The sequence below is a fragment of the Biomphalaria glabrata genome, chromosome 5, assembly GCF_947242115.1.
Source record: "Biomphalaria glabrata chromosome 5, xgBioGlab47.1, whole genome shotgun sequence".
Lineage (NCBI taxonomy): Eukaryota > Metazoa > Mollusca > Gastropoda > Planorbidae > Biomphalaria > Biomphalaria glabrata.
Window position 1 is genome coordinate 50,174,045 of NC_074715.1, and position 61,340 is coordinate 50,235,384.

General features: G+C 37.3%; 1 protein-coding gene across 2 annotated transcripts; it reads left to right on the forward strand.

Annotated features, from left to right (window-relative positions):
* The first annotated feature begins 6,032 nt into the window (after positions 1 to 6,032).
* Positions 6,033 to 58,006, forward strand: LOC106058283 (VWFA and cache domain-containing protein 1-like). 2 transcript variants are annotated; one of them, XR_008777936.1, is made up of 31 exons: positions 6,033 to 6,695; positions 15,058 to 15,120; positions 15,343 to 15,491; positions 16,607 to 16,713; positions 26,512 to 26,674; positions 41,178 to 41,322; positions 41,785 to 41,920; positions 43,109 to 43,186; positions 43,277 to 43,414; positions 43,521 to 43,624; positions 44,728 to 44,860; positions 45,082 to 45,252; positions 45,744 to 45,867; positions 46,009 to 46,114; positions 46,208 to 46,286; positions 46,400 to 46,489; positions 46,779 to 46,921; positions 47,270 to 47,367; positions 47,997 to 48,080; positions 48,199 to 48,309; positions 48,966 to 49,088; positions 50,053 to 50,152; positions 50,959 to 51,057; positions 51,163 to 51,228; positions 51,660 to 51,746; positions 52,161 to 52,276; positions 52,381 to 52,497; positions 52,917 to 53,062; positions 53,202 to 53,435; positions 53,583 to 56,892; positions 56,971 to 58,006. XR_008777936.1 is itself a non-coding variant. In XM_056029518.1 (30 exons), the coding sequence occupies exons 1-30, from the start codon at positions 6,312 to 6,314 to the stop codon at positions 54,035 to 54,037; spliced, it is 4,149 nt and encodes a 1,382-aa protein (XP_055885493.1). In that variant the 5' UTR covers positions 6,033 to 6,311; the 3' UTR covers positions 54,038 to 58,006. The 2 variants fall into 2 exon arrangements, 1 of the variants encoding a protein (XP_055885493.1); XM_056029518.1 differs by having other exon boundaries at positions 53,583 to 58,006.
* Positions 58,007 to 61,340: the final 3,334 nt, after the last annotated feature.

The following is a 61,340-nucleotide window of genomic DNA, read 5'->3' on the forward strand; positions in this document are numbered from 1 at the left end:
AATGTTTTTTTTTTTATATCTACAGGCCTACTATAAAGCAGAAAGTAAGGCGTATGTAGGCTATGCATGTATGTATGTCCCGCATATAAATCAAAACCGTTTCACTAATCGTAATAACACTTGGCATAAATGTTCCTTGGGTACTAACTGGAACCGAAACATATGTGTAGTAGCCCTAAAACAAACTTAAGACCCTCAAAAAAAAAAAAAAAGTTGCCCAACTCTATGAAAGTGATACTATTTCATTGATCTAGGCCAGTGATACCCAGCCTAACTCTATCTGCGGGCAATTTTAATTTCCAACACTAGTGTCGCGGGCCACATAGTGGAAAAGATACAAAAACTTAATGAAATTGACCTGAAACTGTTTTTATTTCAAATTAAGGCTCTAGTACTTACATTGAATTAATCGGATATCTTGAGTTTTCTCTTTACACTTAAAAAATGGCGAAAGTTCTGTTTTTTGTACTTCATAAAAACAAACATGTTTGCTAGCAATGGTATCATTTCCTACAAAAAATGAAGATCCGTTCACTTTTCCTAGTAGATTCTATAGTCCTATTTCATGAAAGCACAAATGTTAAATGTCTTGCTAGTAATCCATTAGAAAAAAGTGAGGGCCCTAACGTAGGTAAAGATACATTATGAAATATTTTTTGGGGGTGGGAGGGGGATTTTTCTTTTTTTGTGCCGACGTTTCGACGGGCCGGATGAAGCACGTCGCGGGCCGGATCTGGCCCGCGGGCCGTATTTTGGGCATCACTGATCTAGGCCATGTTTGCAGAGACAAGATCGAAAGGATATATAAATATATATTTTCTATAGTCATCTGATCGTTCCCGTCATTGAGCTACACTGTTACCAACTACATAAAAAGACTTGAGTTACAGTTTAACAATATCTCAATACATGACAGTTGATCTTCCGATGAAATCTACCTCATTGCCACTAGCTGAATGCCGCTTTGTTTTTAATTACTTTTTAAGTCATAGCGTGAAAGTATTAGGCCTATACTTCCTCTACGTTGAAGTATTAGGCCTATACTTCCTCTACGTTGAAGTATTAGGCCTATACTTCCTCTACGTTGAAGTATTAGGCCTATACTTCCTCTACGTTGAAGTATTAGGCCTATACTTCCTCTACGTTGAAGTATTAGGCCTATACTTCCTCTACGTTGAAGTATTAGGCCTATACTTCCTCTATGTTGAAGTATTAGGCCTATACTTCCTCTACGTTGAAGTATTAGGCCTATACTTCCTCTACGTTGAAGTATTAGGACTATACTTCCTGTACGTTGAAATATTAGGCCTATACTTCCTCTACGTTGAAGTATTAGGCCTATACTTCCTATACGTTGAAGTATTAGGCCTATACTTCCTCAACGTTGAAGTATTAGGCTTACACTTCCTCTACGTCGAAAAAAAAGTATTAGGCCTATACTTCCTCTATATTTAAATTTAGAAAGCCTTCAGGATAGAAGACTTAAAAGTAAAGTGGCAATGATACATAAAACACTGAACCATAATCTTCAAATACAAAAACACAATTTAATAAAATACTCTGAAAGACACAAAGATAAAGGCACATTCCTCGTCCCATATGCTAGGACAAATTTGTACAAATACTCCTTCTTCCCTAGTGCTATTAGAGCATGGAATGGGTTGCCAGGAGCTAGCCAGGAAAACCAGTGACTTGGCAGAATTTAAGTCATTGGTTAATATGCATGACTGAATGCATGACGCGTAGGACGTAATCATCTTCTTTCTTGAAGTAACGTCTGTATTATATAAGATAAGATAAGATAAGATAAGATAAGAAGATATTGAAGTTCATTTGTGTTACAAACGAAAAAATTTAGGCAATTGATTCTGCAGTGCTAAAAATGTAAGTTGCAAAAAAAAAAATATATATTTTCATCTACCGTTTAAATAACACATAGCGTATCAGCACTTCCTTATACCTTCCTCCTTATACCTTATACCGGAAACACAAAAGGTTAGCAATGTATACTAATACACCCAGTAAGATAATGTCGCATTTATTTTAAAATCTCGCCCAGATTAATCTTCATCATTTTCTTATGTTGTTTTTTTTTTCTGTATGTTCCAATTCTTCAAATAAGCTACTTAGAATTTACTTGGGGCAAGCAATTTTATCTAAAATAAAAAATAAAAAATAATAAAATTGGCACATTTTTTAAAAAGAAGATTGAACGGGCATTTCGTTTCATTTAATAGCTGTAAATAACTCACCTCCATCGGCAGTTATAGTCAGTGTCTATCTTTCTGAGGGTTTTAGAGCTGTCTAGAGAAGTCATTTTCTTCCAGTCGTTTTTCTCTATGCAAATGAGCGCCCAATGACGCCTTTATTTTTTTTTTTTTTTTTTTTTACAAAACTTATATCAACTCTGTCTGTCTGTCAGTCTGGTAAAAGTTTTTCCCACATCCAATTTAGGATACAGTTAAAACTTTGCACAATTATTCATTGGCGTATACAAAACAGGAATCAATTTAAAAAAAAACAACAACAACCAATTAGTCAATTAATTACTGGTTTATAATTAATATATAGCTTTTATATAACGCTACTTTCATGCCTATAGCATGCTCAGAGCGCTATGGTCCAATCTCATTTGAGAAGGGGGTAGGCCTATCTGGGAGAAGGTTTTCCGAAGATTTGCGTTGTCTGGATACAATGATTTACTCCAGGTTAAAGTACTTTCATCTCTTCACCCACACTCGGAGATTTGCGTTGTCTGGATACAATGAATTTCCAACTGCTATGTTTTGATATTGGACAGGCAGATCTAGGACTTACGTTGTGTGGATACAATATATGCAATTTCACTGAAGATTGATGTATCCATCGCATGTAGTTGTTTCGGACGGCTCCCAAAATATCAAGGTTCTTGTCTTCTTACTATACTTATGTGTACCTCAATGCTGACTTTCAAATGTAACCAAGTCATGAACATAACCGTGACCACAAATATAAAGACAGAATGAAGATTCACAATGTCGATTCACGGACATATAACTTGTTTATTAAAAATATAAATTAAAAACAGGCACTGTTCTGGCAAAGGAAATATCCAGTTTCGATTAATATTTGATAGAACAATATTCCATAGACTGAATAATAGTTACACAAAAGTCTATACTTCAACTCTTTAAACTAAAACTATATAGCCAAAGACTTTCGGCAAAAAGCACACTGTTTTACTATTAGTTACATTCCATTAAAAAAAAACTCTCACAAAGCAAAACAAACCAAAACAAAAACATATTTAAGGAAATAATTAAGATTAAAATTGAGATCTCATTTTCACACTTGCTGAATATGTTTTAATTTAACTAACATTGACTAAAACTTAGTATCATACTTTCTTATCTTATCTTATATAATACAGACGTTACTTCAAAGAAGAAAAAATAATGGCCTTGGATTTTCTTGTAAATTAATGGTAGGGGTAATTCTCGATATAAATTTATCATCGATAAGCCCATTTCTTAATTTACTCTCGACAAATGACGGGAAATACGATGGAATTTTGAACTCCATGATTCTTTATTCTTTGTAAAACTAGCGACTGCATTTCCTAACTGCTAATGTATATAACAAAGGGCACATAATTTATTCTAGTTAGTGTGGCATTCTGAGTTTTTTTTTTTTTTTAACAAAGCTAAACTTCACTTTGCTGTTTCTAATGTATTTTAACATACCGAGAAAAGCTAACTTTATATTTAACAGAAGTAGCAATTATCAATCTTACAATTATTTTCTCGACAATATTTCAATAGGCATGGAAAGTGAATCAGAGGATTGTCTTTCAGAAACTTCGGTAAAAAAAAAGTGGCAATTTGTTTTCGAATGAGAATAATAGGCCTACTCTGAAAGTGGACAAATTGTTTTTCCTTTTCCTTGTAACGTACAATGAAGCTAATTTAGATGAGAAGTAACATCCACCATGAAATAATCTCCTCCAAATACATATCAATCGTTAGCTCTGCATAATGCACCCTCTTCTCCAGAAGATGAACTTTTCTGTCAGTGAACAGTGAAAGGTAACGTGTTCAGAAAACCTTGCTATGTAGCAGATTATCTGCAGACTCTCTATCTCAATTAGAAATAATTAAAATTGGCCATGGAAAAGAATCTTAGCCACACTGGAGCGAATAATCTTAACCAACATTTCCATTACTTTTAAAATTTCTTCAGGAAATGCGCACAAAGTACTTTCTGGTGAATAATACAATGATTGGATACTATCTCCTGATTAATTTTCGTTTTAATATTGACAAAAACAATTTTGCGCAAGTCATAATTTTCGTTTCGTTTGTTAAAATCAAGATGTTTTTTTTTTTTTTTCTTAAGGAATGAATGTTTTTCAAAGCACTCAATTACAGCATTTGCAATATCTACTCATCGCTTTTGTCTTATGGGTGGCAGTCATTCCAAACGTTCTTATTAACTGCCTTTAGTAGAGATAACTCACGCAAGAATTGTTTGCGCCTTCTCGGCGCGGTCGTTTTCCTGGTCCCCTAACCAACCGAAAAATAGTAAAATAAATGTATTTAAAAAAAAAAAAGTAATGTACATAATTAATATTCATAATTATAGTCTGTCGATTTGATGACCAACGACTATCCGTGTTATTACTCCTGTCTAGAAATGTGTTTGCGTTTCCAAAATGTTTACTCGTCTCCGTGAAGTTAAGTTACAAAATAATATTTCGTGCTTGCACAAAACATTTCGTGGAAGAGCCGCATCTAAGGAATCAAAGAGTCGCACGCGGCTCGAGAGCCGCATTTTGTGACCACTGTGTTAACCATTAGTAGAATCTTTCCAATTTAATATCTATTGCGCTTTTTAAATTCTATCATATATTGATAGAAAGCTCAGCACTTACAAAGCTCAACAACAGCAAAAAAAATGTTATTCAATGGATACCAGCTCATATAGAACTAGAAGGAAATGAGAAGGCTGACACACTCGCTAAGAGTGGGAGAACTAATTCACTAATAAACTCTGCACTCTATCCAGAAGAATTGAAGAAATTAATCATAACTAAAAATAAATGAGAAATGGACGAGCTCTCATCCAAATCACAAGAAAGATGACGCTTACTATAAGCTATCCCGACAAGACCAACGTCTAATCTTTCGACTCAGGACCGGACACAACAGAATGCGACAACACATGTACCGGAAGCTCAAAATTGGAACCAGTGAAATCTGCCCATGTGGAGTATCACCAGAGAATGCAGACCACGTCCTCCAAAACTGCTCTCTTTACCAAGAGGCCCGTATAAGACATTGGCCCCAAATCACCCCAATAGAAAGGAAACTATATGGAGAGCTCCCTGATTTGGAAACCACTGCGCAGTTCATCTCATGTATCGGTCTACTCATCTGAACACTCCAACATAACAATGAGAACGAAGAAGAAGAAGATAGAAAGCTATTATTTAAAAAAAAGGGGATTAAATTAGAATAATAAGTACTATTGTTAATTTTATTAAATACCCAGACCTAGGGAAAAATCCCCAACTTTGGATGTACTGCTCACTTTTATTCCGAACACCAGTTTGAATTGCCAGCTTGCAGTACAATTTTTTCAGTCATCAGCTCTTGTAGTACATAAATTTTAAAAGCTAATCGGTCTTCTATTAATGCTGTATTTGATTTCTAATGTCCATATTTCATTAATAATATTTTACTTTAACGTGATATAGAGTTCAATTTTTTAGTTAAAATGTAAGTAAAATAATAGTCAAGCCAACTACAAAATTTCATTTTATTTGATTAAAGAATAGAATTAGTATTTATTTTTGGTAACTAATTTAAAATTATTTTATTTTAAAAAATTTAAAATTAACTAACTATTCTTTTTTATTTTACAATTTTCGCAGCTTCATTTATTAAGTTTCGTTTGCTTTAAACAAGAATATATAGGTCTTTAGTTTTGGCATTTAGTTTTTCTGTAACTTATTGCCCCTGGCCAGTTTTTTTTCGCATAATAAAACTGTAGGGAGAGTTGTTTAGCTTTCAATCATGGAAATGCATTGATGTGCCCTGTGTAGAGGATGGATGTGTTTTGGTTTTGTTTTCCTCTGCATGTTTGCAGAAGATTAGATGGACTGTAAATATAGATTTATACTTGATCTGCATATTTCACGCACAATGTTGCATTTGGATATATATTAATGTATCTTTCCATTTAAAACAATCGTCATTTTACTTTTATTCGGACGACTCTCTCTGAGCTCTCTGTGTTACTTTACTGTACTGTTGTTCCGAGAACAAAAAAACATGGCGACAAAACCTTGCAGTTTTGATAGATCGTCAACTCAGTTTTTGTTTAATTTTAGTGTTTATAAATATTGTGTATTAATATTAGGCGTTTTATTGATTAGCTATAATTGTGAAGTGTTATCAGATAATCAGTGGTTGGATTTACCTAATCACCGCGCCGGGAGAATTAATATTCGAAATGTTGATCTGGATCCCTCAAAAAGGAAAATAAACGATGTGTTGACTCCAGATTCGAAAGTTACAGAGTATTTAACAGATACTCGTCAAGAGACTGCTAATCCATCTGATATAGGAGGTATAATCATTCAGCAAGCATCTAAGGATTTATCAACAAGACTTCGATGGCTTACTAATTATGAAATCGGCATAACTGACATGCAGGTGATTAAAATTAATTATACTAAACTATAGTATAGAATAAAGTATACTAGATTCTAGAATCTATCTAGATCTAGACTAATCTAGAGTCTAGTTCTTTATAGATCTAGATCTGCTATTAATCTAGCCGATCTAGATTCAAGTTTTAGAATCTAGATCTAGAATCTAAGTCTTAGTCTACATAGATAAATCAATCTATTTAGCATCTAGATCTAGATTGTCGATTAAAATTTAAAAAGCTTAATAAGAATTAGAGCTATGACATATAGACCTATTATCATCTAATATATAGTCTATCTATTGCAGCATTGCTTATAATTTATAATGTATCAATTAGAGCTAATTAAAGATCTTCTTTAGAACTTTTAAGTAAAAATATACCTTAAAAGCTTATAATTAAAATTTAGATTCTAACAGATCTAATTGGTAAATAATAATTTAAATTTAGAATTTAGAGACTAATATCTAGGGGCAAGTTCTAGATCTATATGTTGATCAATATTATGTTATTAGCATTATATGAGAAATTTTTGGACCATGTCATGCCCTTGCCATAAGACCCTATCAACTCAACTACCTTGGTACTACTACTATTATACATTCAAATTGATTACATTTACAATAGACATTATTTTTAAAAAAAGTTATAAAATATTTAAATTTGTTGTATGTAAGTTAGATTTTGACCATTAACCCTGTTATACTAAGCAAGCCCAGCAATTTCACAAGGTCCAAACAGCTTTTTCAGGCTACCAACATTTAACTTAAGCCTGCAGGTCTTATACATTTGACATGCATGGCCACATACTCCACCTAAAAAAAATCTAAAAGGACATAAACTTCTAACAATTCATTATACTCTGTCAAGAATATGGTCCTCTGGCCATAGTTTGGTAATTTGCTTAAAAAAATAATTTTACAAAGCATTCAACAATCTATAAATATTTTATAAATATAATAGATTAATATAAATAAATGACTAAATCATGGTGGCTTAATGGCGAACCACTTGCGTTACTATTTGAAACTCTTACAGTAGTTACAGTCATACCATTTATTGATAGGTGTCTCTGTTAGGTTGTAGCTCCTGAAGGCTGGTCTAACTCTTGTAGACATAAACTTGAAGGAAGCATAGAAATTGAAACAAAATAACAAATATATAAAATTGACTTTTTTTTTTTAGTAAACATAGATCTATATTCAGCTTGATATTTCAGTGTAGAAAATTTTGAAAATTCTATTTAACTATGGTGTCAACTGATTTAAAACTATATTTCCATTTAATTAAAAACTACTGCTTTTTCATATAGTCAACAAACCTTCTCATCTTCTGCTCACTCCTTTATCTTCAATAGTTGTACTCTGTAATCATGCTAACACCAGAATCTATTCAGTCAAGGAAACACATGCAAACATACTCCATAAGACCCTTGTTAACCATTGGTGTTTTCATTTGACCTACCCTTTAAACTGCTCTCTTTGTTATGGAACAGTTACACTAAAGAGTAGGGCTCTTGTATATTGGTATATTAAGTAAAACAAGAAGTAACACTTTTAACACTGTTTCGTGAACAGAAGGAGTTTGCTAACAAGTTTTTGTTTTGCTTTGACAATATGGGAAATAGTTATGGTGGGCTAGAATTTTTTTGATCATTTTAAATCCATATCATCTCTTAAAAATAAATTTGTTTTGAATTTGATGTTTAAGTTTAATAAAAAAAAAAACAATTTGAGTTTGTTAGCTTTTACACGCAGGCATTAATTCTTTGAATAGTTAAAATTTCACTGGGAGACTTGGCCCATGTATTTGATCTATATCTCATCAATTTCTCATCTTTATAAATTTGACACTATAAACTCATAATGCTGTTTAATACGTCTTCACTTCAAACTACATTGACATCTATAGTGATTTTTTTTATGCACTAGTCCAGCGGTTCTCAACCTTTTAAGCACAGCGACCCCTTTTTACAATCTCCCACTCTGCCGCGACCCCACCTCACACACATACAGCAATAGAAGAATAGGCAATAACAATCCATATTTTTTATGGTCTTAGGCGACCCCTGGCAAATCGTCAATCGACCCACAGGTTGAGAACTCCTGCACTAGTCAGTTAAATAAAAAAGATTTAATTGGTTTTGATGACCTTTGTAACCTTTCCTCTACTGCTGTTGTCATCTCATATCTTATTATGATTTTTGTTAATCACGGGACCTTTTTTGTTTATCACTCGTAACAAGAACAAAATTTGGGGATATATTCTCTAATTGTTTAACGAATTTCTTTGACTTAGATTATAACAGTTGTGCATTTTTAATTCAAAAGCCCACTTCTGGTTCCCATTTGATGTTAAAACATGCACAAAATAGCTATATCCAGCCTAGCTAGTTGTCTCCCTTCATTACTCTACAATAATGTGTTCACCAATGTCGTCTGCTCATCTGCTAGCAGTGAAAAAGTTCAAAGAAAACACCTGCTTGAAAAATCGAATGTCTGAACTATATACTTTCGGAACGCTCATTAAATCGAGCAGATGTGTTTATTTATGTGTTCCTTTAAAAATTATCGTTGTTTTGTTTTGGGCGTTTCATAAAATCGCCCAAAGACGAGCGTCCTCATTAAATGCACACCATGTGGTTTGATGACGCTGCATTCCGTAGATCTGCTTTTACCTACACACACACACAAAGCGGATTCCCAAAAGAAAAATTGAAAATAAATATCTGATTATATTTACTCTGCAGCATACACCCCCTCCCCCACCACATATGAACAAGTTGAATGTGATGAAATATTCGCAAGTGTGAGAAAAATGTTCGCCGGTTTTTCGTTGCATTCACCACACGGTGCGTCACTTTCTTCTACCTACGAGGTTGCTATGTGGTCGCCTTTTGTTTGCACATTGTTTTTTTTCTTGCGTTTAAAAATGTACAGACGAAAGGATTTATGTGGATGATGTCTTTAGGCAGGGACAATCAACTATTGTTCCGACAAGGGTTGTCCCCACTTGACATATATTTAGGTAAGGCACGGGGTGGGGGGTTACCATCTATAAACCATTCAATTAGGAATAACTAGTTCAACACGTTTTTTTTTTTTAAATTTTATGTCTGAGTATTACGTTAATTACTAAAATTGTATTATTTAAAATGTCCATAGAAAACTCTAGATGGGCTGCATTGTGCCCACCCCCTAAGCACCCTTTGTTAATGAGTCATCCAGATACACTATCAAACAATATAGTCTTGATGGAGAAATATAACATGTAGATGTTCATATAATCGAATGTTCAATCATTGCTCATTCCACTAATATGCTGCCATCGTTAAATTTATGATTTAGACCGGTTGTTAATGTGCGTGTTTAAACTATCAAAGACTTGGGAAAACGTTTAAGGGAATGTTATGTTCCGCTACCCTGAACAAGCCTCTCCTTCCAGTAGGGAATGTTTTGTTACTGTGGCCAGAGATGAGCCATAACCGTTGGTCAGCGAGGAGACGGTGAGAGAAAGCCATCCAGGATTGCTCGGGTGGTAGTTAATGGAAAATGCCCGGTGGTGTGTGCGTGTGTGTGAGATGGTGCTGGGGAAAATGGGGGGGGGGGGGAGATAACAGCGGAGTGGGGGGGGAGGCTTTGAGACGTCTCATCGCGCGGTTGTCTTCATTGTGACGGTCTGCCATTGATCGCCCAGTCCGCTCTCAAGTCAACTCAAAAGAGGAGAATGGGGGGGGGGAGACTCTAGATGCTGTTTATTACTAGCACACTCGTGCCGAAAGCCTTTGCTTGCTTATACACAAGTTCCCCCCCCCCCCCCCCCCCCCCGTCGAGCCTCAACCCAAGTTAGCTTCAATAGCGCTGCACTGAGACCGATTCCCCTAACGGCTCTTCCTTTCTTCTCCCTCTCTTCGAGTCCACCCTTAGATTCTTTCTATACTACAACTTTCTTTTTAGAAAAAAAAAAGAGGTTTGTGGGGGGGGGGGGGGATTGCTATAAACTTGGAATGAATCGCCCCCCGATCTCCATTCATCATTTTCTTGCTGTATTGGTTCCCCCCAGTAATCGCATGTGCCGCCTTATAGGGACTACGACTTAATGCCCCCCTTGCCCGTTAAAAGCGCGGAGGTCAAACGCCTTGATGCTTCAACACAGTTGTGAAATGTCTGTCTAGTTGGGGGCCTTCGGTTAAATGAGGGGGGGGGGCGAGCTTCTGTTCATAAGAAAGAGGTGGTGTCGCGCTGTTGTTGATACGAAGAGCAGCGGTGTTGTTGGAACGATGCGAAGGGGCAGTGGGGTTAGTGATTTTTAACAGTGATATGATATCCTACCTTTTTCACCCCCCCCCCTGTAGTATTGTAGCCTTGTACACTATTTAAAAAAATCCTTTGGTAAATCTATTTCCTCTCAAGAGCTATACCCCCTTTCCCCCAATTCTCCCCTCCCCTCTTTCACGACTTTACCATAAAAAAATAAGATGCTTGTTTTCGAATACAATCTTCTCATTGTAGTACTGCTAGTATCTTTAAACATGCTTTTATTTGCGCATACACATGTTTTTTTAGTTGTATTTTCTAAAAGTTGATCTAGACACATTTCTCGAATGTATTAAACCAGGTGGAATACCAACTTGATTTAGGGTTTCCAGTTGTGTGTTTTACGTCTTGTAACTAATTCCCAGTAAATTAGTTCCTTATAAACCAATATGTTGCAAAGATATTGTTTTTTCTGTCCTTTACCGTTGCTACTGGTAGCTTTACAACTTTTATTCGTCAATTTGCTTGCACCCTTAGCTCCACGAAAAAAATGTTTTTTTTTGACAGAATTGTGACAAGGCCCGTTTTTACGAAGCTTATATTAACTCATTCTCTCTTTCTGTCTGTCTGGTACAAAGTGTGAACACGTTGTTTTATTTTCTCCCACTTCCCGTTCTCGGATTAAGTTATTTTTGAAAAAGTATTCATAGTCGATGACAATACACGTATTAATTAAACAAACAACAATTGGTTAATCCAGCTTTTCCCGTATGAATTGTGTGTTGTCTAGAAATAAGGAGTTAAACCTTGCATTAGTGAGAGAAGTGTCAGAGATTTTGCGGTTCTTCCCTCTAGATAAAGCTTTGTTTTACAAAATATTTTGCTTGATTTGTTCTTTAGTTGATGTGATGGTTACAGGGTATTACGTACTAGCCAGATCGTTATAACGTTGTGTGTGTACATTTACAATGGACGTGTTGGCTTCACCCCGGCGCCAGTATTGTCGTTTGAACATTTGGTATGTGGGAAAAGTTCATCTCTACATTAGTCTTCGAATGTTTTTTTTTTTTTTTAAATCCTTTTGGTGCAGTCAACATCACAGCTTAGAACATTTTTTGTTGTTTGTTTGAAACGAGGATAGTCTATAAAGGTATACATACATCATAGACAGTAAACGTCCTGGAAGTCTTTTTGCAAATAGATCGTTTCGTTACCTGTGCCAGAACACTTATTGTAAGCATATATATATACGGGCGTTCGTTTATCAAGAACTTGTAAGCACTTTTTTTTTTTACCTAATGTTGCACGCTCTTCTAAAGCTCTCTTCTCAAACCCTTTGAAATTGCACCTCTCTCTCCTTTTTTTTTTTTTTTTTTTTTAAAGCAATATTTTCCATTCCCATAATCGAGAAGAAAGACTCCCCAATATTCTTTCATCTCCACGAAACCGCTTTACTCCGCGTCTCACCCCCTGTCTTTAATATCCCGCCGCCCCTCCCTCCCCGCCCGTTCTCTCTCTCTCTCGTTTTTTTTTTTTCTTCTTAGGGAATAAAACTCGAGCTATTTCCTGTTACCATGTTTTTTTACCCCCGGAGGCTAAAGCTCCTTTGAAGCTGAATGGGTCATAAAAACCTGGCCATGCATACCCAATCCAACAGCACTGTCGCCTTTCTTCACTTCCCCTTGCAACCTGGCACCTATGTGTTGTGTCTGTTTGTATACATGGACAGATAATAGACACCTGCAACTTCTATCCATCTTCCCTTGTTTTCTTTCGGTTATCCCAGTAGATACCCTCCTCTCCCCCCCCCCTTTATCTTTGTAATTTTAGCATTATCTTTTTTTATATTTACATTTAATTTGTGTGTATTTGTGTGTGTAAAGCCAGCTTTTCATCTCTGAAATATGTTAATTATTTCCCCTTTCTAGTTAGATAACGGCCCTAACCTGTATATACCTACATAGTCAGATGCGTAATAAAATGTGCGAGTTCTTCTTAGACCGGGGGTTCTCAGCCTGGGGGGTCGATGGACCATTTGCCAGGGGTTGCCTAAGACCATCGAAACTATGGATTGTTATTGTCTATTCTTCTATTGCTGTATGCGTGTGTGTGATGGGGGTCGCGGCAGATTGGGGGATTCTAAAAAGGGATCGCCGAGCTTAAAAGGTTGAGAACCGCTGTCTTAGACCAAATGTTTTCAGTACATCATTATTTTTTTTCCCCGTTTTGACAGCCTTTTTTTCTGCAATGCAATATTTTGTAACAATATTTAACAATATTTTGTTGGTTCCTTTTTAATTGACAAAATGTTGTTATTAAAACAAGTTCTACGTTCCTGTTTATTAAAGTGAATGAGATACACTGATTCACAAAGTTTTAGTTATTGATTTTGAAAGATCAAGTGTAAGACCTATTGATGGGTCATCTATTAAAAATTCCTGCACCACCCTCCCTTCTCTTTTCTTTCAGCTACCTTCTTATCGTTTCATCATTGTTTACAAATAGGCTGTACTCATAGGTCCATAGTCTTATTCAAGTATACAAAAATTAAATACAAAAGGAAGAAAATATTAACCTTAAGTTATATTTTGTGAAATAAGCTTATGTATAAAAGAATACAAAAATCCTTAAGGAAATATTTTTTGTTTTTAAAGATATATATGTCAAAACTGTTACTTGCAATATTAATGCTTAAACAAGTTTGAAAAAATACATCATATTAATTTACAAAATCCCCCACAACATAATGCCCTAGAGATGTTTCTATTTAGGCTCTGATCTCTGTCCTTATTCGTGACATTAGGTCACAGCCTCCTCCCCAAGTTTACAACATAAATTATGGCAAAAGTGGATAATGTTTTCATTACTATATTGATTACCAAAATGCATAGCATACTTTGATCACAAATGTGTAACAATATTTCTGAGAAGGCAATTCTTAGGTAGAGCATACATGTCTGTAATAGCATCCAACACCTTTTGTTAAAGTGATCTATTCCTGAGTTTAGACTGAAAGTAAGGACACCTCTTATTCCCTATCTTTCCTCTGAATGTCATCCTACTCCTCCCTCCTCTCCAGTGTTTTCCTCACTTTAAAACTCAGAGAAACAGGTCTGTGTGTGTCTCCTGTGGTTGTGAAATTTCGCCTTGTGGAAGGCTAATGACATTTATTGTTAAACTGCGAAGCCCATTGTGTCTTGCAGGGAGTTGGATTTTTCTCCAAGCAGGTAGTCACCTGTCACTTAACTAGTTTCCAAAGTCCAGAAAGTTGAAAAAAAAAGGGGGGGGGAGAGAGATTTGGATTTGTATAGTTAGCTCTTCCTGGAAAGGGATTTCTTTGAATAATAAAAGAAAACTTCTCTTAGTTTACAAAATGTAATGTATGCTTACTGTCTTAATTTTTTTCCCCTTTAGGAAAAAAAAGTTTTGGCTCTGTAAAAGGTCATTTAGTAAATATAGTTCAATAGGTACTTGATACTTCTTTAACTCAGTTAGGACTTACTGGACCAAGATTCAGTCTGTCTAGAAAAAAAAAAGCTTAAACTTTGAAGAGTTTTATTTCAAATTTTGAAGTCTAGAAACTAATTTCTGCACCTTTTCTGAATGTTTTTAGTGGATAAATGAACCTGAGACATGGTCTGTTAGGTGGATCTGACATTAGCTAGTGCCATATTTGCTTGAGATTAATGTATGGGTTGAGGGTGAAGAAAATAGGAGCTAAGGAAAAGACAACTAGAAATGGTAGAGTTGTTGCCTCTTGTTGGATCGATCAGCATTCTTCTTAATAGTTCTTTAGTCTGTGGACAGGTGAAGAAATTCATTGATAAGCCAGGCTTATTGTGCTACTTAAATATGTCCTACACCAGTCTTACCTTCTTTTTTTTTTCATTAAGTCATTGAATTGACAGCACCATGCAGCCATATAAAAGCTAAAAATGTCAATATTTGATCAGTGTGTAGGCTTGTGTTGTCAGCAGAGTGTATAAGTTGTTAGCAGAGTATGTCATTCAAGTTATAATTTCAATCCCTATACATTTCTTCTCTTTTGGTCCTTAGTAATATAAGTGAAGCTACTTAATTATTACATTGCTTATATCGTTTATATTTTCAGGCCATCTATGATTCCCTCCCCTATGAAGAAAGTCTCAAAAGAGAACATGAAAGATTGGAAGAGGTTTGTTGTCATTCTTTATTATAAGTAATAATGTTCTATCATTATTGACTGCTACTAAATTTCTAAATGTACTTTTATATGCTAAGTAGAGTGTACATAAAAAGCCAAAACGTTTTGCACAATGATTCCATTGACAGACTTCGAAGACAAAAAGTTTTGTGTTTGCTTTGGTTGTAAGTCTGAAGTTGATATTTTTTTTGGTTATTTTTCTTATCTGCACAGATTGTGGAGAGATTAAGAGTGCGCTTCCGCAAATACTTGCAAGTCCTGAAGACCAATAAGATCACAGTGGAGAACCTGTACAAGTTTCATGTGAAGCAGCCCATTACTCTTGGATACAGTTGTTGCAGTATGGAATGCAAGGACTTGAAGTAAATCTTTGTTGCATTTTTTAAACTATAGATATTAACTCCTCCTGGTTTGTTGGTGCACTCTAACTAGACCCAACCTTTTGTTCACAGTGAAGGCTTTTTTTTTTTTTCATTGACAGATTTAAAAAAAATTTTTTTTGAGAAATAGATTATCTTGTGTTTAGAAAAGTATTTTATTTTTTTTTGGGTTAATTGCAGAGAAGATATATAATTTTTCGACACATTTAGCACCATTGCATTTGGATCTTTGTGGGATGATGTACAAATTGTTTTCATTTCAATATTATGTCTTCCAAGTCTCTCCACTTGCCGATACTAGGTCAAAGGTTAAATAATTGTTGGTTATCATTTAATGCAAATCAGAAACTTAGTTCATAGATGTGCAGTCAATCATCTGAAATATCTGCTGCTAATAAAATATATCAGTAGCTTAAAATGTTTTAAGTTATCTTACAGTCATGTAGCCATGTGTTAGGTAAAAAAAAAAGTACATTTCTCGAAGCTCGGTGGTTGAGCAGTAAAGCGTTTGGCTTCCGAGCTGGAGGTACTGGGCTCAAATCCTGGAGACTGGGCTTTTTAATTTTCGGGATCTTTGGGTGCCTCTGTGTCCACCCAGCTCTCATGGGTACCTGACATTGGTTGGGGATAGGTAAAGGCCGTTGGTCGTTGTGCTGGCAACATGGCACCCTCGTTAACCGTAGGCCACTGAAACAGATAACCTGTATATCATCATGTCCTATAGATTGCAAGGTCTAAAAGGGGAATTTTTTTTACAATTGTTGGTTAGTTAATGCCTTGTCTTGATCAACATAATTTGTTTTGCGAGAAAAGTGCGTTTTTTTTTTTTAAAGTTACTTTTATAAAACGCATCTATCATTCTATAAGCATACTCAGTGTGTTCTGAACCCATTGGAGGGGACTCTGTGCTGCTTTTAGGTGCACAGGAAAGACAGTTTGGCTCAAGTGGGGATTCAAACTCACGCCCTCTTGATAAGTAGCCAAGGTGTTTATACCACTCAGCCACACACACCCCACTATTGTTAATAGGGGTAGGGTTAGATGTGCAGACCCCATTCTCTGTGTTGTTGTAACAAAAGTTTTGTTGTTGTTGCCAGGACTCATGAGCTGTATGGATGTCAGATTGCTACTCACACTAGCTGTGACCTGATACCTCCAAGTATACCTCGTGGAGTTTTTAATCCAGGCAGAAATCTGACTGAAGGTAAAGAAGTTTTGATAACTATTGACAATCTAATTCATAGTGCTGCTGTGTCATATTAAGTGACCATCTGCCACTGTTTATTTTATTTTTTTTCTTTCTATTCAATTCCAGTAGTTTAGTTCATTTTAGGTTTGAGTGGGGGGGGGGTCTTGGATTGATTTTTAACAGAAGCATTGATTGAGTAATGTCTTATCATTAGTATGCTAGGGTATTACCAGGGATTAAAAAATGTTTTTATTTCACTGCATTCTATTCAGTGAACCAGCGTTCAATTCAAGAGACTTTAGTTTTTACCAGTAGCTGCTTTCCCTAAACTGTTAAATTCATGATGAGACTTTGCGTTTATTTTTTAGCTGTCAGAAATCCCCTTTGATCTTTTGTTCAATTCCTTCAAACTTTGTCTCCGCCATCTATTTCAATTACCCTCTCACATTCATTGTGTCTCCTGCTCATGGTTGACTGGGAGCCTGTGCACTAAGGTCACTCACACAGCAACCTCCACCATGAAGCAGTTTTTGGTTCATGACTTAGAACATGTGAGGCTCTAGACACAGGCTATGCTGAGACTTATGCTAATGGAAGCATTTTATAGATAGTGCCTTGTGCTCCTTACGAAAATGGCTGGCAATAAGAATCTTGCCCATCATCTGCTATACTATTATCAATGCATTGTTAACATGTTTTCTAAATTGTACTTAGACTATTGTAATTTGAAAAACCCAATGTTTACTATTATTTGAAAGCAAGTGGTCAAGACTAGAACTACTCTCTGGAACTAGCAAACATGTATAGGCTATACAGACTCTCTGGAACTAGCAAACATGTATAGGCTATACAGATTCTCTGGAACTAGCAAACATGTATAGGCTATACAGACTCTCTGGAACTATCAAACATGTATAGGCTACATGTATTTCGCAACGACTTTAACATACTGTTTATTTGTAATGAAAAATGATGTTGACTCAAACAACTCAAGAACACCATTAGCGTATGCCACTGCCCTAGGATGATAATCTTCTGTATCTGGGGGTGTTTGTCACCAGCTCATTCCACTGACACCTGGGTAACCAGTCCGGTCTTTTGGTTGACCGAAGGCTCCTTCTCCACTCCACCCCCAGCCTTTTTTTTTTTGTTATAGGTGGTAGGTTAACCCATTCCAGACTGTTGCCTAGTTTTTTTTTTTGTTATAGGTGGCAGGTTAACCCATTCTAGACTGTTGTCTAGTTTGTTTTTTGTTATAGGTGGCAGGTTAACCCATTCTAGACTGTTGTCTAGTTTGTTTTTTGTTATAGGTGGCAGGTTAACCCATTCTAGACTGTTGTCTAGTTTGTTTTTTGTTATAGGTGGCAGGTTAACCCATTCTAGACTGTTGTCTAGTTTGTTTTTTGTTATAGGTGGCAGGTTAACCCATTCTAGACTGTTGTCTAGTTTGTTTTTTGTTATAGGTGGCAGGTTAACCCATTCTAGACTGTTGTCTAGTTTGTTTTTTGTTATAGGTGGCAGGTTAACCCATTCTAGACTGTTGTCTAGCTTTTTTTTTTTTTAAAGCCTGATTTCCATTAGTTGATCATTGTGAGCTCTTATTTAACTTTTGTCTTCAATAATACAGTGAAGATCATGGCTTTAATAGTCCATTTGCTTCTTTGTACATTTTATGAATGTTTCGTTGACTGTACCGAATGTATTGCTACATAGCCTTGGCCACTAAAAGGTTTTAGCAGACATCTACTTAGTCCCATAGAAATACAGTATTCGACTTAAAGACCTGACCTCCATTAGTGACAATTAATAGATGATTGGATACGTTTTATTTCGGCGTTTAACATTTGTAAAAGGGGGTAAGATAAGATCTGCACTGGAAGGGAGTTGAAAAACGTTCAAACATTTCACGGTTGACTGCTCTGTTCACCTGTCCAGACATTTTGAACATTTTCAAGTAGAGGCACTAATCTCTATCACTTTTGAGTTCTGAAGATATTCAATTAACTTTGTCTCTTTCAAATGATTCCCTTATCAAGATGTAAGGCTACATTTCTTTGCTCCTCGGGGTCGTACAATCTCTGCCTGGTTTCTTTGTCTTGTGCTTGTTAGGATCGTCGAAGGTTTTAAGTTCGTAGCTCTGAGCTCTCAATAGAAAAGGTACAAATGTTGCAGCTGTGATTTTTGGAGCATAGCGACGACGACGTTCTGAAAAGGTTAGTTTGCAATGTCTCCTGGGATTGGAAGTCCCTCATTCACTGGGATAGCCTCTATTGCTCTCTTTCTTTTGGAGGCACACGTTCTAATCTGCCTTGTCAATCTTTTAGTCTAACCTCTTTTGTTAAAGTGTTCGGGTTTGCTATTCTAAACAAAAAGTTTAACGAAGAACTGGCGCCAGGGTCATTAGTGAACTATTTTCTGCATTTATGGCCACTAACTCTAAAGCAGTACGTTTGTTTGAGCATTAAAAGAAGTCAATTGGAAAACGGCGGAATAGGAATAAATACTTATCTTTGACATTGCAATACAGCTATCCCTCCACTTTTTATCTTACTTCTTATTAAGTCAACATATTTTTATTATGTTAATGTTTGAACCTCGTGAATTTCACGTCTGTGTGTGTGTGCGTGCGGCCTGTGATGTGACAGATTAGAACAAGTTATAAAACTTTGAAGATGGTGTAATCAATCGGCTCTGGGGGGGGGGGAGGAAGGTAAAGTTACTGCCCTTTTGGCCGACCTGTCAATTGGAGTCTACGCAACACCTCGAGGCAACACCTTTCAGAAACACGGGGCAGTTTCTTGTAATATAAGCTAGTTCTTTATGCATCGGTTATGCAGCATAGGATTGCCCACCATAGTTTCGGTGTCCTGACGTCCTGGAATTTATGTTTACAGAAATATTCATTGGTTAAAAGTCATTTCATTTGTGCATCGATTTTTTTTCTTCACATCATTTCATTCAAACGTTTTTTAATATAGAAAAAAATTGGCCATGGTAGCATGTATTGCTTGTGGTTTACTTTAATCTTCTGTACCAACTTGGCTGCTACTCTTTGGCTCCTGACAGCAATTACATGCTTTTTTTGTAGCGTTTGGTTCTCCCTGGTCACGTGGCTCTTTTCTGAGGTTCCCCTCTTCAAAGTTTTCTCAAATGAGATATTCCTGTCTCCCTGTCTGCTCTGGTTGTAGACATGTGCCAATGTAATTGCGGGGTCTTTGGTTCTATCACTCAAGTATTTACTCTGATGTGCGCAGTTCGACTTCAAAGATAGCTATTAACTTGGTGAGTTTCAAAAAGACTTGCAATAGGTCTGCACCTTTACCTTCCCACGAGTCTCCGCACCGTACAGTCAAAATATGCTGCTGGAAAAGGCCTTGATACACTTATCACTGAGGATTCACTTAGTTTTAATGGATACCCAAGATGTAATAACCCCCTTCTCCCCCCCCCCACCCCCCTAAATATTAATTGCTTCGTATGAACCATTTTTTTTTTTGGCTCTTGATGCATCGAGCGACGTGTAAGAGGCGTGAATGTGATTTATGGATATCTAAACCGTTTGACCAGTTCTTTAGATCGTTGCTGAGAGGCGTGAATGTTATGAGACTGTGTGGCCAGTTCTTTAGACCATGCGCAGGCTTATTTGTTAGAACTTAACAGGTGAGGGGGGGGGGCTAAATAAAAAGTTTTAATCTTAAATTGTTTTAGCTTTGTTTCTTTCTGCTTTTTTTTTTTATGTAAAAAAAGATATTCAACGTAGCAGTGTTTCTATCTTTGTTAGAAAGAAGAGACAACGTAGCAGTGTTTCTATCTTTGTTGGTTAGAAAGGAAAGAGACAAAGCAGCAGTGTTTCTTTGTCAATGTATCGATGTGTCTAGTTATGTCTGTACAACAAAATCCTGTACATTCACTGCTTGGTTCCTCAATCACTTTGCGCTGCTCTATTATTACATTTAAGAATCTTGAATGGAAGTCACTTTGTAATCACAACCAAAATCACTAGTACTATTAGTAGTTTCTGTATTGACATTGTTAAATCAACAAGGTGAGACCAAAGTAATTTATCTGGGGTCGTTACTGCAACGTGGTTGGCCTACGGGGACAACGGGGGTAATACAACCATCAACTAGGCAACACTACTTGCGATCTCCCCGCCCCCCCCCCTCTCTTCAAAAGACCTCTCCAGTTTTAGAATTTAAAAAAGGGAAGGCGCATTTAGCAGCCCAGTGTATTGCGTGGCCGTACAGGCATTAAACTGCTCTGATTGGATCCTGATGGCTAGGGTTGAACCTTGCAGTACCCGCATGTCTGTACTTTTAAAGGCCGAAGAAGTGGGCGTGTAAAACTAATGACTCGCTCGAATGAACACTTAGACAGATGTATTTTTTTTTTTTTTTTAGTTTTACAAGTCCTTTTCAGAGCTGCGTCGGCCAGTATCGTTTGTAAAATCCCGGGTAGTAAAAACCCATGAGGACAGATGCAAATAAATACAAATAGTTTTACAAAAGGATAATAAAACAATATAAAAGAAAGTCTGTATATTTTGACTTTTAATTATTATTTTTTCTTCGCTTGTCTAGTGTAGAAGTTATTGGTCTTATGAAATTTTGACTTTTCTGTTTTAGTCTTCTCCACCTATTTTCTTTATTTTATTTTTTAAAACGTTTCTCATTAAAATGTGAATACGTTCTTATCCCGTTGAATGCACCAAGACCTAAAGTGACCATTATTGACCCCCCCCCTTCACTGTAGTGGGTTATCCCCAAGACATGACAGATTTGCGCTAAGACCTTATGAGCTTCCTGGGACTAAAAATGTATCCACACGGGGCATAGCTTTCAAATCTCCTCCAGCGGTGGAACCGTCTGTGCAAACACTGGCCTTCCTTGATGCTTGTTTGTAGGGATCTTAACGCTGCTTTGGGCCTGGCAAACAAGCCCGTTATCTGTAAGGCTCCCCCAGGTTCCTCTGGACGTGGGCCACCGGTACAATGTTGGTGTGGGCTGTGTACAGCAGTCGGCTAAACGCACCTCGGTGTATTTGGTATGCGTGACATGTACCCAAGATTCAGGGGAGACGATTCAAAGTTTGACTCGGATCATGAAGTACTTGCGATGCTTTGAACATCGTACGGACTTATTGCACAAAGATTAAAACCAAAAAAAAAAAAAAAGAAATTAGCCCATGACCTTTCTTGAGCCAGTACTTATTGTTTTGTTTCAAATGTCTAGTTGTTTTTATTTTTAAACATTTTAAACATTTAAACATTTTAGACAGACCAATTCTACGTCTATAAAGTCTTTACATAACAGTGTGGTACCAAAATTATCCATCTATAGCAATACAGCACAGGTAAATGATTTTGCCGCCGTAACTGTGTGTGTGGATGGGTCAACCTTCAGTTGTGCTTTAGCTCAATTACCAAAAAGCTGTGAGTGTAGGTGGGGAAAGAGGGGTAAACACATGACTAGATCATCACTAATCAAATATCATGATAAATGAATAGTTTAAACCATGCGTTTATGCAGTGTATCTTCCCATTCCGTTTTTGTTAACAAAAATATGTTAAAGACCAGGTCTCATAACTTGTGACCTGGCGAGGTCTCACTTTTGGCTTTATGTCTTACTGGAAGTGGCTTTGAACCTCCGGTGATTTCAGTTTGAGAAGCGCGCTGGTCTTTGAGCTCATTCACTTTCAGTCAGAGATCGCTCCGTGAGCCCCCACGTGACCCGCAGGTGTGAGTCGAGGGAGAGGGGGCGAGGCTTTCAAGTTGTCACGAGAGACGACCAGGAAGTCACAAAGTTGTCTATCATTTTATTCTAAGACTCCGAAGCACTGACTTCGTATATGTCCTTTTAATCCCTTGGAATAGCTCACTCAAGCTGCACAGCTCTTTGTGCAAACATTTTTCTTTGTAGGACTAGAAACACCCTCCCTCCCCCCTCCACTCGGACATGATGCGCTCCGTTATTTAAGTTGAACAATGCATTGCATTGAAACATTCAAGTTGTCAGCTTTCTTCAAGTTTTGCCTCCTTTCTCCGCCAAGTGTTTATGTGTTTGAGGTTTGAAGTGTTGTAGGTCTCAAAGTTGCATGCCGTACAATAATAATAATACTAAACACATTATGTTGCCCTCATGTAAGATATATTTTTACGTGATTTAGGCCTTGAGTCGAGTAATCATTAGGTCTTATAATAACACCAAGTCACACTGGTCTACCAGAATGTTTGCTTGCTTGAAAATGTGAACTTTTTTTTGTTGTACATATAGTGACGGTGTAGTCTCTTTGTAGCCAGGGCCGGCCTTACAAATTTCGGGGCCCAATTTAATGGATGCGTGCGATACTTCTATTTTTGTGTGTGTGTGTGTACAATAACAACTGTTACTATTAATTACATCTTTATATCAACATTTAGTATACACAATGCTTAGGAAGCAACTAAGATGCAGTAGGCGCCGGTGATTTAATTACAGTTGCGTCAATCGTACGATGCACTAAATATGTTAAGTGCTACATCTTTAAAAGCCTGTTGCAAGAGCCATGTCTAATAAGTGATATGCTAATTGTAAATAGCGGGGCCCCCTGCCAGTTGCGGTGCCCAATTTGGAGCAATCGGTCAAAAGCTGGCCCTGATTATAACCAGTTCAATGACCATACTTGGGAAGCTGGTGGAGATGGGCGCCTCCTGTTTCAATGTAGTTCCCTATGAATTTGTTTCGTTTTTTCCCCCCTGCCAGAACTTATGTCTCTTAAATGAACTTTTTTTTGTAGCTCATTGTGTTGTTTTAATTGACCTCTAGCACACGTGTTCATAATGATGTAAATGGCTTTCGTCCTAGGAACTTGTGTGTCTGTGTATTTCGCTAAGCCACGAAGAACGCTCTCTCTCAGAACGTATGCCCCCAGTTGTTGCCCCTATCACATGCTAGATGAGCTGGTGCATGTTTGTAGGGCAGGCCTCAGGAACGTCTTTCAACAGTCGTTTGTTGCTTCGCTCCCCCCCCCCGTCACGTGACCGCCATCAGATACACGCCATTAGCTTTAAGTAACTGGCATTGGAATGAAAGACAAACGAAACATTTGTCGAGTGTTTGTGAAGGAACAGTCTCTACCTAGTGCTATTCAAAGTACTTTCTAGTCAGCCCTGGGAACATTAGCTCTGCTATACAGCACCTTGTCTACGGTGAACATCGTCGAAGCTTTGTATTACTTTCATGTGACGGAACTTTGGGAAGGTTTCGAAAAAAAAATTGTTGTTGCTTGTAGCAACAGTACCTTTGAACACAACTTTAATATCTCTTAAGTTTCCCCGACCATTTTGTGCATGTTGACTTTCGTAGATCTAGGTTTTTGTTCTTCTTGTTTTGATATCGAGTTGTAGTAGTCCCAATAAATGCACGTTTTAGTCGTGCTAGACCAATTGTTCTTGAATTCCGGTGGTTAGAATTATAAATATCAAACCAAGAGTTGTCGTCGAAATGGTTTTGTCTTCAACCCAAGTACTCCGTCACCAGGTTGTACTTTTGGTTGTTCTGTGTTTGTCTTGAAAGTGTCACGCTGGAAGCTAGGTTACTCTGACTGGACGCCTGAAAGTGTAGAATTGGACACATTCCCAGCGTCAGAAAAGTGACGAGTAGAGCTGTTACAAAGACGCACAGGATTCTGTTTGAATCGGGTTCAGCCTTTTGATTGTTTGTGCTTGTGTTTCTCGCATCCTAGCTCAATTTTTTTTTGTTTCCCTGCCAACAGAACAAAAGTAGGGGTGCTAAGTTGAACACTTCAAATACTAACTGAGTCCGCTGCTGCTCTGTACGCCACTGAGGAATCCATCTTTTTTACTGCCCCCCTCCTGTTTCTTCTTCTTTCGCCCCCCTCCCCCCATTTCTCGATAACCACATTATTTTTTCTTTTACTTTTTGCCGATGTTTTTTTTTTTTTTTTTTTTGTGTTGTTGACTAGCGGTGTGAGTACAAATGGAAACAACATGCGAGTCCCTGGCTCTTTGACTCTTGTGTGTTTAGAAGTCGCTCTCAATGGGGGGAAAAGATTCAAGGAGCGCGGCGGCGATTGGTTTTATCGCGCACGTGGTGCCTTGCCTCCACCCCTCTCTCCCCCCACTCAGCCCTTGGTTTACGCCTTTTAGAAAAGTAGAAATTGAAAATTCTTGTCTACGTAGAAACTAGTTTTGAAGCGGTGGAGGTCGTTTGTAGACTTTTTTTTTTCTCTACCAAGTCTTCCCATGGAACTGAACATAAAAAAAAAAAAATGTCCTTTCAAAGTAGATCTTGTGTTGTGCCTTCGTCCGTTCATTTCAACTTTATATAAACATTTTTAAGAACGTCTTTTGCCACCTCCGACGAAAAACCTAGGCCTGCCCCCCCCCCACCCCATTTTCTTTGACGTTTGCCCCCCCCCCCCATTTTTTTTTTCGTTGCTTACTTTTCATCTCCAGACTTGAGGCGGGCGTAGGAAGGGGAGGCTATAAACTTCAAAGGAGGTTGTTTAATGGAAGTCTGTTCAAGGGAGGTAAAAAGGATGAGCGCTCGCTGGACTTTGTTTGATGTCCTGTATGCTAGTGCATGTCTCTGGGGAAACTTCTCCCACCCCCACCCCTCTCCTCCAGCTCCTCAGATTGGTGCCTGCGTTTTCTTTCATGATATTCCTCCCCCCCCCCTTTTTTTTGTCCTTTTATACCAGCAGCTAGAGTCTAGATCTAAATTAGATTGGGTTAGTCTCACACTTTGTGTGTGTGTGTGTGTTGGTGTCAATATGCGACTCAGTAACAGCGCTAGTATGAAAGGGCATATGTTGAAATGAAACGAGCTGTTTGAAACAGGTGAGAAAGAAAGAAAGAAAAAAAAAACTTGATGGGAAATGACAAATTATAGACTTCATGCTGAATTTCTGGTGTAATCATACAGCATTTCTGTCATTTGTGCTACACTCAGTAACTCTGTAATCATACAGCATTTCTGTCATTTGTGCTACACTCAGTAACTCTGTAATCATACAGCATTTCTGTCATTTGTGCTACACTCAGTAACTCTGTAATCATACCAGCATTTCTGTCATTTGTGCTACACTCAGTAACTCTGTAATCATACCAGCATTTCTGTCATTTGTGCTACACTCAGTAACTCTGTAATCATACCAGCATTTCTGTCATTTGTGCTACACTCAGTAACTCTGTAATCATACCAGCATTTCTGTCATTTGTGCTACACTCAGTAACTCTGTAATCATACCAGCATTTCTGTCATTTGTGCTACACTCAGTAACTCTGTAATCATACCAGCATTTCTGTCATTTGTGCTACACTCAGTAACTCTGTAATCATACCAGCATTTCTGTCATTTGTGCTACACTCAGTAACTCTGTAATCATACCAGCATTTCTGTCATTTGTGCTACACTCAGTAACTCTGTAATCATACCGGCATTTCTGTCATTTGTGCTACACTCAGTAACTCTGTAGTTCGTTCTGGGGTGTGTGAGAACAAGATTGGACGGTTCCTTGATTGTAGTGCTATACAAAGTAGTCATACACTAAACATTTGGAAGAACAAGAGAAACTAAAAAAAAAAAAATTTCCTTAAAAAAAATTATTAAAAATAAAGAAGCAATTATTTTTTTTTCTTAATAACTAATGAATGTTACAGTTAAAAAAAAAACATTTTTTTTTTTTGCCTCGCCTTATCCGGACCCCGACCCAAGAAAAATCCCGCTTATGCGAATGTTTGTAGTTCCGAAAAAAAGTTCTGCTCCACTTCCTGTCTGTACTGAATCTTTGCATTTTTTTTTGGTCCCCAGTGTGGAGGAGCAATGCCCAGTACTTCCCCAGCTTGAAGTGGCAGTACTTCATCTCCATGGAAGGCCTGCACAACGAGTACCCAGCCAACACGTTCAGCAACCTGTGTGATCATTCCTTCCCTGGGCCTAAGGATTGTCACAACATCCACGACGTCAGGCACAGGTCAGTATGGTGCGGGTCTTTTGTTAAGGGACGGGTCTATGCTGAATGACGTCTGGCCTGTTCATATTGAACAGGGCCAGTTTTGTATGTACCCCGTATTTCTTAATTGTTTCGTCCGTGTACGTGTGTTGTTGTTGTTAGCGTTTGTTATCGCCTTCCAACTTTTTATTCTTACTCTGTTTTTATTTGATCTTACTGGCTAAAACATCTCTGCAGTGGACACAGGGTTTAACTGTTAAAGACTAGCTTCTGGTTAAGCCTCACTTTCCATCACCTTTCACATGTCCCTTGGTCTGCTGGGGCACCACCACACATGATCTAGCACATGTCCCTTGGTCTGCTGGGGCACCACACACGATCTAACCACCGACTCTCCATTCCTCTCTGTCTTTGCCAGTTTTCCAAAGGCCCGTCCTTAACAAGTGTAAACAGATTTCCTTTCAGAATGTATGTGCTTAATTAACAGGGTAAGCATCCAATCAAAATTAGTGCGTTTAGATAGATTGGATGTTTTGAAATATTTTCTTCATGAAAAAACAAATGTATACGCATATAATGCAATTCTTTTCTGTGCATTGTTTTTGCGATATTTTTTATTTATTGGAGAAATATGAAATGGGAGATAACTAGACCGAAAAAATACTGTCGCACACATCTGAAAACCATTTAAATTGCTCCAAAAATATTCGTAAGAATAAGCGGAACAGTTCATTCCAATTGACTACACATACATAAGAATTATTTCTTCCTAGCTTATTGTGAGAAAAATGTTTGCAGTTGTCTCCTTTGTCCTGAGCTCAAATAAAACTTTATTCGATGTCCTTTCACTACTCTACACTGTGACCAATCTTTAGTTGTCACTAACTCAACAGTTGACAGTTCATCCTTTTTCCGTGCGTTTCTACTGACAAGAGTTGTCAACATGTTCTCACCAACCTCGCATTGAGCAGCACTACGCAACACTTTGTCCTGTTTTAAAAAAAAAATTATAAATCTTGCCATTGAGTTATCCAGGGGAGGGGAAACAGCCAATCTATCTATTTTGTAACTGTTTGGTGTGGGTTCCTCCACTACCGTCTCCCCCTTTCTCCCTCCCCTCTCTCCCTCTCCCTCCCTTTCAACTTTTTCAGTGTTCGATAATGTCCCTTTCATCGGCAACTTGTTCAAATATCCGGCCTGCAGCGTTTCGTACTCAGTTGATTGCTGCTATCTAATCAATCTCTTGACTAGGCGGGAAGACATCAAACGTTTTGAGTACTACATTCAGGTCATCTCTCTCTCTCTCTCTCTCTCTGTCTGTCTCTCCTCTGTTTCTCTCTGTGTTCACATGTTTGTGTGTTTTACTATGTATCATTCTCTTAACCACTGGGGTAATCAGCAATGTATTTTTATTTTATTTTCTCTATTTGTCATTGGGACGCATTCGGGTTGAACGTCTCTGCTTACGAAATTACAGTTCGAGGTTTTTGTTTTCACTTTCCTCGTCTCCCTTCTCTTACATCTTAGTCTTGTCCTTTCTCTTACATCTTAGTCTTGTCCTTTCTCTTACATCTTAGTCTTGTCCCTTCTCTTACATCTTAGCCTTGTCCCTTCTCTTACATCTGAGTCTTGTCCTTTCTCTTACATCTTAGTCTTGTCCCTTCTCTTACATCTGAGTCTTGTCCTTTCTCTTACATCTTAGTCTTGTCCTTTCTCTTACATCTTAGTCTTGTTCTTTCTCTTACATCTTAGTCTCGTCCCTTCTCTTACATCTTAGTCTTGTCCCTTCTCTTACATCTTAGTCTTGTCCCTTCTCTTACATCTTAATCTTGTCCTTTCTCTTACATCTTAGTCTTTTCCTTTCTCTTACATCTTAGTCTTTCCCCTTCTCTTATATCTTAGTCTTTCCCCTTCTCTTATATCTTAGTCTTGTCCTTTCTCTTACATCTTAGTCTTGTCCTTTCTCTTACATCTTAGTCTTGTCCCTTCTCTTACATCTTAGTCTTCCCCTTCTCTTACATCTTAGTCTTGTCCTTTCTCTTACATCTGAGTCTTGTCCCTTCTCTTACATCTTAATCTTGTCCTTTCTCTTACATCTTAGTCTTGTCCCTTCTCTTACATCTTAATCTTGTCCTTTCTCTTCTAGTATGAATGTGTAGGGAAACGTGCTTTAAAGCCTTCACTATTAGCGAGAAAGTGCTATGTATTAGATTGATTCTAGCTGGAAAGGCCGTGGACACGAAGCCTCACAGAGAGTGAAGGTGTCTCTATATCAATGTCAGTGGAATCACCCATTCCTGCCCCAATCTACTGTATCTGTTTGAACGTGTATTATCTGAGGCTTCCCTCCATTGTGCGATCGCTTCTCTCTGTGAGTGGTGCTGAAAGGGAGGTGGTGCTACTAGCTACACCAGAGTTGACTAGGGAGGAGGCCGGGGGGGGGCTATCATTTTTCATTCCCCTGTCTGAAATGTTATCACCCATGCCTTGTACTTCACAAATCATACCAGTCTGTGAAACACATTAAAAGGCTCCCTTCAGTTTTTTGTTTCTCTCTCTCTCTCTACAAGCGTGTGTGCGTGTGTGCGTGCCTTTTTTTTTCCCTTTATGTTATTACTTTCTCTTATCTCGTTTTTGTATGTTACATTTCCCCCCCCCTTCCTCCCTTTTTTTTAAATTCTTTGTTGAATGTCATAGTCTAGTATTGGAAGTGACTGTCTTCAGTTCGTTAGTACGATAGCCCACGTTCAACTGACGTAAAGGTCTTTTCTCACATTTTGCAAAACACACCGAACTGTCCTGTTCCTAGCCACTTACCTATCCCCCCCTCCCTAAAACATCTTTTGCGAGTTTATAAACATTTAGATGGCGTTAAAGGGCTATTGTGTGTGTGTGTGTGTGAGTGTGTAATCTAGTATATTCCTAACAATACGTTGGGGCTATTCAACAAATATAAAATACCTGTTAGTGTTTCAAGCCTTGATACCTGAAAATTTAAAACAATTGGAACCGAAAGGCTTGTGAGGAATTTTTACCACAATTCTGACAAGCACTCACTCCTGTACTAGATCTAGATCTAGTTTGTATGTGCCTAATTCTTATAGCGCAGAAATTGAAAGCAACTATTTCATAACATAACTCTAGGTGGGGCGCCGCTTAACGAATTGAAACAGTGGCCATAAAAGGGTTGACTTCGCAGCTCCCAAGAAAACTTACTTTCTGTCTCCTGTACGAGTTTGTATGCGATCGTTGTGTTGTACTTGCGCATGAACTATTTTAACTCCAGGTGGGACGTGGTTTAGATCCTACCTGATTGTCAGCAGTGGCCATACTAGACATTTTCTCAACAACCTCGCATTGAGATTTTCATGCCCCCCTCCCCGCAGCACTACGCAACACTTTGTCCTGTTCAATGCGCAGCTCCCAGCAATATACCAAGTAAACGTATGTATTGGCACTCTGCGCCTTTACACTTGAGTCTCAGATCTACATGCATTCCCACAATGTGCCTTCCTCCCTTGATTTCTTTTCTGTCTACGCCAAACAGCGGAAACAAAAGAATTAAGTTGGGTCCTCCCCTGCTGTTCAAGAAAATTGACTGAGGCTTCCTGGTCCTTATTGACCTAAATTCCCTACCTTCATCTGGTCTGGCTGGGGCGTTCTCACTGGTTCGTTGGAGTTGAGGATATCTGCGAGATGATTATATTACTTAGGAAAAGAGCGAGCACATTTCAAAAGTCAGCCATGTTGAGCAGCAGGCGGGAAATGCTGGGTGATAACATGCCGTCTGCTCATGCAGACCAGTGCAGTGAATGGATGTTCTGTCCAAATTAAGCATTGCAGCTCTCTTGAGGAAAACTGGAAGTCACTGATGGATTCAGAAACTAAGAAGAGTTTAGTATAACATAAACATTATTTTTTAAAGGAAAATTATGTGTCTTTCTCTCACTCCCTGTCTCTGTCTGTCTCTCTCTCTCTGATATTGTAACGGCTAGGAACCAATATTTTCATTTTAGAGACATGATTTTGTTGTTGAATTTTTTGTTACTGAATGACTTGTAAGTTTTGTATGTACCTTGAAAAGGGTTTGGTCTTTCAATGTTTTTAAATCTTTATTACTGACGGGGCATTACGTTATCAGACATACATTTAGTTGCATAGTGACTTATAAGAAAGAGCGTAAAGAGCCCCTCACTGAGACGTTATTTGTCATCAGTGAGCTAGCCACTTGTGCGTCTTGGTTGCTTTTAAAAAAACAACATTTACTGTGCTATTGTGAAGGCTCATAAAGAAAGCTTAATTCTCAACATTGTACTGTGCTCACACTCTGAACAAAAAAGTGTATCTGCTGGTGCAGTTAGTTCCTTACAATGTTGAACTTTCTAGAACGTAATCAAGTTCTCCCCCTTCATCAGGCTCGTCAACCCGCAGCCTCTCTTCCTTCTCAACAAGTACAGACGTTGCCTGGCTGATGAGGAAACACCTCTTGCGAGTCGAGAACTTGCATGAGGTCGTTTTAATGTGAACCTAAACATCGCTTGAGATGAAAACGAGGTTTCGCTCTGTGCATCAGACTTGAAAGGATGCCACATTTTAAGAGAGCAGCTTAGTATTTTGTCTTTCAATACTTTCAGGTCATACACAGTTTGGGTTTGAATCTCACCCGGGAAGGTACTGGGCTTTGTCCGGGAGGTGGGGCTTGTCTGCGAAGATTTGATTTGTTAAATTGTGAACATATAATATTTACATAAGATTTTTACCAAAGTATTACATTTTTACTACCTTTACTATTTTAACTGTGAACAGACCTTGTTTTTAATGACTTAACTGAATAGAATTTAGCTCCTGTGGAACACCCTTTAGGGATTATAGGCACGACATGGCCTAAAGTGTGCCGATGTGCCAAAACTCAACCTCTGAATCTAAATTCTAGTCTTTAAAGAGCAACATGCCCCGTTGTGTGTGCATGTGTGTGTATGTCAGGAAGTCTATAATGTTTAGATGGGCGGCTACTATGTCTATGGAAACATGGATGGAAAACGCGCTTTTTATTTCTCTGTGTGGCAGATCAGTGCAGTTTCGCGTTCTTTTTGATCATGTCTTCAAAGGGCTTTTTTTTTTTAGATGGGGATTCATAATGTATGTGTGTGTGTCGACTCTTTGTGCCTCGTTCACTTCCTACCTGCATTTCCCCAAATTAAAGATCACGCCAATCAGCTTTTACTTTTTCTTTATTTACTTAGTTATTTATTTTTGTTAATTGTGTTTTTCATAGAGAACCCCCGCCCCTTTTTTTTTGGGTGCAGTAACTCCCAGATATTTCTCTCTGACCTTACTGCGTCCATAGATACGCTTACCAATGTGCACGACCTGGTGTGTGTGTGGGGGGGAGGAGAGGTCATAGTCTTTCTTTGAAGTGTAAAATATTTTCCCATTTGGAAAACAAAACCGTTACCAAAGCTACACTTTTTTGGTTTTATAGCTTCCCCTCTGACGCGTTATTGACTGTGTAAGCACTGTTCAATTCTCTGTCATTCCCAAGTCTTAGCTGTTTTTTTTTTTTCAAAGTTTTCGGCTCGGTAGGCCTATAGGTTCCCCCCTGCCCCCTCACACTGAGTTATGACTTGAACCGTTTGTCTTATTTCACACGCCTGCTAATGTAGGCACTTTTCAGCTTTCATCTTCATTACCCGCTCTCTTTGGTTTTATTATCTTGCTTGATCGTTTCTTTCATAATAGTTGGCTTTAAAAAGATGTAAGGCCGGCAACAGTCGACTATTTGATAAAACTACTGTGATATTTGTGTGTGTGTGTGTCTGAAAAAGTCCCCCCCCCCCCCGAGTTTATTTATTTTTTTTATTTTTATTTCTGTATTTAATAGTGGCACTAAACATGAAAGCCGCTGTTTCATGTTTCTGTTTGTGAACATTAGTGTTATGGCTTAGATCTTCTTCTTATGGGAGGCTGGTTCTGTGGGGGGAAAGGTGTAAGATACCTGGTAGAGTAGTTAGTCTGACTCAGCTACCTGTTGGCTTCATTTACTGAATCCCCTCTCCCCAATCCCTAAAAAATAAAAAAAATAAAAAGATTTGTTTTAAATCGCAACCATTTTCTAACTTTGGCCCCGCCCATTTGTCTTTTTTTTTTATGATGGCTATTTGCCAGTGCTATTGTTTTGTATTTTTTTTTTTTGTTTTTGATTTCACCTTTGACCCGCCCTGCTTTCTCCCGATCTCCCCACCCCCCGCCTTTTATTTCCTCCCACACTGTCTCTCGTATGATGCATACTACACTTTAGGTCCTATAGAAAGTGCACTTTGTCTCCTCTAATCAGATCTAGATGGATACAATCTAAGTTTTTTTTTTGAATGGTACACTCTAGCTGTGGGTTTTATTGCTCGTACTTTGTCTCCTCTAATCAGATCTAGATGGATACAATCTAAGTTTTTTTTTTGAATGGTACACTCTAGCTGTGGGTTTTATTGCTCGTACTTTGTCTCCTCTAATCAGATCTAGATGGATACAATCTAAGTTTTTTTTTTTGAATGGTACACTCTAGCTGTGGGTTTTATTGCTCGTACTTTGTCTCCTCTAATCAGATCTAGATGGATACAATCTAAGTTTTTTTTTTGAATGGTACACTCTAGCTGTGGGTTTTATTGCTCGTACTTTGTCTCCTCTAATCAGATCTAGATGGATACAATCTAAGTTTTTTTTTTAATGGTACACTCTAGCTGTGGGTTTTATTGCTCGTACTTTGTCTCCTCTAATCAGATCTAGATGGATACAATCTAAGTTTTTTTTTTGAATGGTACACTCTAGCTGTGGGTTTTATTGCTCGTACTTTGTCTCCTCTAATCAGATCTAGATGGATACAATCTAAGTTTTTTTTGAATGGTACACTCTAGCTGTGGGTTTTATTGCTCGTACTTTGTCTCCTCTAATCAGATCTAGATGGATACAATCTAAGTTTTTTTTTTTGAATGGTACACTCTAGCTGTGGGTTTTATTGCTCGTACTTTGTCTCCTCTAATCAGATCTAGATGGATACAATCTAAGTTTTTTTTTTGAATGGTACACTCTAGCTGTGGGTTTTATTGCTCGTACTTTGTCTCCTCTAATCAGATCTAGATGGATACAATCTAAGTTTTTTTTTTGAATGGTACACTCTAGCTGTGGGTTTTATTGCTCGTACTTTGTCTCCTCTAATCAGATCTAGATGGATACAATCTAAGTTTTTGTCTCCTCTAATCAGATCTAGATGGATACAATCTAAGTTTTTGTCTCCTCTAATCAGATCTAGATGGATACAATCTAAGTTTTTGTCTCCTCTAATCAGATCTAGATGGATACAATCTAAGTTTTTTTTAAAATATAGCTGTGGGTTCTAGTCCTCGTGAACACTTTGTCGTTCCGGGATCTTTTCGGGCGCCTGCTCTAATGGGTACTTGACATGAGTTGAGGAAAAGTATAGGCGGTTGGTCGTTGTTCTGGCCACATGACACCCTAGCTCTAGCCGTGGGCCACAGAAGCAGGTGACCTTTGCATCATCTGCCTAAAGGCAGCACCGAAAAACCATCTCCCAGATACCCCCTCCCCCCACTGGTCAACAAATGAGATTGGACTATTGCGCTATATAAAAGCTATATTTTTTTAATATATATAGCAAGGTCTTTAAAAAAAAAGGTGGGGGGGGGGGGGGTCTAAGCATTGGGAGAAAACTGTGGCATCATGAGAGTGGATTTTTGAAATTTTCTAAGAACTTTTTTTATTTAATAAAAAAAATCAGTTTTCGCTTATCTTTAACTCTGCATTCGAAAGTATGACAATTGTTCAAGTTGTGAAAATGTACTTATATTACTAAGGACAGTCCCAGGATTTTAGTTTATAAATAGAATTCTTCCGAAATGTTTTACACAGCGTACTGCCCCCCCCCCCCCGTAGACGTTTCATCTTGTCTCTTCCGGTACATGCGCAACCGTTCAATTATGTGACAATAAGAATTGACCAGGTACACAGGACTATTAGTTGTCTAATAATGACGTTTCATTAACTACCCCTCACACCTGTCATGGTAGACTGCAGACTTTTGGAAGCTCGGCCCTGTTGCTCTGGTTGGCTAAGAGCTTTGATGATTCGTTTTGTCAATGGCTAGTTCTTGAGACCCTCTCCTCAACCTTTTGTATGTCACAGTCTACTAAACATGACTCCACTCGTCGGTGTCCTGTCGTAGCTTTGTGTTGCCCTGAGAGGAGAGTAAGATTAGGTACCATAAAACTGTCACCGGGGAAAGGAGATAAACATCTCGGTCGTGGGGCTTGGCAAATGTTTGATGGTCAACAGTGATTGAAAGTATTTCCATGCCTCACAGAGATGGTAGGGTCTTTCTTTAGTATTCAGAGATGTTATCTACTTTATTAGTTTTGAATGTTGAGGAGCACATTGTCAGAAATGAGCGTTGCCGGATGGACTTGGATGCCTTCGATATGCTACAATTGAATGTGTTTGTGAAGCTTTATCTCGCTAACCGAAGTTAGTAAGTTGTTCTTCTGCTGCACCAGTCAGTCTGGTGCCGTGGTCACCTGTGACGCAGCTCCTAGTGTCATAATCTCTTGTGACGCAGCTGTACAAGCCAGTGTGGTGTCAGTCACTTGTGACGCAGCTGTACTAGCCAGTTTGGTGTCATAGTCGCTTGTGACGCAGCTGTACTAGCCAGTGTGGTGTCATATTCACTTGTGACGCAGCTGTACTAGCCAGTGTGGTGTTATAGACACTTGTGACGTAGCTAGGCTATCTGTACCAGCTGCATATATTTAGAACGATTCCAGTTATTGTAAGATGTAAAATGTGTTGTAAAAGTGGTCGCCCAGTGAAAGCCTTGCTTTAAGCGTTGTCCCCCTTCCACCCATTTATTTATAGTCGCTTGATTATCCTTTCCCTCTTCTTACCGCCCGCCTTTCTGTGTGTATTTTCAGTAACCTCAGATCAAAAGCACCACTACCTCTCCCCGCTTTGTGTCGGTGTAGGTAAAGTGAAATATATGGTCGGTCGTGTTTTATCTCTCCCCTCCCCCTTTTTTTTTTCCCCTTTTCGTTTCCACACCTTCTTTTGACTGTTTTGTCTTTGTATGCTTCGCTCTTTCTATCCCGTTATTTGGGTCACCTCCATTACGTGGTCCATTGATAATAATAACACTTGTTCTCTCTCTCTGTCTTTCATTGTTCTTTCTTTCTTTTTGTCCCGTTCTACCGCATGGCTATGCTTGGATGTTAACTCCCTCCTTTTTTCTTTCTTTCAAAAAAAAAAATATTTGTCTTGTTTGAGGTGGAAAGTTAAAGGTAGACTGGGGGTAGGGAGGATCATAATAAATAACCCAGTCCAGGCTTGGCGCCCTTAAGAAAATATACCCCGGTTTAGTTAGTGGTTTGTCAATGGCTTTTTTTTTTTTTAATGTATTTCTACTGTGTAATGTTTTACCTTCGTCCCAATCCCATAGTCTCGATTAGAGTTTCATTAGCTTTAGGTCGCTTATACAGAAACATAGAGACCTTTGTCTTTTTCAACATCGACAGTTAGAAGGCATCCCACCCGAAGATTGTTCTAGAATTATTTCTTTACCACTCCAGAGTTTGCCGGTCGTAATCTACAATCGGCCCCCACTGTTTAATCATTCGGGCCAGTTGCAGCAACGGCCGAGAGATGTTGGGCTTGTTTTTTTTTTTTTTTGGGGAGGGGGGGGGGGGCAAGTGATTTATGAAAGCTCATAGTTCTTGGGGTGGGAGTGTGTGACTGGTGTTCCCCCCCCCCCTTTTTTTTGTAGCTGTCACTTCCAACACATCAAAAGAACGCATTTGTTAGCGGACTTAGGTGAAGAAAGTCCACTTAACATTTACAAAAAAAAAAAGAGATCAAGTAAGATGAATGTAGTTAGATGACGCGAAAGTTACACTGAAAGCGTGTGTGGGGAAGAGGGTGGGTGGCGGTATGAAGTGAACCTTACGGGGTTTTTAGACACTTTAGTTTATTGCGGCCATATGATACAACCCTGCTTTATGTGTTACAATTATACACAGACAACTCACAGGTTACAACTTGACAGATTTCTCTCCCTTGTGATTTTTTTCCCCCTCATTCGATATCTCAAGATTGTTTCGTTCCTTGAATTATTTTTTTGTCTCTTCCGTTCAGTGTATTTCTTTATTACCTGTCTGCTTCTAATTACACTGATATCTGTGAAGAGGGGAAACAAAGGAGTTGGGGTGGGGTATAGTTGCTTAGTTTGTTTTTTTTTCTTCTTCTTTTCCTTTTTTAATAGAATAAATCGTGCTGTGAGAGAGATCAATGGGGATTGCCTTTGATGTCGGTAGGCCATTGATTGAACGAGCAGACGAACAGATCTTAAGGCGGCGAGTGGTAGAGCAAACAGTGGCTCGAGAGATGGACCTGGGCCCTGCTGTTGATAACGCTGTTTTTTTTTTGTTTTTTTTTTTTGGTTCAAGACAGCATGTTTGTTTAATGCGATAGTCTGAAGGAGTTGCTTGTTACAGATATCGGGAGCTGCTAGGCAGATAACATGGGTACTCTGTGGACGACCACGCAGCACTGGGAGAGGGCTAATGACTCGTCTGGTAGAACCCCCCTTTTTTTTTTCTACGACAACACTGATTTTCATTTGTTAGTAAGAAGAGGTCCTTGTTGTTTGTTTGTTCATTAGATGCATTGTTTTAATCCTTTGTGGATACACGTGAAATACTGGCCAGTGACAAACGAAAATCTCTTAAAGTTTTGTTTTGAATGAACACTTAGCACTGGGACGTACTGAAACACACTGGGATCTCTTGAAGTCTTTTGAAAAACATTTCGTACTGGGACGTACTGAAACACACTGGGATCGATTTGACGTCTTTTGATAAAAACTTAGCACTGGGATCCCCTAAGTCTTTTTGATAAAAACTTAGCACTGGAGCCTACTGAAACACACTGGGATCTCTTTGACGTCTTTTGATAAAAACTTAGCACTGGGATCCCCTAAGTCTTTTTGATAAAAACTTAGCACTGGAGCCTACTGAAACACACTGGGATCTCTTTGACGTCTTTTGATAAAAACTTAGCACTGGGATCCCCTAAGTCTTTTTGATAAAAACTTAGCACTGGAGCCTACTGGAACACACTGGGATCTCTTGAAGTCTTTTGATATACACTTAGCACTGGAGCCTACTGGAACACACTGAGATCTCTTGAAGTCTTTTGATAAACACTTAGCACTGGGGCCTACTGGAACACACTGAGATCTCTTGAAGTCTTTTGATAAACACTCAGCACTGGGGCCTACTGGAACACACTGGGATCTCTTGAAGTCTTTTGATAAACACTTAGCATTGGGGCCTATTGAAACACATTGGGACCTCTTGAAGTCTTTTGATAAACACTTAGCACTGGGGCCTATTGAAACACATTGGGACCTCTTGAAGTCTTTTGATAAACACTCAGCACTGGGGCCTACTGGAATCCTCTGTTGTTCTAAGTAGAATGAAGATGCAACTTAATTTTTTGGTCCTTTCTTGTCGCCTGTTTATTTCTGTAAAGCCTGGATGTGTTAGGGAATTGTTATTTTGTGGACCAATTTCGGCTGATCATTCAATATCAATTCATGAATAGTATACTAATGTAAAATATTGATTCTATGGTGCTTAGTATCATCTATACTAGACAGTTCTTTAGCCCCAACGTATTACAAAACTTGTATCAACTCACTGTCTGTCTTGTAAAACGTTTGAGCCCTCTATTTCTCACAAACCCATTCTCGGATCAAGTTGAAACTTTTGCACAATTATTTCTTGTACCTGACAATCACAGTAGTTAATGTTTTGGCTGGAGCTCTCGAGCTCGCCTTCTAGTCGTTCAACTTTTTTTTTTTTTAATTATAAAATTCATTTAAAAAGCGATCACGGTAACCTTCACTCCGATACCCCCCCCCCTTTTATTTCTCCAAACTAATTGATACAATTACTACAATTACAATTAATATAAAAAAAGGGGAAAGAAAGTTTTCTTGTTTTACAGACACCACTTTGAGTGAATATCATAATTCCGAATTGAGAATACTCACTCCACAAGTTCTAGTACTCATGGCGTAGTGAATGCCCGAGTCTAACTAGACTTTACCCCTCTCTTTCCATATCCACTTCGCTGAGACGTACCTTAGTTGAACGTTTGAGAAGGCTGGACATCTTGGTATAGCTACTGGTAAACCTCATTGACGTGGGTACAAAACTATCATCGCTGATGTAGGTAGAGCCTGTTGACAGAGCGAGTACATGTAGGTCGCACTAACCCTGCTATGTTGTCATACTTATTCTGGGAGTTGGGCTGACTTGATTTATGCCGTGGATACATTGGATTGTTACACAGCTGCAGGGTCGCAGCATCGAGTCTAACTGAATTTGATTCGTCCCAAGGTCTTTCCACCTCTAAGGCTACACTAAAACATGGGGGCTTTGTCTGTGCGATATTTTGGTCTCTTCTACGTGGCTCGAGTTGACAAACGGGTTGTATGTTTGCGGGGGGGGCGGAGGGGGAGACAAGACGGGAGGTACTGGCCATTGGGGCGCTATCCATCTCTGGACAGCATGAATTGATCTCTCCCTCGCTCGCCACGGGACCGTCTAGGACCGACACATTGCCATTTGACGTGCTCTTGAGGAGCCAAGGGGAGGGAAGCCTTGGGCTAATCGATAATCTCCCCTTTTGAAGGCCAACGGGGGTGCGATTATGCTTGTGGTATAATGTCTGTGTTGGACGTTGAGACGCACAGCTTGGTATGCGGGGCACATAGGGGGGTGGGGGGGGGAACAGCTTTGAACTCGTCACATCTGCATATCGAGTTCACATTATACGTTTGATGTTGTCCCGTCATTAGGGCTAACCTTTGTCTTTAATGACTCGGTCCACACTCAACATGAAGCTAGTCTCGTGGTGTGTTTTTATTTCGCGTGCTCCTGACTGTAGTGCATGCAGTATAAGTTTCATTGCTTTAAGTTATAGAGAACTAACATGCTGGCAAACTTATATCTCTTTAACACTTTCATGTTCATATTTTATTCCATCTATATGACAAGTACTTACTTAACTTGACTTTTGGTTAAGTTACTGACTATATTAGACATGTACAAAGTTAGGTAATTGAGTAAAGTTGTACCTAAGTCCATCCAACTCTAAATAAAAGAAAGTCGAGTTCCCCCATTCAGAACTTGTGATCTACATGGCAGTTGATATAAATGTCATTCTGTCTCTTTTAACAAGGGTGTCATGTGACCAGCACAAGGACTAACCACCTGTACTTATCCAACTAATATTAAGTTGCCATTGGGTGGGAAGGGTGTGGCAGCTGAGTGATTAAGTGCTTAACTTCCTAACCTGGAGTCCTGGGTTCAAATATCAGTCAGATTGGGATTTTGAGTTTCTGGATTTTTAGGGCTCCCCTGAGTCCACCCAACTCTAAAGGGCACCTGGCCTTAAAATTTAGTTGGGGAAAGTGAATGCGGTTGGTCGTTGTGCTGGCTATATGACACCCTGCTTATAAACCATTAGCCAAAGAGATAGATGACTTTAACATCATCTGCTCTATAGATCACAAGGTCTGAATTCTTTTTACTTGTTGGATGGACTAAAGAGTGTCCTAAAAATAAAAAAATTCAACATTCCAGTTTTTCACCAAGATTCGAACCCAAGACCCCCTTGGTTTGATAGCCAAGTACTTTACCAGTCTACCATCAAACCCTTTAAGTTAGAAATTATTTAGTGAAGAAAGAAATTCCTCAAAGTATCCAATAGTTTGATTGTTCTCCAGTCTGTACAGAAACTGCTACTGTTATCACTGTTTAGGCAAGGTGATTCAATATATACCTCTCTATTCATGTTACAACTGTTTGGATTAGTAACTGAATGTCTTGCATCTGTAACTTGCTTCTTAAAGAATGGTCCCACAACTATGCAACACTAGTGCTGTACTACAATGGTAGACCATCCACTTTTTATCAACTAACAAAAACAATTTGCAGTTGTTGAATGTAGTGATGGCATTGTCTAAACTTACAAACAAACATTAAAAGTTTTATTTCTATGGTTTTCATCACTTTGAACATTCTTCAAAGTATAAGTTGTATAAGTGTATAGTTGTTTTTTTTTGTTTTTTTTCAAAGAATTCAAAGTATTCAGAAGTAAAGAAGAAGAAACATTGAATACATATAACTGAACATTTTGTCAGAAAGTTTTTTTTGTTTTTGAGAGTTTCTTCTCCCTCCCACCAAAGAGAGACAACCAGTACCCTCTTATTCTGATCTTGGTTGTTTATGTAGAAATATTTGTCAGATTTATTGTCCATGTGGTTTTATTATTTGTGCAAGGACTTGTATCACTTAACATCAGTCGAACTGTTTATTTATTATTTGATCATGTCTCTTTGTGCCATTTGATTTAACTGCAAAGTAAACATCTTTTGATGTTTGATGTTTTCTCTCCACAGAGATGTTTTCCTGCGAACAATTCAGCCTCAAAGGAAATATGTTGTCATCATGATGGACCATGGCAACTCTTTGAGCCCCACACAGCTTCTGACAGCCAAAGCTATAACAAAACATCTGATTGCCTCATTCTCTGACAATGACAGGGTAAGAATAGGAAGACAACTTAAGCTTCTCTTTGGTCGGCTCTGGACAACCCTTTTTTTTTTTTTATATCAAATACTTGAAGAAAAAAAAATTATCTAGACGCTTGTGTTTCGGCTTCTTTCCTAACATTGAGAAAAAATTGTTTACTTTACAAATGAGATAAAGAAAAGATAGTTATCAGATAAAGCTATTAGATCTAAATAGCTATAAGGTTAAATAAAAAAAAAGTTTTTATAATTTAAAGATTACTATCTAGGATACATTTTGTTATCTTTTTGTATTTAAATCTTTGATAAATTAAAAAAAAAAACTCTAATGAATTCTTTATTTAATTCTTATCCAGTTTTCTGATTCTAGCGAAATCCTTTAATTTGTTTTGTGAATTCAATGAGTCATAATTTCATATTTACAGATGCAATATTTGGTGTCATAAATAGTGTGGTCTTGTTTGTTTGTCCTTAGATTGGAGTGATTGGTTTGTCCAACAAGCCTCTGTACCCTAGGTCAGATCCCTGCCTTCCCCACACCATGGTGCCAGCCACTTTTGAGACAAGGTTTTACTTCAGCAAGTTTATTGACAACTTGGAGAAGCTCGACTGTAAGTGGGCAATAACATTGATTTGGTGGTAACAATGCTAGACTTGGTTGGTGTTGATGATAGGTAGCTGGGAGGGGAATCCCAGGTCTTGGTTTTCATCCTAATTTTTATTTTTGGCATACTTGTTAATCTGGAAATACTTTTGACTTGAGTTGTAAAACACTTGACATTCAATGGCATCATGTCCTGGCTTAACAACAACCTTCCTTCAGGGAACAGTACCAGGAAAAATAAGAAAAGAAGGGCCAGACAAAGAAAGCAATGGTAAGAACATCAAAGAGTGGACAGGCCTGTCACAGAAAGAGATTCTACTTGAGGCAAAAGACAGAGAACAACAGATCATGTGTGGTGCCCCTACAGTTCAACAGACTAAGGCAGTGTCTCCAAAACTGTGTTCCATGAGGCCTGACTTGGTGTTCCATGAAAGAAATTCTTTAACATCACTTGACATTCAACTGATCTAGATTCTAACTCTGAATTGAAACAAAGACACAAAGCTCAACTTTGTCTGTTAAAATTCAGATTGCCTGATATCAAGAAGTTATGCTCTTCCAGCAGGATATAATACCATCAAAGTCATTGAACCATATAATATATATATAAGCAGTGTTCTGCCAAATACTCTGAATGTGTTCCATGATGACCAAAGTTTGGTAAACTCTGGACAAAGGGATGAGTGAGGGTGGTGGAGGTGAAGGCAATAAGTCCTCACCATTATTGGGATTTTTACTTTTCAAACAAGAAAGATCTTTCATTCTACCAGCTCATAAGGTTCATTACATATGTTGAGGCAAGGATGGGTGGCTGGTGGTATTGTGTTAACAATAGGCCTTAGAACCACATGAAACAGAAACATCATCTACCTGGACCTCTACAATACAAAAGGAAAGTTAACTTTGTACTAACACTTTAAAAAAAAAATATAGTGGCACAGCATGGAGCAGATGAAGTAAAGTGATAAATAGAAATTAGGATTGTTCTTGTAGGAGAATAGAAGTAGAAATTAAATCATTTCTGTGTAACATTATCTTATTAGTGTTAAATGGTTTAGTTATTGGCAGGTGAATTACATTATTTTTACTAAGTAGACCAGTGCTTTAGATTGTTTCAGTATCATTAGCAATAGTGCATTACAATACAATAGTTATTTAAGATATGAAATCGATTTTCTTTTTGTCTTCTTTGTAGCAATCACCAATCACACATTAGGGTTTCTGAGAGCGTTTGAAATGATTGAAGATTTGATGGAGTCCAATGCTATTTCAGGTGAGGAGACACAGTCTATCTAATAGCTTGTTACAGGAGTGATATTTTATTTAACCATAATGTTTCATGGTATTTCTATCAACTACACAGATAATGCTATGATCCTGTATGTCAGCCGAGGCCTTCTTTCTTCTTTGACTGAAGCTCGGGAGGTGATGGATGTAGTGGCTATACACAATGCTAAAACTGGACACAAAGTCATTATAAACACATACGCTGTCATCGATGGTAATTTAGCTCAGTTTTTGTTAAAAGAAATAACACATTTAAAATGTTTAATGCCCTTACATTATTTTGCCTTCATTTATCTCGTCAATTCTCTCCATATCTTTAGATGGCAAGACAATTATGTATGAAAAAAGTTTCCTGAAAGATGTGGCTTACCAGAACTTTGCCAGATACGATGTGCAGTACAGGCTGAAGAGTCCCCCAGTCGTTGTAAGTCTGTGTGTCTGTGTAGAAGCTCGCATAGTTTGACCTTCCCTTTCCTAGTGTTGTGTGGCTTTAACTTTGTAGTCATTCAAGATTTGGTTCTAGTGACACTACCACTCTTAGAGTGTAAGGCAGATCCTAATAGAATTAGAAAATATGGTTCCAATTTGAACAATTTGAGCAATTCAGTTCTCATCTCATCTGCCCTTTGACTTTTGTCGTAGAGGTGCTGCGACAGTTCGTGTTGGTGTCCTCCACTTTTCCTGGTTAGCAGGTGTTCTTTGCAGGATATCAAGAGAGTGTCTGGTCCATTCTTTTATGTTCATATCCAGATTTTCTATGGACGACCTTTTCTTCATGCTCCCTCCACTGAACTTTGGAGAATGACTTGTAGAACAGGGACATTTTTGTGTGAAAATACTTTCGTACTAATGCGCCAATAGTCAAATGACTACCTAACCCTCATGTCTTCCCTTTATATATCATTTGATTTAAGTTTAAATCTAGAAAATATGTGAACAATTCCAGAACCAGAAGTGAAATTAAATGTTATTTTTAATTATTGCCCCTGAGCTATTTAGCTGTGCTGAAAAAAATCTTTAGTTTTTGCATTGCTATAGCAACATGAGTATATGACACATTAGCAATGTTGACTTGAGCTAGACACACAGATGTCTTAAATTTAAATATTTGATATATTTTGGTTGATTTGGCCTTACACCTCCTAAACGGTCTGTATGCTAGTGTCCAATAGTATCAAAGCAATGACATGCTCTTCACATGAGTGCACAGTCAAACATGACAATATTATATAATATCGTTTTAATATTTGGAAAGTCTAATAGGATCATAAGGAAAAAAAAAACTGAACTGGGATTAGACTGCTTAGACTGCTGGTCAAAGTGGATCAACATTTGTTCTCACTAACATTTCATAAAGTTAATAGTGGACTGGATCAACATTTGTTCTCACTAACATTTCATAAAGTTAATAGTGGACTGGATCAACATTTGTTCTCACTAACATTTCATAAAGTTAATAGTGGACTGGATCAACATTTGTTCTCACTAACATTTCATAAAGTTAATAGTCGACTTGTCTGTTCACAGCGTGGCATCATGATGGCTATTAACTCCACCCAAGACTTGAGTTCTAGTGTTGGAAGGTTCTACCTCCCTTTGAACCGTACAGCTGAAGATGACCCTGTGTTCTCATTGCCCTATATTGATGAGGCTGATCGAGGTGAGCAGATTTGTCTTCTTTTTGAATGTGTTTATTCTTAGATTTATTCAACAAAAATAAATTAGCATTATGTTTTGTTTTAAAGTCATCTTTGTCTGATATTTCATTCCTCTTTTGTTTGTTTTTTTTCATTTAATTTGTGTTGTGCTTTTTGAGGAAATAACACAATAATTCATCTATTTAGCTGTTGCTTAGTCTGTGTTAATCATAATTACTTACAGCGCTGACCATGAGTCTTAGCCAGCCTTGTGTCCACACACTACCAGACAAACCTGACCTTCACCACTTGATTGGCCTGGTAGGCATTGACCTTCACATGGAGGATGTGGTCCAGGATGTAACCTATTACAGTCATGCCGACAACTCTTATGCCTTTATTGTGACCTCACAGGGTGAGTATTTTGTCACACCTAGTACTGGCGCCTTATTTCTACCTCTGTCGAATGTCTTAAAAATAAACTGTTTGCCTCATTAAATATTTCTTTTATGGAAAAAAAAACTCTTTGTTATTGTTGAATGCAGGTTTATATTTATAAAGTTTGACAAAGGAAATGATTTTGAATTGGAAAGCTGTTAACTCAGCTAAATGACTTACTAATTGTGTATGTTTGAAAGTGAACTTGTTCTATTCTATATAAAAATGAATCTGATGATTTATAGACCATTTTAACATAGGCTAAATTTTAATTTTTCACTTGGCCATATTCACATGACATGTTTTTAAATGTTATTGTTTTAAAACTCTTTTAAATTTATTTTCATTTCACACATTTTATATTTCTCTTTTGGGATCCTTTAGCATTATATGCTTATTTTCATTTCAAATTATATCTTTAACAAAATTCACATTAAATAATTTTTCTTTAATATATTTGTTTTTCAGGATATACTATTATGCACCCCTCCTTCCAGCGGCCAATACGTACACGTGTCCAGCCTATGCATACAGATATCAGACATTTTGAACAGCATTCTGGTTTTTTGGAAATTCGATCAGCAATTTTAAGGTAAGCTATGCTGAGACTAGGTTGTCATTCTGATTTTTCCATTGACTTATGGACATATTAAATTCATTACTTAAAGTTTATTGCTCAAATATGTTGATTTTTTTTACCTTAGTTTATAAGTTTCTCCCTTGTCTTACGCAGCCTTGATCATGGAGACAGAAGTCTGGTTCTTCGCTCTAGCAATCAAACTAGTGAGGATGGGGACGAAGTGGTGGTAGAACACTCAGCTCGATATATTTGGAAAAAGGTCTGTTGTTGAATGATTTGATCAAGCTCAATCCCAAAAATTTATTCTTGTCAATTTGAAGCTAAATTTGTAAAAATATTTTGTTTGTGGCAGGTCGAGTCAGTTCCCTTCATTGTAGTCATCAAGTCTTACTATGAGAGACAAGAACAAAAGCAACTAAAGAGCATACTGAGTGAGTTGGGTTTTTATAATCCTGACATGCAGGACGGAATATTACCATGTCTTATTTTGAAAAGATAAAATATAGATATTTTTCATTTCCAATTAACCACTTTGTCCTTCTAGTGCTCAGCCAACCAGAACTGTTGTACCATCGCCTGGATTTGTTTCCCAATGACAAGATGTGTTACCATTTAAAGCAGTTGTCAACACCAGGTTAGTATTTGTCCTAACATTTGATTATGTGTGACCTAACATTGTGTAGGAGAAAGACCAACGACCAACAGTTTTTACTTTTTCCTAATGTCAGGTTTCATTAGAGCTTGATAAACTGGTTGGTGTCTTACAATCCTGAAAACAAATCTCCAGGTTCTATGCAGGGTTGAAATGTGTGAACCTTAGTTTGGCAGTCAAGAGCTGAACACATCCTATTAGAAAATTGATTTGATTGTTGTGTTGTTACTAGCAGCTCAAGTCTCACTGATCCTATTTTGTGTGTCTTTAGACATGAGCACAGTGTTTCTGTCAGCTAACAGCTTCATCAACCCTTTTGAGCACTTAAGTGAAGATGAAACTAAAAGATCTGTGCAGAGTTACATTGCCTACCTGAAGGATGATACTAGGCTTATTACTAACCCTGGACTTAAGGTATGTGAAGATAGGTACACTCATTCTTTGTAACTCAGCAGTTCCTTTCACAAAATTATTTTGAAAAAATCATTGACTATTTGCTTTTCTTTAGTTGATTCTGTTGTTCCTATTTTTTTTTTTAACTTAAACAAAATTCTCTTCTTTCTTGTCAATAAATAAAGACTTTGAAAGTACTAAGTATTGTATTTTATGATGCTGCTAAGGTCTACATGTGGTCTACATTTTAAACCTCATCTGATGCATATTAGTCAACAGTACATCTTTGATAGTATTTGAAAAAAAAAAAGGACAACTGAAAACGTAAATGTTAAAACATTAAAAAAAAAATTTTTTTTCTTGCTGTAGCCTCAAGTCAGAAATGATGTCGCAGCAACTGGAAGGATCACAGAAGAATGGTTGAAAAGACATAAAGCCAGCAACCTGAATGATTATATTATAAGGAGGTAAGCTAAGGTTTGCTTGCTAATAAACTCACTAAAGATTTGTTGAGTTCCTTTTTGTCATTAATATTGTAATGATTCTAGCTATCCTGGCTCCCTGTAAACAGTGCAGTTTAGGACACAACTCAAAGAAGTTGACAACTCAGGGAGCCAAAATAACGTTACACTTTAATGCCCAATAAATCAACAGCCAATACTGTACATTTGGTAGCAGTGACTGTAAAAATGTATCAACTACTGTACCGCTGTATCAAACTCTACTGGTTTCTCCGTTTCGTCTGGACTTGCACTGAGCTCAACTGTTCCGGACTGACTTCACACTGGACCAGCTGTGCAGGACTTGATCTTGAATGACGACTTAGGAACCAAACTGTCTTGACTGTGACTCTGTCGCTCTAAATATAGGGTACCTGAAGGCCTTTTCCAAACTGACATAACATCACATGACTATATCTGACGTGACTGGGATGAGTATTGTGTACAACACATCTTTCTTGAAATATCACTGTGTTGCCACTTGTTATTCAAATGCTCGCCTGGCGCTGATAATACTTACGCGTGCACACACACACACAAAGTATTACCCTCTCTCTGCATCGCCACCACATAACAAATTTGTTGCTCTTTTGCAGATATGTGGGTACACCAATAGGAGTTTTGAGAACCTTCCCTGGTACTTTGTTAGACAAAATATTTGATCCTACTAAAAGAGAATGGTAAGTGATGACAAGTTTTCTTAGTTGTAGTTCTACTTTACATATGAATTCTTTCTGTTTGTTTTTAAATGGACCATCAGACAACTTTATGTAAATATCATATACATTTTTCCTAAAGGTACACCCGAGCTTTAGAACACCCTGGACATGTGACCCTCTCGGCCCCTTACTTGGATGTAGGAGGGGCAGGCTACATTGTCACCATCAGTCATACAATATACGAGGGAAAGTAAGTTCAACAATAATAACTATTCGTAATATCATGCATCATTTGTTGCTAGTAACAACAGAATTTGAAGTAGGAATCAGCACTAGTATTCTAGAACCATCTGAAATCTTGAAGTTAAAATATCCTTGAAAGTCCAAAGCTGATAAAAATTAAATTTTTATTCTATATGTTCTTCCTTGCTCTTTGAGAGGTTAACTATAGAACAATAGATACTTAAGGGAAGGTAATAAAGTTGGTGAGTCAGTTGTACATTGTACTTTATTCTGCTATTACTGAGATTTATTCAATTCTTTGATATTGTGTCTTTATATTGAAATAATTCAATGGTGCCTAGTTATTTTAATATGCAAGATTGTACTATTATTTAATATTCTAAATTCAAGTTATTTACTTTCAATTCTCTTAAAATGGTCTCACCTTATGCTAGATTGTTTGTGTCACTAGAGATATATTTAGAATTACTATGACATATAAGTCTCACAGCAGAAGCATCACAATAAGAATACAATGTGTTTCAATTCTTTTATGTCTATTTCATGGTAGAGAAATATGCTGTTATCAGTATTAAGTTTGTACATTTCTATTTTGATTTTATTAGTCTACTAAAGAAAGGGCGTATTTCAAAGTAATCAAAAACAATGTTTTGTTTTGTTCAGGCCGGCGGCTCTGCATTCTCCATCTGATAAAGTTGTGGCTGTCATGGGCATAGACATGACTTTGGGCTACTTTCATAAACTGTTGATAGCTCACATCAAGCCTTGTGACACTAAAGGTGTCAGGTGAGTAGTTTTGTTTTCCATTTGTCCAGATTCTTAACCTGAAGGCGCATATTTCCAGTTTAAAAAGCTACCCCCTAAATACTTGTACACTAAGAGCAGTAACTCTATTAAAATTAATTCTAAAAAAATGTGTATAGTACAAATAGTAAAAAATGTCTAATTTAAAAAAAAAAACTTTTAATACCAATAAAAAGAAGCTCTTTGACTCCAGAAATATTTTCCTTGTTTAAATGGAATTTTTTTTATCTCTTTGAAGTGCTCTACCATGCTTCAATTAAAGCTATATAACATCAGAAAATGTTATATACGTAGGACGTAATCAGCGTAGGACGTAATCATCTTCTAATTTGAAGTAACGTCTGTATTATATAGGATAAGATATTTGTTTTAGAGTTAAAAAGGAATGCATTCACATTTTTTTCTATATGACACAAATGATTGGTTAAAAATTTTTTTTATGAAAATTTAAAATGTAAACTTTCCAACTGAAGACAAGTCTCCTGGATCTAGATCTAGGTAAAAATTGTATGATCCAAACATAAAAAATAAATTATTTCATCTATCCATATTGTTACAAAAAAACATAATAAAATAAAACTATATATATAACACATTTGAGACACCTAAAACGGAAATTGTAAGCAAATTAACAATGTCACTATTATAAAGAAAACGAAAACTGTCCAACTGTGGACAAGTCGGCAGCTCTAGCTCGACTAGATCTAGGAAATATATTATGATCTAAATGATTTTTATTCATATTTCCACAAAACTTTATATGTGAACCATTTAAAAGCAATTAAAATGATGCCAGCATTAATCTGTTCACTTTGGCCAGGTCAATCTTTACCTCTTCTTGCATTATGATGTTTAAAAAAATTTTTTTTTCTTTAAATCTTAAATTATAACTCTTATCTAAAGGATATCATTTTATTTTTCTGAATTTGGCCCTGTATTTCCCCAGGTGTTTCCTGATGGATGACAAAGGCTACTTGATAGCCCATCCTGGACACATAGACCCTACTGGTAAAGGTCCAGCAGAACAAAGGCATATAACTCACATGGTTAGTACTTCATTTACCTATACTGACCTCAAGAAATAAAGTTTTAATTTAAAAAAATCATTATTTTTATTTAATCTTTTTACTTTTTCTTGTTAAACGATAATTCATACTAATTTAAATCACATTCCCTGTGTCCTTGTTTGGATGTGGTGGCTAAATGGTAAAGTTTCATGTTCCCTGTGTCCTTGTTTGGATGTGGTGGCTAAATGGTAAAGTTTCATGTTCCCTGTGTCCTTGTTTGGATGTGGTGGCTAAATGGTAAAGTTTCATGTTCCCTGTGTCCTTGTTTGGATGTGGTGGCTAAATTGTTAAGTTTCATGTTCCCTGTCTCCTTGTTTGGATGTGGTGGCTAAATGGTAAAGTTTCATGTTCCCTGTGTCCTTGTTTGGATGTGGTGGCTAAATGGTAAAGTTTCATGTTCCCTGTGTCCTTGTTTGGATGTGGTGGCTAAATGGTAAAGTTTCATGTTCCCTGTGTCCTTGTTTGGATGTGGTGGCTAAATGGTAAAGTTTCATGTTCCCTGTGTCCTTGTTTGGATGTTATAACTCAATGGTCAAGTTTCAGAGTCCCAGTGTCTTGAAAAATGTTTTTTTAAAGTTGACATTTATTGTAGCTAACATTAGAAGGGAATGCTTGGAGAGCATTAGGCACTAACAAACATTTGTTGACACAGCACACTATTTCTGGAATACTTAACACTCTATGAAGTCATTTCAGGATGTAATCAGTTAATACTTAGATGTTGTTAAACCTCTGTGATGCTTTTGTTCAAACTAATTAGTATTTGCTTGTACACTTTGATCCAGGAACCATTGGTAGCCAATGACATACTCAACCACAGAGGCTTTGTGCAGAAGAAGCTGTGCAACCGATACAATGACAGAACTGTGCAGAGATATTTCAGTGTAATTTGATCTTTCATTTAGAACAGTGTTAGAAGGCTAGAAATAACTCAGTTCATCTTTTGTTGGGTTTGTGATAGTAATAAAAGTGTGTTGTTTCTTCTACAGTTTAACACCAGTTTTGTTGGTACTTTGACCAATTTGGTCCATGGAGAACAGTGTGCTAGATATCAGGTGAGAAAAAACATGTAGAAGAGTTTTTGTTAGAAAAAATAAAATGCTTATAAATCTCTAGACATGTAGATAAGTGAATGGTGACCAGTAAATCATTTGGAAATGCTAGAGAGGGGAAATGGTGATAAGTGAACCAGATGAAAATGATACAGCTCTGTAAAGATGTGGTGATGTAAATGGTGATTCATAAGGGAATTAAACGATTTAGATGATTTCCAGCAGAGATACCTGTTTAAAAATGGAAAGGGAAGATGTGTGATTAGATTTGATTCCCCCCTCCCCCACTTTTCCTTTATTAAAACAAATGTGTATATTTTTCTCTTCAGTATATTAGTCTTACATGTATTTAGGTTAGGGAAACCATTTTTTGGACAAACAATGTTTAACTTTGACAAAGCAATGAATTTAATGCACTTGTTTTCCTGTAACAGATCACTCCCATCCCAGGCACTAATGCCTTTCTTGGCCTGGTGAACAACACTTGTGATACAGCCACTGCCTTCTGTCCCTGTAGCATGGTAAGCATAGCATCCTTTTTGTTTTCTCTCAAACTTTGTGGCATCTTTGATTATCTTGTAATTCATATTGCTTAATGTGTTGTTTTTTTACTAGCTCAGAAATAAGTAAATGAAGATAGATCTGGTTTACTTAAAGCATACAACATGTATGAAGTGATCAGTCATGCTGTCATGAGAGCACACTGTACTTAGCCTAGTTTTCAATGCTTTTATTTTGTGAATAATTCAAGTTTTCACAAGAAGGCTTGAGAAGTAATGAACAGAGTTCTAGTTATGTTTTGTTTACTTGTGGTATGTTTTGTTTACTTGAGGTATGTTTTGTTTACTTGTGGTATGTTTTGTTTACTTGTGGTATGTTTTGTTTTTCCTCTTTGAAAATTTTGTTATCTTGAACATTTTCTTGATCTCTTGTAGTACGACCGTCTCTGTCTCAATTGCAAGCGTATGGAGCAGACTGAGTGTGAGTGCCCCTGTGAATGTCCACTTGAGATGGACTTCTGTAGTGGTCAACTTTTGGACATTGATGACAAGTGAGTTTGCCAGTTTAAAAACATACTACTCCCTCTGCTTATATTTTCTTCAATAGTTTTGTATTTTGTTGTAACAACTTCAATGCTTTGTGTTATATCTCCAGGAACCCGAGTTGTCCACATGACCCAGAGAGAGAAAAGTTAGCTCTGCCTGAGACTGTTTTAAAAGTGGAGGTGGAGCAGTGCATCCCAACAAGCTGTGAGAAGAGAACAACTAAACTGTAAGTCACCGGGGGACAAAATTTCTTTAATTTTAAACTAAGAACGACTAAACTGTAAGTCACTGGGGGACCATTATTTAAATTTCTTTAATTTTAAACTAAGAACAACTAAACTGTAAAGTCAATGGGGGACCATTATTTAAATTTCTTTAATTTAAACTAAGAACAACTAAACTGTAAAGTCACTGGGGACAATTTGTAAAATTAATTTTAAACTAAGAACAACTAAACTGTAAAGTCACTGCGGACAATTTGTAAAATTAATTTTAAACTAAGAACAACTAAACTGTAAAGTCACTGGGGGACCATTATTTAAATTTCTTTAATTTTAAACTAAGTCACTAACACACTTGTATTAAAGTAGCATTCACAACACTGTACAATTCTATATTATAGCTGTTTATCTTTCATTACTATAGAGACTGTTTGGGTGTGATGGACTGTCAGTGGTGTCAGGTGCAAAAAGATGGGAAGACGCCACTGGAGACACCATACTGTGGCTCACAGAGAGTTTGTTTTGGTGGTGTACTGGGTGCTCACTCCCCATATGGAGATGAGATAAGTGGTGAGTTGACATTTACTCACTTAAGTATGGTTTTTCTCTTAATTTTTGCATTAGTATCCATATAGACACAATTTGTTTATAACTAACCTTTTTGCTAAATGCATGGTTTTAATATTACCCCTTGTATTTTTTCTTACAGTAGAGCCAGAGGGTCTAGAGCAGACAGGAGTCAAGAGTACCCCTGTGGGGCCTGTCGCTGGAGGGATCATGGGCTGCTTTCTGTTGCTGGCTCTGGGTGTGTATTGTTACAGGCATCATGTCCACCGACACAACCACCACTACATGAGCACCTTGCCAGACAACACCAATAGGATCTCACACTACTATAACGATGAGGACCAGGAGGGGGCTGAAGATGTCAGTGCCGGAGAATGTAAGTGATTAAGCATGTTGTCCTTCTAACAGGAAATGATTTTACTTTAAGCTGAAGCTATATTGATTTTGGTTTCCTCTTTAATGTACTGTAATTATGTTTGTTTTTTCCCCAGTATATTTTATATTTTATTGTCATTTTTTTTAGGTCACACAAATTTTGTGTTGGCTTCCTTTGAGAATCCTGCAAGTGTTTCTCCATATCGTGTCAACACGTCCTACAGACGACCAGCTGGAGGGGACAGCGATCATGGTTACAGCACAATGACCCCTCATGAAGACAGTGAGCATGCGTCTATGCCATGCTTAGACCCATTATCTATCGGTAAAGATAGATTTCGGCCTGCTGGCCATACATTGTCGCTGTGCAAGCCTCCAGTGCTTCCTCCGCCACCCCAGTCTTATTCTCGTCGAAGTCGGAGCCCTACTCCGCCTCAGACTCGCCTGCCTACCTCAACTTATTCGGTCATCCCCGAACAGACAGTCCTTCCTTTTAATAAGAGGCCCTTCAGCATGCTGGACAAGTCCCAAACTGTCATTCCAGAACAAGGGCCTCACAGTATTTTAGCCAATGTCCAGGTTCATATGGTAGATTCACACTGACCTTGGCTTCTAGATACAAAACTGCAACTAATGACACTAGACACATAGTGTCTTTGTGTTCTCTTATCAAAGTGATATCATCAGGATGTACTTAAAAACAGTTGCCATCACTATACAATAAAAGCATTACGTGGTCAATGTGTTTGTCAACATGAAGACAACTACAGGTTTCCTGCACAATAGGAATGTGTAAGGATGAACTAGGTCATGCTTAACCCTAGGATTAGCAGTACAATCATGTGTTCTGAAATCTTTTATTGTATGCTGAAACTATTGATTGTTTGAATGCTGTGTAAAGTGTCAAACAAGAGGATCTCAAAATTGTTTAGATTATACAGAAGACTTTAAACCTTAAACTTCATCAAATTTTGTTGTCTTTTTTAAATTTGTATTTATAGAGTTTTTTTTAAAGAGAATTGAGTCTTTGATTATACTTGCAAAAAATTTTTAAAATGTAATCAAAAAAAAAATTCAATCTGAGAATATGTTAGAATTGAAAGATCTAAACATAAATTCATCCTAGATGACATTCCAGAAAAAGAATGTACTAGAATATTAGTCTAGTCCTTTTCCTCATGTGGTCAATCTCTTTCGGTTTACCATTCTGTTTATCTCTCTCCCTTCATTTACAACTAGCAAAACAATTTGTGTGAGCATGTAGACGTGAATGTGATGGAGGCAGAATCTGAGTAGCATAACCTAATGGACTGTGATCATTGATTGGTATGTGTACTTCTCTGTACATTGTATACAAAATAATTTTATGTTCTTGAGTGTGTCTGCTAAATCTAGAGCGTAACATTGAATGGGTTTTATTTCTAGCTGATTTTTAAAAAAATGAAAAAAGTTTGGATTGTTGTGAGTGCCAGTGTCACAATTGTAGAAGTAAGTTCATAATTAGTTTCAGATATTTGATGGCAATGAAAGGAGGTCTGAGTAGTCTAGTGTTGCTTTTGGAAACATTGCTAAGTCCTGCTGTCCTAAGGTTAGTCTCAATGAAACAAGGATCTCTAGGTTTTCAATATTTTGTATGAGTGATATTAAGATACTGGGGAAACTTGTGGCACTTGTTTATGGTTTGATTGAAAGTTTATATCATTAACTAGCTCGTAGTATATGTTGAACTGGTATTGAACTGTGACAGTATGTTTATTCTGTATATAGGACCTCTACATCTATGTATAGCATCAGTTCTCAGGGATTATGTTTAAGAAAAAAACATGTAGAGAAATCTGACCTCATTTATTTGTTGTTTTTTTTTTTTTGTTAATGAAATGACTTGGTTGTTAACTAGATAAACCCTGTTTGTTCTCATTTGGTTGTTCATTGGTCTGTACATTTGAATCTTATTTATAGTTCTTTTTGTTAAGAAACTTAACTTTAAGAATCAGGTTAGAGCTATGAGAATGTCCACCCAGCATTAGAGTCTACATCAATGCTAGCCAATGTTTCACATTTTTTAAACTTTTATTCTGGAAACATTCTCGATCGAACGCTTTAAAATTTCACTCTTAGATAGTAATCATTGTGCTGTTCCATTTTGTAAAATTTACTTTATTGTAAATAAGCTGCTTAGACTTGGGTAAACCTAATTTTTTTTTCCACATTGATCTAAACATATTTAAGTTCATTTTCGTTTTGATCTGCTGAAAACATAAACCACAAAGGCTGATCTAAATGGAAGTTATTTTTGTGCTACAGTCTTATTATATTATTTAAACATAAAAAAGATGTGTCATTTACTTAAGGCTGTTATGCAGGTTAACTCTTTCTCTCCTAACTGACGAGACCAACGTTGATTCCAACAGAATGTGGTAAATAATTACAGAGAGAAAGAGTTAAGGCTATGATAAAAATATGTTTTAAGCAAGACTCTTGACTAGCCAGCCATTGGGTTACACTCAAACAGGGGTTCTCCATGAGGTAAATACTTTATTTAGATGTTGTTAGTGGCTTCCAAGAAGTCTGAAGTTTGTTTGTGTTGTCCATTGTGCATGTGAGTCTGAGACAGATACATAATGAAAACTATTGTATATACCTATCCTTTATTGTTGTTGTTTTTTTTCATACATTAACATGTAAATGATGTGATATAAATATTAATACAAGATTTATATACTTATACATTTTTTAAGCACACTCATACGTGTGTATGTAAATATATATATATATATATAAATGTTTTTATGAACAAAGTGTTGTACTTAACAATGATGTATATTTGAATGCTCCATTTCACTTGATTGTAGGTTCTAGGACTTTCATAATGTCTCTTGGTTTTGCGTGAGCCACAAAATAAGTGGGGATGGCCTCCCTTGTTATGTGTCTGCTTTCCTTGGTGTATCTCAAATCTTTCACTTCTGGTATGCAAAACAAAACAAAACATTTGTTTCCTTATATGCATTCTGTGTTGTTCACATTTCAGTGTTAGCTCAGCACCTGACTGACTAGCTGGGTCTGGGGAGCTGTCTCTTCATAGTTAATCTAGTTCTTTATCAGGTCTCCTATGTTGAACTATGTGCTAGGTCTTAATGTACATTACAAACATGAACTACTGCGGTTTTTATTAAGAAAAATAATTATCACAAATTATTATTATTTTATTATTTGGCGGGTGGGGGGGGGGGGGTTTCAAATCCTGATGGAGAATAGGGCTACATGATACTTCCTCACATGTACACACAAACATTAGACCAGAGCTTACTGATTATACATTAGGAGCAAAGGATATCTTGATCATAGTTTGTCATCCATTTCTGAAGTATTGATTGCTCATAGTTTCCAAGAATAAAAGAAATCATGATGAAAACAATTGTTTTGTTCTAGGAATGTTTGCATCTTTAGATAACTGTCAGGTTTAAGTCGTGGTTGCATCTTTAGATTTAGATAACTGTCAGGTTTAAACAGTGTTTGCATATTTAGATAACTGTCAGGTTTAAGTCGTGGTTGCAACTTTAGATAACTGTCAGGTTTAAACAGTGGTTGCATCTTTAGATAACTGTCAGGTTTAAACAGTGGTTGCATATTTAGATAACTGTCAGGTTTAAGTCATGGTTGCATCTTTAGATAACTGTCAGGTTTAAACAGTGGTTGTATCTTTAGATAACTGTCAGGTTTAAGTCGTGGTTGCATCTTTAGATAACTGTCAGGTTTAAACAGTGGTTGCATATTTAGATAACTGTCAGGTTTAAACAGTGGTTGTATCTTTAGATAACTGTCAGGTTTAAGTCGTGGTTGCATCTTTAGATAACTGTCAGGATTAAGTCGTCGTTGCATCTTTAGATAACTGTCAGGATTAAGTCGTGCTTGCATCTTAAGATAACTGTCAGGATTAAGTCGTGGTTGCATCTCTAGATAATTGTCAGGTTTAAGTCGTGGTTGCATCTTTAGATAACTGTCAGGTTTAAACAGTAGTTGTGTCTATAGATAACTGTCAAGTTTAAGCTGTGGTTGTTAGGTTTAAACAATGGTTCTTGCCAGGTACTGAAGTATAGCCCTACTCAGTGTAAGCAGATAAAATGATAGAAGATTTATTGTACTAATATATTATCAGTTTCCCAACCAAAGAGTCTGTTACTTGTCTGTATCTTGCGTTGACTGTACATGTGTGCTGGCTAGAGTTTCTTTCATGTCCAGACTTATTGATGCATAGAATGACTTTTCTTAATGCCTGTCATTGGTGCAAGCCAGTTTCATAATTACACAGTACATTTTGTCATATGACTATTTTATGTCTTCATATTCATGTCTGCTGTTAAGGCTACAATCTGAACGATATTTTTGATTGCAAAATAGAATGCTGTGAGTTGGTTGTTGCCCTTGATTGTTTTTTGTTTTTTATTTGATTGTACATGTGTCCCAAACATTGTAGCTGTCTGGTGTGTGTGTGTGTGTGTTCTGGGAGGATGAAGCAAGGGATATGTTGTGATTAGAATAATGTTAATAAAACATGGACTATATACAACATGATCTCCTTGATGTTTGGCTTTTTGGATTTGTTTACAGTATTTTAGGTTCTTAACTAGAGTTCTATGAATCAGGCTAGTAGTTATTGCAGACCACTGAGACCCAGTCTTCAGTTATGTCCATTTCTCAGGTAGTTCGATGGGGTAACCATGTGGTGGTCAGTGTGAATAGAACACAAAGTGCACCATTTGAAAGTGCACCATCCCCCTCCACCCACTGCTTGTTTTTTTTTTTTTTTTTAAATATATTTTGTTAATTACATGTAAGGTACATACATTTGTTTTTCTAATTTATACATTTTTTTTTTGTGAAAATTAAAAAAAAAATGTGCTGCAAAAAGAAAAGAACCTCAACTCATTAGTATTGTGAGATCTATTTTAATGATGGGTGTAGTTGGACTGGGTCATTTGTTTTTTTTTTTAAATTGTTTACTCTAAGCATTAACAATGTGATTTATTCCCGGCACACACACATACAGCAATAGATGAGTAGTCAATAACAATCCATATTTTGGATCGTCTTAGGCGACCCCTGGCAAATCGTCGATCGACCCCCAAGGGGGTCGCAACCTACAGGTTGAGAACCCCTGCTTTAGACTAACACTACTTTTTAAAACAGGACCTGATATACCAAATTGTTAATCAAACTCCAGGAAGAACTGCCAATACAAAGTCTTCTTAGTCCAAAAAAGGCTTTTTAACATCGGTCTGGTACAAATATTGTGTTTCAGTAGTTCGTCCAATCCATGCTTTTGGCCCTTTTAAAACTTTAAATTATTTTAAAATATGTTTATCTGAAGGCCTTTACTTCACAGGTACAGAAGAAGATATTTTCTTGGATAAGGTTGCTAGTCAGTTGATTGTTAGTCACGTGATGACTGACAAAGAGAACAAACTGAAAGCTGTCAAAGGTTCGAGTATACATTTTTATTGACATCATGATGACATTCAATACGGACATTTTGTTTTGTGTGTTTTAAGGATTAATCATCACGCACACACCAGCAGGCATACATCCAAACATAGGCTACAGACGGTCGCATTCACGACCTAACCTTGAAATTTGTTGACGCGAAATAATTGCTAGTAGTAGAAGTTGACATCATTTCATTGGTAGCAATAAGAAGGGGAAACAATTCGCATTTGAAGTCAAGCGCTCCAGAAGTGACCAGTTGGATAGGTAAGTCTCTCATCCCGAAGTATCGAGTAGAGACTAGGCTTGTAGGTACCGGTATTGCGAAAGGGACGCAACCTTGGATATAGATATTGTAATTTAGAGCTTATACGAGTATTATTGTTGGATTTATTAATTAAAGTACTGGGAATTTCAAAACTTGGATATGTTTCTCTGAGTTCCATAGAGGTAAAGAATCCGCTCTAAAACATTGCAAGTGGAACTATTTACAATCAAGTCCAAAACAACTTAACAAATTAATACACTCATACATAGGCAAATAGAGAACCTTTTATATACATACACTCTCATAAGTCATAAATAGACATATAGGCTATACATATATACATAAGCAAATAGAGGCCTTTATATATATATATATATATATATATATATATATATATATATATATATATATATATATATATATATATATATATATATATATATATATATATATATATATACATACACGCTCTCATACGACATAAATAGACATATATACATACATACATACAGGGCCGGATTTAGGCCTCTGCAACCTATGCGGCCACAGTGGGCCCCGCACTTTCATAGGCCCCGCGCTAATTGTAGGTGTAAATTATTAATGTAAACATTTTCATTTATATATAATAACATGGTTTCCGTGGCCTCTTAATTTTCCAGGACCTCCTGAAAATCTCCTGAAATTATTTAAATCTCCTGAAAACTCATAAAAATCTGAAAAAATGGACAAAATTGTCATTTTGGGGTGTCAATCCCACGCGCGATACAAAAAAAAAAAGGCATTATCAACTTTCCTTTTATAAAAATTTATTGCAAAGACGAATGTATTTTCTAATACAAAATCTTAATTTTTACTTTATGCTTATACCCGCCCAGACTAGTCCCCGCGCAAGCCGTTTCGCATAGGGCCCCGCAACAGTTAGGACCGGCCCTGCATATATACATAGGACATATTGGAGACTTTAAGATAAACTAAACAAAGTCAAGGACGTTAAATTGAACTTCCGAATCGCCAACTCCATCAAAGTGTCAAACAGAAGAGCTCCACAAAATATGATCCCGCAGTGTTAAAATGTGCACACAAAGTATTATGTAACTAGTTAAAAAAACCTAGCTTAGCAACGCTTCCTGTATTTTGTACACCCGATACACCAAATCGCTTGCTATGTATAGGTTACTATCGAAGCGACAGGGCACGCTCAAGAGTTTGGACACAATGGAAAGATCACTCTTTTATTTTTGCAACTCGGACGGAGGGAGTTATCCTAGGTAATTTAAGAGTAAAAAAAAAAAAAGACAATTTTCGTCTGTATATTTCAGGAGATTAGTATGAGTTTTCAAAAGATTTTAATAATTTCCGGATATTTCCAGGACTTTTTCGTATATTTTGCAATTTCAGGAGATTTCCAGGACCTCCTGTTAAATTGACAGCAGTCCGCGGGAAATCTGTTATAAGTTATAAAATGGTTTAATTTAATAATTTATACACCTAAAATTAGCGCAAGTCCTATAAAAGTGCTGGGCCCACTACGGTCGCATAGGTTGCAGTGGTCTAAGGCCGGCCCTTCAAAATAGCGGCGCATGCTACGCCGCCAGTCGACTACTAATAATTATTATTCTTAGACTTTATGATAGCTAGGGCCGACACTTTGAATTGGTTCAGTAGTATCAAAAAATAGATAAATATCTGGGTTAAAAAAACGCCGACTTTTTAAAACAATTCTATACGTATCGTATTTGGCAAGTGTTTGGCACTCATTTGTATTTGAAGTCAAAGTAGGCTATATGAATAGAGAACTAGATTTACATAAAGTAGAGAACAGAACCAATAATGACAGAAATATCACGAGTGTATAATTTGTGTACATTTAAAATAAATATAACATACGGACAAAAATATTTTACAAAATAAATACGAAATCATTAACTGTAACGGGAGACACATATATGAGAAGGATTGCACACTAAAACAACAATCAACATATTGAGCATATGATATGTGTACTTATGAGATGTGGTGTACTCAGTATACGATGCTATCTTTAAAAAAGAGACAAGTTATCATAGGTAAGCCTACTTTGTAGGAACACTTAACAACAAGAGAAAATCTTATTCAATTTTTAATCAAGCAAAATGTATTTAAAAATACTCATTCCAC

Coding starts and splice junctions, on each gene's coding strand:
- LOC106058283 (XM_056029518.1), top strand. CDS start 6,312: ATGGCGACAAAACCTTGCAGTTTTGATAGATCGTCAACTCAGTTTTTG. Junction 6,696..15,057: donor TCGGCATAACTGACATGCAG/GTGATTAAAATT, acceptor TTATATTTTCAG/GCCATCTATGATTCCCTCCC. Junction 41,921..43,108: donor CAACTTGGAGAAGCTCGACT/GTAAGTGGGCAA, acceptor TCTTCTTTGTAG/CAATCACCAATCACACATTA.